Raw genomic sequence first — 72,089 nt, 5'->3', positions numbered from 1 at the left:
TGAAATACCTTCAGTTTAGATCACAGAAACCTTAACATGTGAATGTTGCTACAATCGCTTCCGTACAAACCATATCTCGGCAGCTCACTTCCTTTCAAATATTCTCCTGCGATAAATATGTTTCCTTTCTGCATATTGCCTGCTGTGAAAATATTACCGACCTTGGGCTTTGATATACAATGTGCAGTAGTGTGACAATGTCTGTAGGCATTCCATTATAACAATGTCTTATCTTTCTCTGATAACACCCAGTGGCTTTTCTCAGGATTGGAAATTTACTGGAATTTAGCGACTAGCTTCTTCTTAGTGTCATGTCATTTTACAGTTTGTTCTATAAAAGAGTTCCCCTCTGCTTTAACCCTCTCTCTCAGGTTGTGAAAATTATTTCACTACAAGAAAGGGGACAATGAGTTAGAGTCATTGATTTGCCAATATTGTAGGCATTTTAATGGTTCACATGTATACTTATCAGGATATAATGGACTCAGTGGCGTAGCCACCGTGGTCGCGGGGGTCGCCGCCGCGACCGGGCCCGCCACAAAGGGGGGCCCGCAAGGCCCTCCCTTTCAATCACTCTTGTGACCGCAAGCATTGTTTTGCTTGCGGTCACAAGAGTCCGACTCTGTCTTCCCCCGGCTGCTGCGCAGCTGCCGGGGATGTCGCGTCTTATCCCCGGCAGCGCACGCATCCCAGAGCTCCCTGCGTGCCTTGGGCCCTGACTTCCGGTTCCGGCGCGCAGGGAGCTCTGGGATGCGCGCGCTGCCGGGGATAAGACGCGACACCCCCGGCAGCCGCGCAGCAGCCGGGGACAGACCAAAGGAGTGAGGATCAACGTGGGAGCGCGTTGTCAGGTGAGTTAAGTTTTGTTTTTTATCAGCCTGTACAGGTGGGGGGAAAAAGGGGGGCATCTATGAGGGTGGGGGGAAAGAGGGGGGCATCTATAAGGGGGGAGGGGGGGTGAAGGGGACCATCTATAAGGGAGGAGGGGGGGGGTGAAGGGGACCATCTATAAGGGAGGGGGGGGGTGAAGGGGACCATCTATAAGGGAGGGGGGGGTGAAGGGGACCATCTATAAGACAAGGGGGTGAAGGGGACCATCTATAAGGGAGGGGGGAGTGAAGGGGACCATCTATAAGGGAGGGGGGGTGAAGGGGCCATCTATAAGGGAGGGGGGGTGAAGGGGACCATCTATAAGGGAGGAGGGGGGGGTGAAGGGGACCATCTATAAGGGAGGGGGGGGGGGTGAAGGGGACCATCTATAAGGGAGGGGGGAGTGAAGGGGACCATCTATAAGGGAGGGGGGGTGAAGGGGGCCATCTATAAGGGAGGGGGGGTGAAGGGGACCATCTATAAGGGAGGGGGGGGGTGAAGGGGACCATTTATAAGGGAGGGGGGGGAGAGGGGGCCATCTATAAGGGAGGGGGGGGGGAGGGGGCCATCTATAAGGGAGGGGGGGTGAAGGGGACCATCTATAAGGGAGGGGGGGTGAAGGGGACCATCTATAAGGGAGGGGGGGGGGTGAAGGGGACCATCTATAAGGGAGGGGGGGTGAAGGGGACCATCTATAAGGGAGGGGGGGGTGAAGGGGACCATCTATAAGGGAGGGGGGAGAGGGGGCCATCTATAAGGGAGGGTGAGGAGAGAGGGGGCCATCTATAAGGGAGGGGGTAAAGGGGGCCATCTATATGGAGGGGGGAGAGGAGGCCATCTATAAGGGAGGGTGGGGGGAGAGGGGGGCATCTATAAGGAGGGCAACATGGGGGGAGAGGGGCCATCTATTTGGGGGGGGCAACATAGGGGGAGAGGGAATACACAGAGGGGGGCATATATTATTAGGGGGTCACATAGAGTCAGGCTACCCACTAAAGGAGTGTGTAAAGGGGACAATACAGATGTGCAGTGTGTATTAAATGAGGATGGTGCCAGAGTGAGGAGACTAATATGTCTGTCTGGCAGATTCTGTGGATTCGTGGCTCGGAGAAGTTCTCATAACGGCCCAGGGCAAATGGAGAAGAAGATGAAAAGGGAAGAACTCCGATCAGAGAAGACGTCCCCCTGTGAGTCACCTGATATATCTGCACTGTAATGTATATGGTGTATAGAGCCTGTGTAGAGCTGGGGCCACCTCTATATGACTGGATGAGGTGATTTAGTGTACTGGATTTGGTCAGTAACAATATGGTGGTGATGGTAGTGGTTGTGGTGTGGCAGTAATGTTTCCTTCCTATATACTGGTATTACTGGTAATATAGGTCTCAGTATACAGGATTTGGTCGGTAACAGTATGGCAGTAATATGTACGGTGATAATACTTTCTCTTCCAATATGCTGGTGTTAGTGGTAATATCTGTCTTGGTGTGTGTGTATATATATATATATATATATATATATATATATATACACACACACCAATAGCATCACTTGGTCGTGAAAGGAGGGGGGGGGGCCCAAGTTGGCCTCTCGCACCAGGGCCCAGGAGACATTAGCTACGCCCCTGGATGGACTAGTAAGAGAAAGGACAGGTGCAGCCCTAACACTGGCACCCACCCCACTGTCCCTACCTACTTGCCACAACAGCCCTAAACGGCAGCGGACAACTGGTCAGCAGTCCCTATCCTATATAGTGTGAACACATAACAAAGACAAGACAGACACAACACAATAAATGCAAACAGTTATTGAATGTATTGAAGTAAGCTCACCTCTATAAATTCCTGGAGGTACAGTACATTCAGGGAGGGTGCATGGATTCCACGGTGACTGGCCGTCTATTCATGAATGAGACAATAAGGATGATGGTTCCAGCACTCCAAAAATATTAAAATCAAAAAAATATTTATTAAAGGGGTTGTCCGGCGATAAAAAATTATTCACAGAATAACACACATTACAAAGTTATACAACTTTGTAATGTATGTTATGTCTGTGAATGGCCCCCTTCCCCGTGTTTCCCCCCACCCACGCTAGACCCGGAAGTGTGGTGCATTATACTCACCGCATCTCGTGTCGTCCACGGTCTCCGATCCTCAGCAGTGACGTCTTCTTCGGGAGGCCGGCTGATCTTCCCGAGTGCCGGCCGCCCTCTGCAGCGTCATCCGAAGCTCAGCCGCGATTGGCTGAGCATAACTGTGCTCAGCCAATCGCGGCTGAGCAGCTGATGACGTGGCCGCGTCATCAGCCGCTCAGCCGCGATTGGCTGAGCACAGTTATGCTCAGCCAATCGCGGCTGAGCTTCGGATGACGCTGCAGAGGGCGGCCGGCACTCGGGAAGATCCGCCGGCCTCCCGAAGAAGACGTCACTGCTGAGGATCGGAGACCGTGGTCGGCACGTGACAGGTAATGTATAGCGCACCACACTTCCGGGTACACGGGTGGGGGTGGTGGGACACGGGGAAGGGGGCCATTCACAGACATAACATACATTACAAAGTTGTATAACTTTGTAATGTGTGTTATTCTGTGAATAATTTTTTATCGCCGGACAACCCCTTTAAGTACCCATGTTAAAAACTGTGATAGTACAGCTTGTGTTGTCTGGAAAGATCAATGCGTTTGACGATCTTTCCAGACAACATGAGCACAGTTTTTATTATGGATACCTAATAAAGATCTTAAGGATTTTAATATTTTTGGAGTGCTGAAACCGTCATTCTTATAAATCCAAGTCAGGGGTCCAAGTCAATAACAAGAGAACGGCGCAGTACAAAAACGAGATCCGAGAGAGTAGACAAAGTCCAGAAAGCCAAAAGTCAGAATACCAAATATACCAAAATGCAGGGAACGCTAGGTCAAGACACACTAGTAAACTAAGCAATATCGCAGGCAAGAAACAAGGAAAACGGGAGGATACTTATGGGGATTGCAGTCCCATCCCCAGAGCAAATACACACTTTTGACTGGCAGTGCCTTCCGTCAGTCAGTGATTAAAGGGGTAGTGCGGCGCTAAACAATTATTCACTAAATAACACACATTACAAAGTTATACAACTTTGTAATGTATGTTATGTTAGTGAATGGCCCCCCTCCCCGTGTTCCCCCCACCCACGCTAGACCCGGAAGTGTGATAAACTACACTCACCTGATCCGTGTCGACCCCCATCCGCCATCTTGGGACAATGATGTCTTCTTCGGGAGGCCGGCTGACCCGCTCTGACTGTCCCTCGTGCCGTCCCCCCCTCTGCGGCGTCATCAGCTGCTCAGCCGTGATTGGCTGAGCACAGTTATGCTCAGCCAATCGCGCATGAGCAGCTGTTGACGCCGCAGGGGGGGGGGGGGGCGGCATGAGGGATGGTCGGAGCGGTTTGGCCGGCCTCCCGAAGATGACATCATTGTCACAAGATGGCGGGTGGGGTCGACACAAATCAGGTGAGTATAGAGCACTACACTTCCGGGTCTTGCGTGGGTGGAGGGAACACAGGGAAGGGGCTATTCACTAACATAACATTCATTACAAAGTTGTATAACTTTGTAATGTGTGTTATTTAGTGAATAATTGTTTAGCGCCGCACTACCCCTTTAATTACATACACCTAATGACAATCTGCCAGGGGTGGTGAAGCCCCGGCCACAACAACATCACAGAGAAGCACCAACATGCCCCCTTCAGCAACCCGGCCGGCTGCTAAGGACACCATCAGAGCGCCCCTAAAAAACGGCTGGGTGCGTCACCAGGGATGCCGTTGGTGCTGTCAGAGAGCCAGCCGCTTGCCCCAGCAGTGCAAGGAGCTGAGCGCCCTTGCTCCTGACAATATTACTGTATGTTGTTTTATTAAATTTAGCTTTTTTTAGTGAAAGGTGTCACTAATTCTATACATTGATATTTGCTCCTCAGATAAGGTGCAGCTATGCCCCACAAGCAGAAAGTAAGTTTTACAGTGGTGTCTGTCACCTCCCGTCTAGAAGACACAACAGCATCTTCTCTCTCCAATAGTAATGACATTGCCCCCCAAATATAGAAAAGTAGTCCATGTAGCGCCAGCAAAACTTTCACTGCAACACCTTTCTTAGTCCAGTAGCCACAGCAGTCCCCCACTTTTCCATCACTTCCCCTGTTTATCTGACATAAGAGTAAGTGTAACAGGACTGTGTTAATCTAGAATTGACCAGTTTTATAGTCTCTGAGTGTGGTCTGTTTTCCTCAGGAAAAAGTTAATGTATGACAGCACTTGCTTATATTTCAGAAGGTATCTTCACATAAGCTTTGCTTCTCCCATCTATGCAGTGGGGACAAAATGGTTGCAGCCTAAGGAATCAATAGGTTTCACCCTTAAAGGAAAAGTCCAGCGAACATTTTTATTAAAGTATTGTATTGCCCCGCAAAAGTTATACAAATCACCAATATACACTTTTTATGGGAAATGCTTATAAAGTGCTTTTTTCCCTGCAGTTACTACTGCATCAAGGCTTCACTTCCTGGATAAAATGGTAATGTCACTTCCTGGATAAAAGGGTGATGTCATGACGTTTCTCCCAGAGCTGTGGGGGCTGTGGCTGCTGGAGAGGATGATAGCAGGGGGACACTGAGGGACACAGGGCACTGAAGGGACACTGAGCATCCCTCTGTCATCATCCCCTCCACCAGCCACAGCCTGCACAGCTCTGGGAGTCGGGGCGTGATGTCACTCTTTTATCCAGGAAGTGACATCACCATGTTATCCAGGAAGTGAAGCCTTGATGCAGTAGTAAGTGCAGGGAAAAAAAAAATCTCTTTATAAGCATTTCCCGTAATAAGTGTATATTTTTGGGGGACAATACAATACTTCAATAAAAATTTTCGCTGGACTTCTCCTTTAACTCCTGCTAGCAAATATGGACCCCAGAATAGTAATTTGTTGCTTGAAAAAAATCTTTATAGCGGGAGACATTGCTTGCTGTGTCTTATGTGGCAATAAATCTACACCTTTGTTTTACTATATTTGGAGTTCTACAGTTGTTTTTATATATATATATATTGCTGTTATTTTAAAACAACGACTGTTGTATTGAAATAATGGCAGTTCTTTACCGTTATATGGCGGCCATCCACTCAATTTCAACATTGTATAAACAGATCCTTTCTGTGTTTTCAATCCACTCCTGGTTTTGGTTGCAATATGAGGACCACAATACTGACTGAAATATACGTAGTGTGAACCCAGCCTAAAAGTATTGCTCAGTCATACAACAACTCTAGGCTGGGACACAGGTACTAGGACACTGCAGAAGCAATCGTTACCAGAAAAATGGTACAGTAACCAAAGTCAAGATCAGACATGAGGACCTTTTGTGAAAAGTGTAAAAGATCAAGCATTGGGACAGGGTTGCATAAACTTTTGGCTCCTTCAACATGGGAAAAGGGACAAGTTTGTACAGTCTACAGCTACAGGATGTAACCACATGAGGGTTTACATTTTCATCTACAAAAATATTCTCGCTGGGTTCCAAAAGTGTAGCACTAATGATAAATAATTTGTAATAGAACCATTACAATATTCCAAATACTATACATGTGAGGTTTAAATAAATATTTTAGTACATGACAGTAATATCCTATGAACAAAGTGTGATCTGACTAGTAGGTGGATTGCATAACAATTGAATTTAGTGACTAACAGTTAATGCATTGTACCAGTAGCGAAATTAGAGGGGGGCAAAGGGGGCGGTCGCCCCCGGGCCCACCAAGGCTGGGGGCCCCCCGGGCCGGTCCCCCCCCCCAGTACACTTAAGGGCCGCAGAGGCCGGATGTTAATTAGGCTGCTCTGCCACTTTAAGGCTGCCCGGAAGTAGTGGCCGCTGCACTCAGGGCAGACACTGCAGCTTCCTGTCTGTGTGTCTGCTCACTCTATACCAGGGCAGAAGAGACACAGACAGGACCCCCTCCTCACAGCCCGGGCCCCTCCCCCACTCCCTCACTACCTTCTCCCGCTGCTTCCTGCTCTCCTGGATGTCGGGACAGAAGAAGAGGAGGGGCCCAGAGTCCGACTGTGAGGAGAAGATCAGAGAACTGCACCACATGGCCCCCTCAGAGCTTCCCTGCAATTACAGTAAGTGCTGTGTGTCCTGGGTGCATGGGATGTGTGTGTCCTGGGTGCATGGGATGTGTGTGTGTCCTGGGTGCATGGGATGTGTGTGTCCTGGGTGCATGTGATGTGTGTGCCCCTGGGTGCATGTGATGTGTGTGCCCCTGGGTGCATGGGATGTGTGTGTCCCTGGGTGCATGGGATGTGTGTGTCCTGGGTGCATGAGATGTGTGTGTCCTGGGTGCATGAGATGTGTGTGTGTCCTGGGTGCATGAGATGTGTGTGTCCTGGGTGCATGAGATGTGTGTGTGTCCTGGGTGCATGAGATGTGTGTGTGTCCTGGGTGCATGAAATATGTGTGTGTCCTGGGTGCATGTGATGTGTGTGTCCCTGGGTGCATGGGATGTGTGTGTGTCCTGGGTGCATGGGATGTGTGTGTCCCTGGGTGCATGGGATGTGTGTGTGTCCTGGGTGCATGGGATGTGTGTGTCCCTGGGTGCATGGGATGTGTGTGTGTGTCCTGGGTGCATGAGATGTGTGTGTCCTGGGTGCATGGGATGTGTGTGTCCTGGGTGCATGGGATGTGTGTGTGTGCTGGGTGCATGGGATGTGTGTGTCCCTGGGTGCATGGGATGTGTGTGTGTCCTGGGTGCATGGGATGTGTGTGTGTCCTGGGTGCATGAGATGTGTGTGTGTCCTGGGTGCATGGGATGTGTGTGTGTCCTGGGTGCATGGGATGTGTGTGTCCCTGGGTGCATGGGATGTGTGTGTGTGTGTCCTGGGTGCATGAGATGTGTGTGTCCTGGGTGCATGGGATGTGTGTGTCCCTGGGTGCATGGGATGTGTGTGTGTCCTGGGTGCATGGGATGTGTGTGTGTCCTGGGTGCATGGGATGTGTGTGTCCTGGGTGCATGGGATGTGTGTGTGTCCTGGGTGCATGAGATGTGTGTGTGTCCTGGGTGCATGGGATGTGTGTGTCCTGGGTGCATGGGATGTGTGTGTGTCCTGGGTGCATGGGATGTGTGTGTCCCTGGGTGCATGGGATGTGTGTGTGTCCTGGGTGCATGGGATGTGTGTGTGTGTCCCTGGGTGCATGGGATGTGTGTGTGTGTCCTGGGTGCATGAGATGTGTGTGTCTTGGGTGCATGGGATGTGTGTGTGTGTCCCTGGGTGTATGTAATGTGATGTAAGAAGAGATAAGTAAAACTTAGTGTTTAAGGCTATGTTCACACTACATACAGTAAGTCCCGTAGTAATCATGGCCGTTGTAACAATGGCCGTGATTTCTACGGAACTTATGTAGTACTGCCTTCTGAGGAATCCCGGCTGGAGTGTATACACATAGGTAGAGTTTATTTAGTAGTGTTCTCAAACCTGTGACAAAACTACAGCTCCCATCATGCCCTTCTGGCAGGAGATAGTGGGGATTGTAGTTTAGGAACAGCAGGAGGGTCACATGTTGGAGAATACTTTACTAAATAAACTGTACCCCTAAATGATTGCTTCCTAACAGTGTCTCCTGAGCTGTTACCAAACTAAAACTCTCATCATGTCCTGCCACCAGGGTACAATGGGAGTTGTAGTTTTGCCACTGGTAGGGAAACCATAATTTAGGAGGGAGGTTTATTTAGTATAGTGTTCTCCAACATGTGACCCTTCAGTCGCTACAAGACTAGAACTCCCATCATGTCCTGACATAATGGAGGTTGTAGTTAAGGAACAGCTGAGGAGACACTGGTTGGAAAACAATGATTTAGGAGGTCAGTAGTAAAGTACATTAGAGGGGACAGTGGTACAGTACATTAGAGGGGACAGTGGTACAATACATTAGAGGGGACAGTGGTACAGTACATTAGAGGGGACAGTGGTACAGTGCATTAGAGGGGGCAGTGGTACAGTGCATTAGAGGGGGCAGTGGTACAGTACATTAGAGGGCAGTGGTACAGTACATTAGAGGGGACAGTGGTACAGTACATTAGAGAGGACAGTGGTACAGCACATTAGAGGGGACAGTGGTACAGTACATTAGAGGACAGTGGTACAGTACATTATAGGGCAGTGGTACAGTACATTATAGGGCAGTGGTACAGTACATTAGAGAGCAGTGGTACAGTACATGAGAGAGGACAGTGGTACAGTACATTAGAGGGGCCAGTGGTACAGTACATTAGATGGGGCAGTGGTACAGTACATTAGAGGACAGTGGTACAGTACATGAGAGAGGACAGTGGTACAATACATTAGAGAGGACAGTGGTACAGTACATTAGAGGACAGTGGTACAGTACATTAGAGGACAGTGGTACAGTACATGAGAGAGGACAGTGGTACGGTACATTACAGGGGGCAGTGGTACAGTACATTGGAGGGCAGTAGTAATATAGTTTATTAGGTAGGCAGTGGCAAACTACATTGTGGGCACAGTATAATACGGGGACAGTGGCACTATTTAATATAAAAACAGTTCATAAGAGGCACAGTTTATACAGGGGGGCGGTGGTACAGTTCATTAGGACAAAGGGGTACCATTTATTTAGCACAAAGGGGGGGGGGGCTAACTGCAGATGGAGGCACAAAGTGGGGGCCCAACTAGTGTTGAGGGCATAAGGGGGGGGGGCTAACTACAGAGAGCAAAGAGAGGGAACACAACTACAGATGGGGCATGAAGAGGATGTCTTACTACAGATGAGGACACAATGATGGATCCTAACTACAGATACAGGCATAAAGAAGGGATCTAAGTATAGAAAGAAGCACAGAAAAGGAAAAATGACTACAGATTGGTCTTCAAAGAAGTCTCTGTTACTGTTTAAGGGCACTATGATGGAGAGTTTGTATAGAGGTGGTTAAAGGTGCTGTAAAAGTAAGGTGCTGAAGATGTTTGTCTGGCAGATACTGCTGTGATGATTTGTGGTTAGAAGAGTCTTCACAATGAAAAAGAAAAGGAAACCTGACCGACTCTGATCAGAGAAGACGTCACCTGTGAGTCACTGGATGTGTCTGCACTTTACTTACACCTCTATTTGTTTGGGGTCTACTGAGGTTCCCTATGGGTAACATAATAGGTTGGGGGCCCACTCAGACTCACTCGCCCCCCCTAGGCTGAACCCCTAGCTACGCCCCTGCATTGTACTCATTCCCTGCCTTTCTCTTCACCATTCAGACCTACTGAGGTCACCCTTAATCATACTGCACTCACTCTCACATCCTCAGTCTCCAAACTAATACTCTGTAAAGTGTATATAAAGGTGGTGCACTGTCTCTGAATATAATGGTGTGCTACACACAGGGGCAGATTAACTTTACCATAGGCCCCGGGCTGTTCACCAAGCCTGGGCCCCCCCACCCCACTGTAACTATGGTGGCACTAGCCTGGCGTTCATAGTACAGGACAGATAATGTCATGATGCCCTGATTTGTGCAAAATTGCCATAAAAAAACAGTGATTTTTTTGCAAATCATGGCGGAAGTGTAGCCAGGAAACAGTACACCACTGAAAGTATAAGTCTTTTTGGATGGTCATGGGCCCCCCAGGAGCTCAGGAGCTGCCGCCCGAAACGCCCCTATTATAATCCACTACTGACTACACAGTGCTTCCTGACAATAACAATGTCACAGTGTGCTCACTAACATTAATAGTATCACACAGTGCTTACTTACATTAATAGTGACATACAGTGCCCATTAGTTACAATGCCGTAAAGTTAAAGGGCTATATCTATACATACAGTGCTATCCGAAATTAATAGGGCCACACAGAAAGAAAAAAATAGTGCGACACAATGTCCTACATAAAAGGTAGTACTAAACAGAGTGGCCCGAAATTAAAGGTCACACAAAGTACCCTCTTATTACAAAGGAAATATAACACTGTCATAGGGTGGGTTCACATTGAGGAATTCTCGCGGATAAACTCCGGCTGTACGCGCTCACAGACATGCGCCTTTCCGCTGGCTCCATAGACACCAGCCTTTCAGGAAGATTACTAAATCCTGATTGCAGTACTGGGTCAGGATGTTATTTCTCCCCTATTTTGTGACTCTGTCAGTGCCACTGCGACCGGGCCGCTACCAAGGGGGGGCCCGCGAGGCCCCCCCTTACCACTGCACTGCCTGCCTCTCACTCCCTCTTGTGACCGCAAGCAATGCCTCCGGCTGTCTTGCGGCTCCCCAGGGAGCTCTGTGTGCGCCGGGGGGAACTACCTCCAGCGCAGGGAACATCGTATTGAAAAAAAAACAGGTCCCACTAAGCTCCGCCCCCACCGCGGGAAGCCCGCCAACGCGTGTGACAAGGGGACTAGAGAAATCATTCAGGTGAGTTAGGGCTGGGCAATATAAACGATATGCCAAAATATCGTCATCAATTCGGTTGACGATATAGATTTTTGGCATATCGTCATATCGCGATATACCACGGAGCGGTAGTGAATAAGCTTCTCACTTACCGCTCCGTGGTACCGCGCTGCAGGGCCTTCCGTTCACGCATCGTCAGCGCGCTGATGCGTGTGACGTCAGGTCTCCCAATGCATGCTGGGAAGAAGACGCGACCCGTCTCGCCTCGCGGACTCAATCAGCCAGCCCTGCAGGAAAGGTAAGTAGCAGAGGGGTCGGGGGCGGCAGATGGCTTGGCATGGGGCTGATGATGGCCCTGGCTGGGGGGACATGATGGCTGGCACATGAAATGGCTGGAAAACTGAGAGGGGAGATGACTGGCACTGGGGGGGGGGGGGGCTGATGACTGGCAACGGGGGGCTGATGACTGGCAACGGGGGACTGATGACTGGCAATGGGGGGCTGATGACTGGCAATGGGGGGCTGATGACTGGCAACGGGGGGCTGATGACTGGCAAGGCGGGTGATAACTGGCACAAGGGAGGGCTGATGACTGGCACAGGGTGGGCTGATGGCACAGGGGAAGGCTGATGACAGAGGGGAAGGCTGATGACTGGCAAGGGGGGCTGATGACTGGCGCAAGGGGGGCTGATGGCACAGGGGAGGGCTGATCACTGGCACAGGGTGGGCTGATGGCACAGGGGAAGGCTGATGACTGGCAAGGGTGGTGATAACTGGCACAAAGGGGGCTGAAGGCATAGGGGAGGGCTGATCACTGGCACAGGGGAAGGCTGATGACTGGCAAGGGGGGGGGGGTGAGTATACACACAAAAAAAAATTATATATCGTGATATATCGTTATATCGTGCATGCATCAAATTATATCGTGATATAAATTTTAGGCCATATCGCCCAGCCCTAAGGTGAGTATAGATTTTTTTGTTTTAAAGGGGATGATGGGGGTGTAGTGGTATGATGATGGAACAAGAGGATGATGGGGATGTAGTGGTATGATGATGGAACAAGAGGATGATGGGGGTGTAGTGGTATGATGATGAAGGAACAAGAGGATGATGGGGGTGTAGTGGTATGAGGATGAATGAACAAGAGGATGATGGGGATGTAGTGGTATAAGGATGAAGGAACAAGAGGATGATGGGGATGTAGTGGTATGAGGATGAAGGAACAAGAGGATGATGGGGTGTAGTGATATGAGGATGAAGGAACAAGAGGATGATGGGGTGTAGTGATATGATGATGAAGGAACAAGAGGATGATGGAGGTGTAGTGGTATGATGATGGAACAAGAGGATGATGGGGGGTGTAGTGGTATGATGATGATGGAACAAGAGGATGATGGGGTTGTAGTGGTATGATGGTGGAACAATAGGATGATGGGGGGTGTAGTGGTATGATGATGGAACAAGAGGATGATGAGGGTGTAGTGGTATGATGATGGAACAAGAGGATGATGAAGGTGTAGTGGTATGATGATGGAACAAGAGGATGATGGGGGTGTAGTGGTATGATGATGGAACAAGAGGAGGATGAGGGGTGTAGTGTTATGATGATGAAGGAACAAGAGGATGATGAGTGGTGTAGTGTTATGATGATGAAGGAACAAGAGGAGGATGAGGGGTGTAGTGGTATGATGATGAAAGGCAGGAGGATGAAGGGGTAGTAGTATTATGATGGAGGTGGTTGTAGTATGATGATGGAGGGGCAGGAGGATGAAAGGGGTAGTAGTATGATGATAGAGGGGCAGGAGGATGAAAGGGGTAGTAGTATGATGATAGAGGGGCAGGAGGATGAAAGGGGTAGTAGTATGATGATGGAGGGGCAGGAGGATGAAAGGGGTAGTAATATCATGATGGAGGGGCAGGAGGAGGGGACAACATGGTGGGCATCTGTAAGGGGGATAAAATGGGGGACATCTATATGGTTGATAACATGGGGGCCATCTATATGGGGGATAACATGGGGGGCACCTATAATATGGACAACACAGGGGGCCATCTATAAGGGGGAAACATTGGGGGGCCATCTATAAGGTGGACTACACGGGGGGTGTATACAATAGGGGGATATGTACTATAAGGGTGATCAAACAGTGTCAGGGCTACCTACTAAATGAGGGTGTAAAGGGGTCAATACAGATGTGAAGTGTGTAGAGAGATGAGGATGGTGACAGAGTGAGGAGCCTAAAATGTCTGTCTGGCAGATTCTGTGGATTCGTGGTTCGGAGAAGTTCTCATAATGGCCCAGGACAGATGGAGAAGATGAAAAGGGAAGAACTCCGATCAGAGAAGACGTCCAATGTGAGTCACCTGATATAACTGCACTGTAATGTATATGGTGTAGAGCTGGGGCTACCTCTATATGACTGTATGAAGTGATATGGGTCTATGTACAGAGGATTATATTCAGTAGCAGCGGTGGTGTTAGTCAGTATGTGGTAGTGTTAATCAGTAGCAGCGGTGGTGTTAGTCAGTATGTGGTAGTGTTAATCAGTAGCAGCGGTGGTGTTAGTCAGTATGTGGTAGTGTTAATCAGTAGCAGCGGTGGTGTTAGTCAGTATGTGGTAGTGTTAATCAGTAGCAGCGGTGGTGTTAGTCAGTATGCGGTGTTATTAGTCAGTATGTGGTAAGGGGGGGGCCCAAGGTGACCTCTTGCACCAGGGCCCAAGAGACATTAGCTACGCCCCTGTTGTGACTGGTAGAACTTTGGAGAAATGGTCAAAGCCAAGATCTAGATATCAATATTTAAGGATCAATTTACACAGAAAGATTATCTGACAGATTATCTGCCAAAGATTTGAAGCCAAAGCCATGAATGGATTTGAAAGAGGAGAAATCTCAGGCTTTCCTTTACAACCTGATATCTGTTTATAGTCTGTTTCTGGCTTTGTCTTCAAATCTTTGGCAGATAATCTGTCAAAAAATCTTTCTGTGTAAATGGACCCTAAGAGTTGCCCTTTCCTTCTTATAGCTCCACATTAGACAGGGGTGCTGCATCTCTGTGAAATACAGCTATGATTATTACAAATAAAGGTACAAACAAGCATACATGTATTGTGGAAAAAGAATAGCACCTCAATAGCACTCTGAACTCCTAAAAAAAAAACAAAAAAAAACAAAACCTGTTTCCTGTTTTTCAGTGGAAATCACATGTAGTCATACATGTGATTTGCAAATGAAACACATGGATTCTTCAACATCTATATTACATTATGTTATTATAGGCTTAGGTTACTTTAGGTCAAAGTTTAGAAAAAAATTGCATGAAAGAGTGAATTCTTAAAATTTCTTATGCCAGTGAAACATTTCTATAACCATTGTAAACATGTTTTGGCATAGGGAAAGCAGATTTTTCAGTGTGCAGACTTGTATACCACTTCATTACTTATATAAGTTACTTTTCAAGCTATCCTCTGAATAGGTCATCAATATTCAATCATTGGGGGTGTGGCTTCAAGCAACCGCCTGATCAGCTGTTTGACTGGACCATGGGCGTCAAGCAGGGCACTGCAGCCTCTTCATTTGCTACGTGATTTCACGCTCAGCCAATCAGTGACTGAGATGGAACATCACCAAAGCCAATGATTGGCTAAGCGGCTGCCACCCCCGAGACCAGTCCGTCTTGGAAGTGAAGGCACCAGAGACCCGTAAGAGGACACCAGAGAAGTATAGCTTCTTTATTGTTTTATATAAACTTGCAACAATAGAGATCATTTTTTCCCTATTCAGATAACCTATCCTGCTATCTTATTTGTACTGCTCAGGCTTAGATATCACTATACATTAAATACACACATAAGACTCTATGCATGTCTTGGTCACTCTAGTTTCACAGGAAAAGGAGGCTGTACGCCACCACTTCCTGGAGACTGTAATAGTCTATTGACACTTTATGACCCTGACTTCCCCATGTAGCATACACGCTTTTGCTTAGTAAATCTGCCCTATTATTTCCCTCCTACACACTTACATAGAGTTATTGAGGTTTTATATACACAGTATAAACAATACTTTTCAACAGAGCTCAAACAGAATTGCATTTGTGATAGGACTGTACATATACGCAGAAAGTAAAAAGACCAAAGAGGTATTGTTTCTCCTTGAGGAGAGAACCAAAAGGCACATGGAGAATTCTGGGTCATTTATGCTCCAGTTAGATTTGTAGGAAGAAAGATATGCAAAGTAGCTCTCTAGTGCCACCTTTTGGAGGTAGCTTCCCATCAAATCAGTGTTTTACTTTTTTAAGAAGCCTTAGAGGATGACTGGGGAATTAGCCACGCCACAAATGCTCCCAAAAGGTAATGTTACAGAGCAGCAATGGCTCCGCCTTCCCCCCACCCATTTAGGCTGGATTGACAACCAGAGTGCTGGGAACTTCAGGCAAAGTCCAGTACCTAGGGTAATAAGCCTGAATGGTTGGGAGGAGAGATGAGGCACCGTAACTACATGCCGCCGCAATGCTGCCTCTATGCCTACTTATCAGGCGCTAAGAGTAGTAATTGAAGATGTTTGTTCTGAAAATCGATAGCTCTGGAGGCTTAAGGGCACAAAATTCAAACGCTGTGCCCAGCAGCTACAGGGTACTGGGGGATGTTCATAAAGGGGCTGACTAGTCTCTTTTAAAGAAGCACTCCAGCAGTAATACAATTTGGCTCCCCTGTTCCCCCTGCTTATCCATTTGTTCAGTATGCCATTACTTCTGGTCCCCATGGCAGCCCGAGTCTCACTGGAGTTTACAGATGGACCGAAAGTCACTTTCCTAAGTCTGTGAGCATCTCCCTAACCTAGGGTATGTGCACACTATGGAATCCCAGCATATCACCCACCGTGGATTCTGCAGCTCACCCCCACTCACTGACGCACGCATCTCCGCTGGTCTCATAGGCTTTAATCTATGGTTTGCCAGATTCCGCCATCTGCCTGAAGAATGAACCCGCTCATTCTTCGGGCGGACAGCGGAATCTGGCAAACCGTAGAATGAAGCCTATGAGACCAACAGAGATGCGCGCGTCCACGAGTGGGTGCGATCGGCGGGTAATATGCCGGGATTCTGTAGTGTGCACATACCCTTACATAGGGAAAATTACTTCCAGCAGGGACTGAAAGCAGTAGTAGAGCACAGGAATAGAGTGGCCTGTAAGCAAAGGGTACATTACATTTATCATCACCAGCCTTATGCTGGGAGGCTAAAATTGTATTATCGCCAGAGTGCTTCTGAATAGGGTACTGCAGCAAAAATAAATTGTTTTAAATCAACTGGTGTCAGAAAGTGCCAGATATTTGTAATTTACTTCTATTAAAAAAATCTTCCAGTACTTATCCGCTACTGAATATCCTGCAGGAAGTGGTGTATTCTTTTCATCCTCACATAATGCTCTCTGCTGCCACCTCTGTCCATGACAGTAAATTACAATTCTCTGCCACTTCTTGCTTTGAAACCATTTAGGGACCATTAAAAGTACTGGGGAATATAGAAACTGGGATAACTTAGGTTTTACTGTGAGTATGTTACAGATCCCTTTTTATCACAGATATCTAGCTTCAAAATCAGTCCTGAGAATAAAATATTCATATAACTGAAATTCTGCACAAATCCCTTAATATGTTTCCTTCTGTCTGGTAAGGACATGTTGGCCTCTTTCTGATTAGATTCCAGGCTGGTGTGTTGCATTCTTCAAATTCTACGTTGCTGAGGTCCACATGAATTCCATTCCTTCTATAGGACAACTTGGATTCACGTAGTAACCAAGTGTTTTTTTTGGGGGGGGGGGGGGTTCTGTAATAGTTTGAAATAGACGCTTCTATTAGAAATCAACAGACAAAACATTCCATTACATCAAGCTAGATGGTGCAAACACTAAAGAACATATTCATGGAAATCCCATGGAAAAAAAACAAACATCGACATAAATGTGCCAGTTATGGACTTAAAGGGGTTATCCAGCGCTACAAAAACATGGCCACTTTCTTCCAGAGACAGCCCCACTCTTGCCTCCAGCTTGGACGGGGCTTTGCTGCTCAGTTCCATTAAGGGGAATGGAGCTTAATTGCAAACCGCACCTGAACTGGAGACAAGAGTCGTGTTGTCTCTGAAAGAAAGTTAACCCCTTTAAAGTGACCCTGTCAGCTGTCTGAAAAGTAGGTGGGAATGATGATAAAACACGTCAGCAATTATTGTGTGTAGGAACCTCTTTGAGGCCATGTTCACACTGCATATATGTCCGGCCGCATATTTTCGCGGCCGGACATATACGCGGTAAACTCCGGCCGGAGATTCACGCTACTTGCGGCCGGCTATGTACGGACCGCGAACTTACGCCCGTAGTCTACTTACGCTTCCCGAGCGCCCTACGTAGTGATCTGACAGCGGTCTTTTACTTGGAAATCTTTGGCTAGCCCCGGACACCCCACAGAACCTTTTGGATCGGCACAAAAAGCTGCAAAAATTAAGAAATCACCACTACGTACGGGACCGCATGTAACGCTACGGGCGTAAGTTACGGCATTTTCGTCCTCAAACAATGGTCTGGTTAATTTTTTAGGGCGCCGCGTACAATCCGGGCGTAAGTTCGTATGTAGTGTGAACTGTGCAGCTGTACATCGTATACTTTCCATTGTACGCAAACTACGTAAGTCTCCGGACGCTTATTCCGCGCTACGGCCGGAAACTTACGTAGTGTGAACATAGCCTAAAAGGGTTGTCCAGCTAATTTTAGCCTAATTTTAGCTAATTATAGCCTAGTAGTGTATTAACCCCATAAATACTCGTCACAATGATTAAATTCAATGAAAATACTTTATTTTTACATAACAACCCGTAATACCATAAAATACATATACACTTTTTAAAAAATAGGAGAAGTCAGGACATATAGTAGTATCTACAATTACATGATTGGTTGAATGGCTGGAATATTCAGGCAGTGATAGCAGCAATTACACTACCGTTCAAAAGTTTGGGGTCACATTGAAATGTCCTTATTTTTGAAGGAAAAGCACTGTACTTTTCAATCAAGATAACTTTAAACTAGTCCTAACTTTAAACAAATACACTCTACACATTGCTAATGTGGTAAATGACTATTCTAGCTGCAAATGTCTGGTTTTTGGTGCAATATCTACATAGGTGTATAGAGGCCCATTTCCAGCAACTATCACTCCAGTGTTCTAATGGTACAATGTCTTTGCTCATTGGCTCAAAAGGCTAATTAATGATTAGAAAACCCTTGTGCAATCATGTTCACACATCTGAAAACAGTCTAGCTCGTTACAGAAGCTACAAAACTGACCTTCCTTTGAGCAGATTGTGTTTCTGGAGCATCACATTTGTGGGGTCAATTAAACGCTCAAAATGGCCAGAAAAAGAGAACTTTCATCTGAAATTCGACAGTCTATTCTTGTTCTTAGAAATTAAGGCTATTCCATGCGAGAAATTGCTAAGAAATTGGAAGATTTCCTACAACGGTGTGTACTACTCCCTTCAGAGGACAGCACAAACAGGCTCTAACCAGAGTAGAAAAAAAAGTGGGAGGCCACGTTGCACAACTAAGCAAGAAGATAAGCACATTAGAGTCTCTAGTTTGAGAAACAGATGCCTCACAGGTCCCCAACTGGCATCTTCATTAAATAGTACCCGCAAAACACCAGTGTCCACATCTACAGTGAAGAGGCGGCTGCGGGATTTTGGCCTTCAGGGCAGAGTGGCAAAGAAGAAGCCATATCTGAGACTGGACAATAAAAGAAAAAGATTAAGATGATCAAAAGAACACAGACATTGGACAGAGGAAGACTGGAAAAAAGTGTTGTGGACGGATGAATCCAGGTTTGAGGTGTTTGGATCACAAAGAAGAACGTTTGTGAGACGCAGAACAAATGAAAAGATGCTGGAAGAATGCCTGACGCCATCTGTTAAGCATGGTGGAGGTAATGTGATGGTCTGGGGTTGCTTTGGTGCTGGTAAGGTGGGAGATTTGTACAGGGTAAAAGGGATTCTGAATAAGGAAGGCTATCCCTCTGCACCGCCATGCCATACCCAGTGGACAGCGCTTGATTGGAGCCAATTTCATCCTACAACAGGACAATGACCCTAAACACACCTCCAAATTGTGCAAGAACTATTTACAGCAGAAGCAGCAGCTGGTATTCTATCGGTAAGGGAGTGGCCAGCGCAGTCACCAGATCTGAACCCCATTGAGCTGTTGTGGGAGCAGCTTGACCGTATGGTACGCCAGAAGTGCCCATCCAACCAATCCAACTTGTGGGAGCTGCTTCTAGAGGGGGGCAATTTCTCCAGCTTACCTCAACAGATTAATAGCTAGAATGCCAAAGGTGTGCAATGCTGTAATTGCTGCAAAAGGAGGATTCTTTGACAAAAGCAAAGTTTGATGTAAAAACAATGTTATTTCAAATACAAATCATTATTTCTAACCTTGTCAATGTCTTGACTCTATTTTCTATTCATTTCACAACGTATGGTGGTGAATAAGTGTGACTTTTCATGGAAAAAACAAAATTGTTTGGGTGACCCCAAACTTTTGAACGGTAGTGTATATCATAACAGTACAATGTGAAACCAATAACAAAAAATCTATAGGATAGCAGCTGTATGGCACTTCCTTATTTCAATAAATCCACTAGCCACTATCCACTAGCAGCTATCACACATTGCACAACCCTCCGCATTGCACATACCCCAATCTATGAATCCCTCTGGGAACAGCTATCTTGATGTGTACATGGATCCTTGCTATGTACTACACCGTATCGAATTAAAATGAAAGGACCCACAGAACCATACACTTACCCAGGTTTAGTGTCCTGACCCCTCCACTCCCAATCTATGGGAAAAAAATTTGCGGCACTTTGAAATTTAAATTCGACCACTTGGAGGTCACCAAGTCCCCCATGAAACCTCCCTAAACTATGCCAACACCTCCGGAATGACACTGGGACATTCGGGGGAGCATGCCTGGGTACACCCAACATCCCAAAATCGCTGTATATTGCCACTCTCCACAGTTGCGAAGGAAAAATATTTGCAAACGCTTTGCAAACGTTTACGGCAATGTTCACACATTTCCTTCGTATTTCTTGCACAGCGTTACATACATGATTCCAATGTGCGTCCGCAGAGCGTCATGTTATTCATGTGTATCAGGCGGCATGCTGTACGAACGTTACTGGAACAGTATGTATGACGTGCCTTTTTCTGGGCTACTGGAACAATATATATCAGGTGCCCTTAGTGGGCTACTGGAACAATATGCATCACATGCCTTTTACAGGGCTACTGGAACAATATGAATCACATGCCTTTTAGGGTACAAACCCACACACCGTATACACAGCAGATACGCAACAAAAACGCAGCAAATACGCAGCAGATTTGTTGGTACAGATTTGATGCTGTGTTCAGTTATTTAGATATAATCTGCTGCGTTTTTGATGCGTTTTTGCTGCGTGTTTGCTGCGTATTTGCTGCGTATCGCAGCAGTAAATACGCTGCTTATACGGTGTGTGGGTTTATACACTTAAGGGCTACTGGAACAATATGTATCACATGCCTTTTACTGGGCTACTGGAACAGTATATATCAGGTGCCCTTAGTGGGCTACTGGAACAGTATATATCAGGTGCCCTTAGTGGGCTACTGGAACAGTATATATCAGGTGCCCTTAGTGGGCTACTGGAACAGTATATATCAGGTACCCTTAGTGGGCTACTGGAACAGTATATATCAGGTGCCCTTAGTGGGCTACTGGAACAGTATGTATACCGTGCCCTTAGTGGGCTAAACCAGGGATACTATAAGTCACTTGTACACACAGGGTACTGGAATGAATACACCTGCTGATGCTGCTGCTGTTATTATCTATTTCTTAGCACTGAGAAGGGCTTTGGATGCAGAGATGACTTTTTTGCTGGATATTAGCCCTGAAAAGGACTTTTGGGTTCTGTATTAAGCCTGCCTAACCAAAACACTACTAAAACCTATCTCTCCCTGCTCCAAGATCTTTCCCTGGCTAGGTCAAAAGCGCATCTGCGTCCGAGAGGCGGGAGCCAAGTATTTAAGATTCAAGGTCATGTGGTTCAGCCATCCAATGAGGGTAAAAGCTGTTTTCGCGCTGCGTGCGTACTCCCAGGGTCCCTCACGGCCTCCCTGCATGGTGATTGGATTAAAGAAATCGCCAACTGCGATGGGAGGGCTTTCAAATGTTTCCCGCGTATTCGCCACACTACTCGATTTAATTCAAATCTTTCAAATACCGCAATATTCGATCGAATACCATCTCGATCGAATCGTATGAGCTCATCTCTCTCATAACTAGTGATGAGAGAACTTCTCGAATGTTCGGGTTAGTCCGAACCTGAATGTTCGACATTTGACTCATGGAGGCTGGAGAAGTTGGATGCAGCCCTGGAAAACATGGATACAGCCATAGGCCATAGTCTGTATCCAGGCTTTCCTGGAGTCAAATGCTGAGCCTTCAGGTTTGGATGACCCGAACGCTCCATAAATTTGCTTATCCCAATTCATAACTAGAGATGAAACAATGTCCCAAATTCCTCTGGTGGAGATTTGCTTTAAGAGGTGCTACAATATAAGAGACTATTGGGGGATGGCTGGCTACTATATAAGAGACAATGGGGGAGGGCTGGCTACTATATAAGACTATGGGGGAGGGCTGCCTACTATATAAGAGACTATGGGGGAGGGCTGGCTACTATATAAGAGACAATGGGGGAGGGCTGGCTACTATATAAGAGACTATGGGGGAGGGCTGGCTACTATATAAGAGACTATGGGGGAAGGCTGGCTACTATATAAGAGACTATGGGGGATGGCTGGCTACTATATAAGAGACAATGGGGGAGGGCTGGCTACTATATAAGAGACTATTTTGGAGGGCTAGGGCTGGCTAATATGTGGGGCAATTTTGATTGGGTTGGCTACTACATGGGGGAATATTGGGGGTTGGTTAGGGTTGGGGTTTAATCATGTCATAGCAATATATCATGTCATTTATCATAGTGCACAGCGATGGGAGATGCAGACCACTGACAGTGCCAGGAATGCCGCATGCTTCTCTGACAGTGCCATTCGCGCCTCAATAATTATCAAGGCTGGCCCGCAACTTAATATGTCCAATATTTTAATTTTGGCCCACTGTGTATTTGAGTTTGACACCCCTGATGTAAGTGAAGAGGAGAAAGCATGATGGGTTTTCTCTTCACAACACCATCTTTTGTTCTCAGAGAGATAAGCTGATGCCAGAGCTGTCTAGCTACGTGTTACCTTTACACTCCCCATAAAAAACCATGCCATGCCTTACATTTATGTGTATGAGGCTTACCCATTATTGAATCTGTATAGGCGCCTTAATCCTGCCTGTGATAAAAACAACTTTTCTATCCAAAGTCAAGAATGCATGAACAGATGCAGAAGCATGACGGAAACAATATGAATACTCTGCAAAGAGATGTGCTTCACTGCTTTTAAGTCTATTTAGATAGAAACGCTAAAGGTTGTTTTTTATGTCAATGAAATACGATGGGAATGTCGGAACATATATACATGTAAGGTGTCATATAAGTGCAACATTTCAGCCTGTTTAGATGGCAAAGCTCATAGCTGCTGGAGAGTGGGCACCTAGCCTTGTCGCTCAAGAGTAAAGGCCCTTTTATTGGCCGTTATTTGTTGTTAAATGATGGCCATCTAACAAAAACCTCTGTCATTTTGACATCGTGTGAACATAGCCCAAGGGTGGTATTACACGGAACGATTATCGTTCGAAAAATCGTTAAATCATTCGGATTTGAACGATAATCGCTTAGTGTAATAGCAGACAACGATTAAAACGACCAACGAGAAATTGTTGGTCGTTAAATAGAATTTGGACCTATTTTTAGCGTTGTTTGCAAATAGTTCGCATGTAATAAGACGTTGTTTGGTCGTTCGCAGTAGCGGCGAACGCAGTGGCGACTACAGGACGAACGCAATAACGATCATAAATAACGATCATCGTTCTGTGTAATTGGGTGAACGATTTCAGGTCGTGCGACATAGCGGTCGATTGAGTTTGTTTATCGTCCAAAAAAATCGCTTCATGTAATATGTTCACACACCTGTAAGATAACGGCCGCCATTTTAATTTGAAATAGGGGCTGTTGTTTTCAGCCTTCAATGATTTCCATTGAAGTCCATGGAAGCAATTGGCCCACACAATGTATATAATAACGTTCGCTATTTACAGCGCCCATCTAATATGTGGCCATTATTATTATTATTATTATAACAGCGGACATTATTTTAAGTTCTTTAGTCTTTACAAATTTTTTTTTTTTTCCACCGTCCTTTTATTGTAATTTTTCACTTAAGGGGTAAAAAGGCAGCAATAGCGAACATGAACTTGAAAAATGTACCAGCGGCCGTCATTGCAGTGACGACCGCCAAAGTATGTTAAGCAACGGCCGTTATTTGCTATTCAAAATAATGGACATTGTTTTGAGTATCAAATAACTAAAGTTGAATAACACTGTGTGAACTTTCCGGAGACTTTCTTAGGATAAGCTGTCGTGTGTGAGTAGCATTATTTTTGCCCAATATGTAATTTGTATAAGGAGATTTTTGATCAGTAGGCTCCATCTCTAATTTTCAGTTGTCCCTCAGCCAGCAAGTGGAGCCAAGCCTGTATGATGTCTTTCATACACTGCATACACACCACACTGTAGATCCTGCTCTTCTATGTCATCTGAAGGAATAACACTCTCTTCTGGGAGAGATTCTGGAATTACTTATGACCCACAGTCATGTTTTAAGGCTCTTTAAGGGCCAAGCATTGAAGGCATGCTGCCTGCAATAGGTGGCATTGAGGAGCAAGTTTTTTTTTCTTTTTGGAGAAGAGCTACTTTTAAGACTCTGCATGAACTACCCACTCAGTGGCACACCATCTAAAACAGCAGCAGCACAGAGGACATTGTAGAGCAGTACTAAGCAGTGTAAGTTGTGAATCCTGTGCAGGGGTGAGAAGAAAATTCCCTTCTCTAAACCAGATTTTATGTCACAAATCAAACCTTGCCTTATGCATAGCGACTATTTTCTTTGAAAAGACCCCCCCCCCCCCCCAGAAGTGCAATTTTTACTGCAGTTTTAGTGATATCACTGTACAACACTCACTCGAAACTGTAGCTCTGCTGTCTTAGTCTTGCTCCTCTTTTCAGCCACTCCAACCTCCTTCATAAACTTTAAAGGACATCATTATTCTAATCTCTCAGTGAGCTAATCTGCCTCCTCACAGGGGGGGGGGGGAATACGCTCAAGAAAAGAAGAAATATGCATTTTTCTCCGATAAGATACATTAAAAACTTTCTTACTTTTACTTGTACTATTGATTTATGCAAATTTTGTGGGATGTGTAGTGGGAAAAACATACTGGAGTGGAATATTGAAAATAAAATATAACACACAAAAACCATCAATATATTTTAATATAAAAATACAGCTTTTACATTTCATGTAAAATAAAAAAAAAGTGCAAGGCTATTTTGCTTTACATTACATACAGTGAATACATACAAATCAAACAATTCTAAGTATTAGGTATTTCTATATTACCAGTAGATAAAATTGGTCTCATTGTCTCCATCACAGATCCCAAAAGAGGAGGAAGGAAAACCTTCCATTCTCCCTAAAAAAAAAAAACATAACACATAGCGGATATGGGCACAAACACTTGTGTAAACAAGCTCTAAAGAGAAAGTATTAGTAGTGTTTTAGTATGTCACAGTATCATAAATCACATTAGGGGAGGCAGCGAACATGAAATAGATGCAGTATGAATACATGGCGGCGGTCTGCTCGTCCTGACCACACCGAGCATATTACTGCATGTTCCCTGCACAGAGAGTGCGCCTGTAGATTTTAGGCATAAACTAAACAACCCTATCCATACTTAGGGATTTCATCTCCTAAGAAAACGAAGGAAGTTGTATACATTGTTAATTCAATTTAGTATGTTAATCAATACACAGTATTTCCGTAATTTCTCAAAAACATTAAAACCCCATTGAGAGATTCATTGAAGGAATTGCAAAATCATTTACAGACATGTGCTTCACATCTTATAGAAAAGAAAGGAAAAAAAAATTGACACCGTCTAGCCATGTAATACTGACCAACATAGAGATATAGCAAGCCGTAATCATGTCCCGTCAAGAACATAACCTGAGGCTGTGGTGCTATAATATTTACTCCAGTTGGAATCATAATTTTGGATTTATTTTACACCCCCCTGTGAAGGATCAGGCACATTGGATTTCAACTGCTCAATCCTTTTGTTTTGGAGAACTTCTGAACGGGAAGAAAGGAGAAAGCTGCTCTGGCAACGGCTTTCCACTTTTTTTCCTATTCAGAACACAAAGGAGCGTGCATCTGACAGCCTTCTTTTATGTACGGCCATCTTTATGTTCTCAAGCTGCTTTAATACTGACCAATTGTTTGCCTTCGGTCCTTTGTTTCTGTCAATGCAAACCTAAAGTAGTAACTGAAGTCCAGTAAACTGTGCATAAGACAATGTCAATATAAGTAGCTAACAAAAAATACTTGCGCGGAATTCTACAAGCCATTTCATGTCTGACAGCCTGCATCGGGGAAGTAGCCTACCCCCTATAACAATATGGCCCTGATTTACTAAGATTGTTTGTTTGGTTTTCACGATTCCAACCCTCAGGGTTTTAAGGTCCTTTTACAAATAACGGCCGTGGGGGCTCCAAATAAATCTCGATCAGCGAGATTGGCGCACGTCTGCAGTGCCTTTACATGGCACAACAATCGAGGGACCCGGGCTGCGCGGACGATCCTTGTCGTTTCGTGTAAGGAGCTTTAGTTTCTCACTGACAGATTTGTTAATGTGTCAGATTGGCAGGTTTTTCACATGGAAAAAACTAAAAGCCGACCTTCCCGCCACATTAGGGGTGGCTGATCTTAAGAAAAAAAAAAGGGGTTTAAAGGGACATATCCACTTTTCGGTTTTAGGCTATGTTCACACTATGTAAAAGTACGGCCGTTGTTGCCGTACTTTATGCACCGGGGAACATTGCCTATTCCTCTATGGGATCCAGGCCGGAGCGTATACACATCGTATACGCTCCAGCCTGGGATCCCATGCCGGGCCGCAAAGAACTGACATGTCAGTTTTCTCCGGCCGCAATTCACTGAATAGGAAACCCTGTCAGTTCACACAATGAAGCAAGCGGCTCCGGCTGCTTGCTTCATTGTGTCCCATTGGGAGTTCTGATGCGGGCTCGTGCTGATGCACCCGCATCAGAACGCTACGGCCGAGATGATCTTAGCAGGCTGGTGTGCAGTTTTTTCTGTTAGTAAATATGGTAAAACGAGAAAAAAAAACTAGTAAAAACCGTCCATTTGATGGAGGAAACGTGTTAGTAAATCAGAGCCTAGTGTATTACTATACACTAAAGCACTGACGCTGCACTAGGTATGACTGACAGGTGTGGTTTATTGTAAATGTGTAGCCACAGGGAAGGATTTCCCTTTCACCTGATGACATTACAGTAATTACAGGCTGCACAGTCAGCGACAGGCTAAGGACATCCTACAAGTCTAAAGCTATAGAGACGACGTCTAGCGTGCAGCATGTCTGTCATTCGATACTATGTATTAGAAAGCACCCCTCACAGCATTAACCCTGCTGTCTATAGTGTAAAGCCCTGCGGTACGAACTTTAAGCTTCACAGAGCAGACTATAGGAGATGAAATGGAGAAGACTGCCCAGACCTGTCCTAAAAAAAAAAAAAAAAGCAGGAATGTGTGCAAGAACCCCGACTGAATACTAACATAAAAAATTATAATCAAATTATATAACAATTTTACAATATATATACATTCACAATTTTAAGGAGACTGAATAACACTTATACCCTTCTCATGAATTTCAAGGCAAAATTGCATGAAGGTCTAAAAAGCATCCGTTCAATTCATCAAGCGTCAGAATGAGAGGCGTTACAATGTAAGTCTCGGTGCTCCCAATGAACTGGTAGATTGCATTGTCACATATATATATATATATATAATTAAAAGCAAACGGCCGCTCCCCTGTGCTTAATCCAGACCATAGTGACTCACGTTACGGGCTTAAAAATACTTCGGTAAACGTCCGTGTGATTCATTCATTTGGAACTGAATGATTTACAGAAGATGGCTTTGAAAAGTTTTAAAGCTGGGCGGTTTTCCCGTCATTGTCTATGCAGGTAGGACTCACAGTCCTAACTTCTTCTTATGTAGGAAATAGGCATCGAACCTTGCCATGGCGTATTCCTAAATGAACAAGAAGAACAAGTTAGTACAAGTTGTATGAGATAGAGCGATCTTATCGTGTGTTCTGTACTAATGTGGTTTCTTCACGTTTATCATCTCTCTAAATAGGTGAGTGGCTGTCAATAGATTACACGGGTATAGCTTGTATTATTGTCCGCATCTTTGTTCATAAGAGCTAATACAGAGGAACTGTGACACGACCGCTTGCCCATATGTTTGCCGGATAGTTTCTGACTCCACAAAATTGCAGCGAACATTGTTGGATAAAAATTACAGTATAAAGGATCCTCATCTACCCTGATCTCTGTGAACGGTGACGTCATCTCATATTATAATATTATTTATCTAATATTTTGAGCATAACCTGCTTAAAAATAACACAAATGTTTTAAAAATGTTGGCTAAAATTTTACGTGGTGTGCAAAAACAGCAAATTAGCCAAAATAATAGTGCAAAGAGAATGATAAATGTGCCCCATGGTCTATAAATTGTCTGTTTGTAAAATACACAAACATGTAAGCATGCCTACTTAAACACTGCTGCAGCATGTAAGCATGCCTACCTAAGCGCTGCTGCAGCATGTAAGTATGCCTAACTAAACAATGCTGCAGCATGTAAGCATGCCTACCTAAGCACTGCTGCAGCATGTAAGCATGCCTACCTAAACACTGCTGAAGCATGTAAGCATGCCTACCTAAGCACTGCTGCAGCATGTAAGCATGCCTACCTAAGCACTGCTGCAGCATGTAAGCATGCCTACCTAAGCACTGCTGCAGCATGTAAGCATGCCTACCTAAGCACTGCTGCAGCATGTAAGCATGCCTATCTAAACACTGCTGCAGCATGTAAGCATGCCTACCTAAGCACTGCTGCAGCATGTAGGCATGCCTACCTAAGCACTGCTGCAGCATGTAAGCATGCCTATCTAAATGCTGCTCCAGCAACAGCAAGTCAGTATTGTAATTACTGACAGGACAAAAGTAAGCAAGTCATTACTGACTCAAAGAGAACATGACCATATTCCAATGTTGAAGCAGCCACATCTGACTGACACCACATCCACTTGCAATATCCGATAGCCGCCAGGATTACTGGTACCATCATAAATGGGTGTGATTTCATCAGCATGGGGCTGCTACCAATCACTTCTGTAAATCCCACTATATGTGTCACACTATGTCACTATCACCATACTCCACGCACAATGACAAAAACAATACGTACCATATACCCAAACTCAATGGATGAGATTTTTGCTTGAACAATAGACCACAAACCCCAGAAGAAATGGGATGCAAGGGCAAACCTAAACAAATAAATATTAATAATGAATAATAAGCATTATATACATATTGTTAAATAGCTCTGAATATGCTGTTTACTGTCAAATATGTTATACGCTACTGGATTAGTATATGCAGCTCCTCCTGACTGCCTGATTTGCCTAGGGGATCCTGATGGTGGATTTCTCTCTATTGTCTTAAGACAGCAACTAAGAATGTCTCTCGCAGTGAAGGTTCTGGCACATCTGCTTATTACATGATGAAGCCATTATATTAAAAGTGAACTTAGTAATGCTTTTTCGACCATGTGGAAACTGAACACTTTCTACTGAGTTCCCAGCTGACTGCTGTAGATCTCAGTAGATCCGATCAGCTTACAAAGGGGTCCAGACCACACTCACCTGTTAACTTCGATGAGCATTTCATTCTCAATCTTACTCCTCTCTTCATTGCTCAGGTTTTCAAAGCCAGGTTGAAATTCTGCTAGATAACTAGATACAAAGTGAAGCTGAAAGGCAAATAAGATTAGTCAGATGCTTTTATATCAATTACTGTCAGCCGCAGGCAAGCTTTGCTTAAGATTTACTACATTCCACAGTTGAAACAATGAATAACTTTGTAAACCCTAAGGCTGCGCTCACATCTTCATGGGAGGATCCGCCGGCGCCTTAAAAAATAGCAGACAAAATAGTGTGGCGATCCATGCTATTTTGACAGGTAAGATGCCGAACACCATGCCGTAAACCCAACTGACGTCAATAAAGACAATGGGTCCGGCGGGCACAGTTGGGGTCCGGCATGCAACAAATCTGTTGGCCCAGCGATGTAGTGGGAATAACTGTTCACATGTGAACCCAGCCTTGGCTGTATGTATTCTATTTTACTATGATCTATCCCCCCTCCCCCTCCTAAAAAAATAGATAATTAAGTGTCGCTCTATCACTCATACATAGTGTTGAATTCACACGGAGTAAAACCGGTGGAATTCCGTCACTGAGAATCCCGCCAGCTTCCGTGTCATACTGGCAGTCTATATGAGGCTCGCGCGCCTCCTCTCTCCACGCTTCTCCGTTTGGAAGAATTGACATATATCCATTTTTCCGTGTGCAGAGAGGAGGCGCACGAGCCTCCCATAAACTGCCAGTATAACACAGAGGCTGACGGGATTCCGTGGCGAAAGTCTCCAGTTTTACTCCATGTGAACTGGCCCTAAACCCGAAGCTGGATGCTGCCCTCAGGCCATAGGCCTTATCCATGTTTTCCTAGCAGCCCTAGACGGGCATCCAACTTCTCCAGCTGTCAGGAGTCAAATGCAACGCATTCAAGTTCGGAGAGCATTACCGAACCCAAACAGCTCGGCAAATCTGCTTGACACTACTCCTACATAGATACCATAAAATAGTTACCTGTTGTTTCTTTGTGGGATACTTTGAAAAGCTGGCTTTGAAAAATGGGAATTTCTCGTAGGTGTAATCGTACATCCATTCACAAAAATGATTGCCAATGTCAAATCCCCTGAAAGAAGACAAATGCGGGACATAAGTGCCACAGTTTAGCGTCCCTATCGGGGTCATCTCAGTACAGTAGGACTATGGTTGAGGCTATTAATGGAAGGTCAGATCAGCAGCTGCAAATAGCAGACAGGGTGGAAAGTGCTCCTGCTGGATTGGGAGTCTGCTGAATAATCCCTTCCAGGCAACAAACGTGCAGAAATGTAATCTGATCCCCTCATGCAAGAAGCACTAATGCCTGCGCAATGGCAGATCTTAGAGGCCAAGCTGCTTACAGAGGAGTAGAACTTTAACGTCATGTTCTTAATGGCCGAGTTGGAAGGACTCGCTGTACTGGTAAAACAGATAATCTTCAGAGGTCCAAAAGACCCAAATGAACAGAATGAATGATCTATTATATTTGATGGACTCTGCTTTGTTCATTAACAACAGAAGCAGAAGGGTTAATATTGGAGGACTTGTTACAGTAAAAATAGAGCAGAGTAGAGTCCTCTGGAGTGGATGAGAGCTGAGAACAGAAAACCCACAGGGGCCACACAAAGAATCCAGCTCTTGTAACAGTCGTCCTCTTCACGGATATTCCAGAATCCATTTCTGCTTTATTCTATGGCCTGATACATTATTACTGGTGACGACCCCTGTATAGCCTGCGTCACCTATACTTTCGGCTACTTTCCACTATGTGGCTATGTTCACACTACATATATTTTTGTAAAACTATGGCCGTTGTTGCTGATTGCAACAACTGCCGTGATTAATACGAATATATACGTAACATTGCCATCTATGGAATCCAGGACGGAGTGTTTACACATAATATACACTCTAGCCGGGATCTCTAGTGGCGCCACGAGAAACTGACATGTCAGTTTTCTGCGGCCGCTATTCATTGAATAGCGGCCGCAGTAAACCCTGTCAGTGCACACAGTGGAGAGAGCTCCATAGTGTGCAGTGGGGAGTTCTTATGCGGGGGCGCACGGATGCTCCCTCATCAGAACTCTGCGGGGCTAAAGATCATCCGGCCGGTACTGCAGAACCGGCCGGGATGATCTTTTTTGAGTCCGGCCAGGTCACGGAACGGCCAGTCTAATACGAAGTGTGCACATAGCACACTGTAAGGGTGTGATTTATTCCACTTAAGTGTTCATCTTGCTCTCCATACCTATAATTGTAGCTGCTGTATTCAAAGTCTATCAGCATCAGCTTCTGCTTTTCACAGTTCTCCCTTCCTTCCAATAATAAGACGTTTCCTGAGAATACAAGATAACACGATGAAGAATGGATGCAAAGCAGTCACTAAAAGCAACAACTGCAGCACAGGCCAATAATACACATTATATTAAACCACGGTTGTATTAATGGTAATAATGACCGGACTTTCAGCCAGACCTAAGATGGTAACAATACAAAGGTGCACACTCGGCAAGTGCTCATTCCTCTAGTATCGACTTCTGATTATGACATAAATTACATAAAATAACCAAACACCTTACAAAATCCCGGCCATTTTGGTAGTATTGCCATGCTGCTGTGTATAGGGTCCCCCCTCACATCCCTGACAGCAGAGAGCTGGGTGGCCCTGTTACACGGTAGATGACAATCCTATGTTCCCATAGGGAATAAGGTGTATCATTAAGGGGGCGTCAGGAGAAATAATTGTAGACCAATGGGTGCAGTTAAGATTTAGCTTTTCTTTCTTTGTAGATACAAAATGATGTACAAACTGCACCTAAATGACACTGAATCCAGATCTGAAGTGAATGTAACAGCAGAAACACCAAGAAATCAACCATTTCATGTCTTACCTTCTTGACAGTCATTGTGACAAAACACGACAGGAGAGTTGGTCGCTTCTAGTAAGGCCCTGGAAAAGGGAGAGGAAAAAAATATTTTATTTATACTATGTAAAAACCTATTATTAATTGACTCAGGATGCATGAACAGCGGACTGTCACTTATACAGGTAAACAGACCAAATCAGGTTCCCTATCCTGAAGCTATTGCAATCTTTAATTTTGTGAGACAACCCCCTTTATATGGGACCTGTCTGTTTTAGCAAATCTTTCTATTCCCCAGGAAATAACAATTCCGGGACATCTTTTCTTACAGCTCTGTGATGTGCCGTTCCTTTGTTATCCCTACTAGAAATGTAGACCAATAAATAACCAACTGGGTGTTACCAGTTGGGGGCGTGTCCCTACACTTTCTGCCATTATCCAATCAGAGTTGACGATATGAGACAGTGTAAGGACACGCCCCCCCCCCCCCAGCTAGAAACACCGAGTTGGCAATTTAGTCATACATATGTAGTAAGAATAACAGAGGAAATAGAAATTTTCCATATACATTTGACAACCTGGCTCTTGTTTACACCGATAAATCTAATTGGTAAACGTCCACCCCTCCCCCCACACACACTCTGAGGGAACATTATATACACACTCACTAGGCTTCACTTAGATGCACTACATTTACTTAAGAACTTACCTCAGATTAGCCATTTCTTTAGGAAGATTGTAACTTAAAAACTTGTTCAGCTTCCTGGCATGGGATTCCCGCGTGAATTTTATTTTTAGCACCTGCTTCAAGTACCTAAAAGTAAGTAAAGACCATTTAATATAGTAAAAAACGGGAGAGCACTTGTGTGTGATACACTCCATAGCAACACTGTAAAAAAGCGATGATGTATGGATCTTGGATATGAAAATGAAGCAGCGAGCGGCTCAATGGGCCTCAGATTACACCTACACAATGTGACAGGTGTTACTTTACCTCCCTCACATCTGTCAAACAAATACATTACTTTACCCAATAGGCAAATATGCATGACGGGAAAAAGGACTCGCATAAGGGACAAATAATAAGTACAATTTTCCGTACCTGTATACTAACTAAAGGGAACCTGTCATTTCAAAAGATGTTTTATATACCTGCTAGATTCCTTACACAGTGGTGACAAGGTGATGTTAGTGCTCTCACTGCGGGTAATGACTCCCAGGGGGAGTCCCCTCTATGGTGCACAGAAGAAAGCGGAGGTTGTGCCACTAGTACGTATACATGGGGGGAGATTTATCAAACATGGTGTAAAGTAAAACTGACTCAGTTGCCCCTAGCAACCAATCAGATTCTTTTCATTCCTCACAGACTCTTTGGAAAATGAAAGGTGGAATCTGATTGGTTGCTAGGGGCAACTGAGTCAGCTTCACTTAACACCATGTTTGATAAATCTCCCCCATTTCCCTTACTTCTCTGGCCAAAAGAAAGAACATACTCCTCCCTGCTATGCCATGACCTAGTGCTGGAAAAGCTGCACTGGACTGACCAGGCTGACGATTCACACAGTACACTTGGGAGGACCCGCCTCTTTTTATAGACTTCTATAATGCAGAATGTAACCTGATCTATCAGTTACCTATCTATCTATATAGATACAGATTCTGCAATGAATACGATCATTTTGAGAGGTGGGGGAAAATAAATGGCTCATAGGGGGAGATTTATCAAACATGGTGTAAAATGAAACTGGCTCAGTTGCCCCTAGCAACCAATCAGATTCCACTTTTCATTCCTCACAGGCTCTTTGGAAAACGAAAGGTGGAATCTGATTGGTTGCTAGGGGCAACCATGTTTGATAAATCTCCCTCTGTTTAAATAAGCATTTCTCTCAAATAAAGCCCCTATTACACGGGGCGATCAGAGTGAGCGCTCATTCCCTGCTTGCTGCCGGCGCTATTACACGTACCAAAAGCGAGTGGGTAAGAGCAGGGGGGGGGGGGCGCCGGGAGCTGCAGGGGGGGGGGTCTCCCTGGACGATGTTTAAAGGCCCTATTACACCAAAAGATATCTGACAGATTATCTGACACATTTTTTTTAGCCAAAGCCAGAAACAGATTTGAATAAAAGAGAAATCTCAGTCTTATCTTTACGACCTGTTCTCGGTTTATAGTCCATTCCTGAGTTTGGCTGAAAAAATCTGTCAGATAATCTGTCAGACATCTTTTGGTGTAATAGGGCCCTAAATCGTCCGGGGAGCTCATAAGAAATAGCGACGGTCTGTTGCCACCTATTACTTGGAGCGACGGCAGCAGATCGTTGCTATCGGTGTATTTCCACATATTGAAAGACGTTAAAAGGCAACAATCAGCCAAGATCGCGCATGTCGGCTGATCGTTGCCTTTTATTACACAAAGCAATTATCGGCCGATAATCAGCCGAATGCAGTCGATAATCGCTTTGTGTAATAGGGCCTTAAGATATATGACAAAGCTTTTTTTATTCCCTTGTATTACTGAATAACACGAAATTCGATGAACGTGTGCCACCTAGCAGATAACTTACTTCTCCATTGTTCCAAAAAGCCACTTGGGTTCCTTGTTGAATGGCATGCTCATGTCATGGAAGCGGGCCATCTTCTCTGCTATCTCAGCGGATATATCAGGGAAGCTTAGCTCCTCGGTCTGAAGCTTTCGACTCTAAAACGAGAACGTCAACAGGACCGTTCACCAAATAATATGGATGGGCCAAAAAATTAACCACTATGTATGAGAATTGTACATTTATACCAGGGGTAGGGAAACTTGGCCCTCTAGCTGTTGCAAAACTACAACTCCCATCATGCATGGACAGGCATGATGGGAGTTGTAGTTTTGTAACAGCTGGAGAGGCAAGGTTCCCTACCCCTAGCTTTATACAAGGGATTACATATGTCTGTCATTGATGGAAACTTTGTATGAGTTACTGTACTTGGCTTATGTAACCTTATGATCTCCTGACTGAATGGGATCCAAAGGAGCTGCACGGAAAGCAGATTTTACTGACACACAAGCTAAAGAACTTTCTGGCACAGGTCACATTAGAAACTGAGAGTGAGTCAGTGGCCAAGCGCTGTTACATAATCATCCGACTCCCCAGACTCTTGCACAACACTTAGTCATTTATCACGAGCCAAAGAATAACGCAATATACCAGCTCCACTTACCGGAATGAATTGCTCCAGACGTCCTTGTGGAAAGATCCCATACAACTTAGGGCCCAGGGACCTTTCTGCCAGGATTGCAAACATCACACTCTCCATTACCATGGCTGCGGCACCCTGATGGCAAAAAGAATAGGGGTTTTGAATCAGGCGACGCTGGATAGATCTGACCACAAAGCTATAAGGTACTGTCAGCCTCGTGCCCCAGTTATCAAGGAGTTTAAGGGTTGCAGATGTGTCAGGTATAACATGCAGACGGTCAATGAAGCATCTAGTCCGCTTATCTTAATCCAGACAACAGCAGGGCAGCCCATTAAAGACAACTGAGCAGACAGGATGGCTTACAGAGTCAAGTCGTATTTATCCTTCTTAGAGCGAGCGCAGAGGTAACCTGCAGGTAAAGATGTTTTCCCATCAACGTTAGATGCTCCGAACATGAGAAGCTAAAATATACTCAAAAGGCCACAACATAATCTAGGCCATTTTCCTAGAAAAGATTATGGTGGACGGTGATGGCCGGTGTTCCAAAGCTTGCCGAATATACATATGAAAGGGGGGGGGGGGGGGATCTGGAGAAACAGTGGTCTGCTGCACAAGTATTAGGCCGGCAGCCATCCTATATGTAGGGCCAGCTGTAGGCTGACAGCCATCTTAAGTGTAGGGCCAGCTGAAGGCTGACAGCCATCTGATGTGTAGGGCCAGCTCTAAGCTGACAGCCGTCTTATGTGTAGGGACAGCTGTAGGCGGGCAGCCATCTTATATGTAGGGCCAAGCTCAAAGCTGACAGCCATCTTATACATAAGGCCAGCTGTAGGCTGAAAGACATCTTATGTGTAGGTCCAGCTGTAGGCGGACAGCTATCCTATGTGTAAGTCCAGCTGTAGACGGACAGCCATCTTATATGTAGGGCCAGCTGTAGGACGACAGCCATCTTATATGTAGGGCTCGCCTTAGGGCGACAGCCATCTTATGTGTAGGGCCAGCTGTAGGACGACAGCCATCTTATATGTAGGGCTCGCCTTAGGGCAACAGCCATCTTATGTGTAGGGCCTGCCTTAGGATGACAGCCATCTTATGTGTAGGGACAGCTGTAGGCGAACAGCCATCTTATGTGTAGGACCAGCTGTAGGCGGACAGCCATCTTATGTGTAGGGCCTGCCTTAGGCTGACAGCCATCTTATGTGTACGGCCAGCTTAAGACCGACAGCTATCCTATGTGTAGGTCCAGCTGTAGACGGACAGCCATCTTATATGTAGGGCCAGCTGTAGGACGACAGCCATCTTATATGTAGGGCTCACCTTAGGGCGACAGCCATCTTATGTGTAGGGCCAGCTGTAGGACGACAGCCATCTTATATGTAGGGCTCGCCTTAGGGCAACAGCCATCTTATGTGTAGGGCCTGCCTTAGGATGACAGCCATCTTATGTGTAGGGACAGCTGTAGGCGAACAGCCATCTTATGTGTAGGACCAGCTGTAGGCGGACAGCCATCTTATGTGTAGGGCCTGCCTTAGGCTGACAGCCATCTTATGTGTACGGCCAGCTTAAGACCGACAGCTATCCTATGTGTAGGTCCAGCTGTAGGCGGACAGCCATCTTATATGTAGGGCCAGCTGTAGGACGACAGCCATCTTATACGTAGGGCCTGCCTTAGGATGACAGATATCTTATGTGTAGGGCCCGCCCTAGGACAACAGCAGTCTTATGTGTAGGGCCAGCTGTAGGCTGACATCAATCTTATGTGTAGGGCCAGCTTTAGGCCGACAGCCATCTAGTGTGTAGGGCCAGCTGTAGGCAGACAGCCATCTTACAGGTAGCGACAGCTGTAGGCTGACATCAATCTTATGTGTAGGGCCAGCTGTAGGCGGACAGCCATCTTACAGGTAGGGACAGCTTTAGGCTGACAGCCAACTAGTGTGTAGGGCCAGCTGTAGGCGGACAGCCATCTTATGTGTAGGGCCTGCCTTAGGATGACAGCCATCTTATGTGTAGGGCCAGCTGTAGGCGGACAACCATCTTATGTGTAGGGCCAGCTGTAGGCCAACAGCTTGTGACAAAGACTAAATATACCAATTTAGTCAAAAAGTAACCCTAGGAAAAAGTCTGTATCATTAGAGGGATATAACCAATTGTTTATAATAGTGGAAATTGTTGTCCCCCTATAAATGGCATACAACAATGCCCTATATATAGGGCCTAAAACTCTGTCCCTGTATATAGGGCATACAAAAATGTTCTATATATAGGGCTTAAACAATGTCCCTGTATATAGGGCAGTCCCCATATACACGGCATAAAACTGTGTAGGGCATAGACGCGTCAATGTATACGGAATATGCAACAGTGTGCCCCAAGCATATTTAAGTAGCTGACCACAAAGCTGTTTAGTCCATAATTTACATGGATTAAGCACTACATTAGTGAGTACTGGATAGGTCTGGATGGTTCACAGATCTGGCATCCCCGTCGGTTCTATTTAGATCCGACCAGGCGCATTAATTCTTTAACCTTTAGATGCGGCTTGCAGTGATTTTCCACAGTCCCAACACCTTGGCCAAACATCCTCTTTTTTTTTTTTTTTTTTACACACAGCTTGGAAAACTACTGTACATGTGAACTATGATCTCCTCAGCCAGCCGGCGATAAGTAAATAGAGCGACGACGCGTGACTGTGCATCCACTCACTGAGCTAATGTGCTAGACTCTTCACGCTTCACAAACCAGGGATTTTCTAAGAAGGCATATAGATAAAAATATCACACTGTATCAGCATTAGTTAACTACTAAACATTCTACTGGATTCATAGCTGCTTTGCAGACCAGTAATACTACAGCCTGATAGCAACTCAAAAATGTTAAAGGGGTATTCCTGACAAATAGTGAATCTGTCACTAAGTTTATGCTGCCTTAAATAAGGGCAGTATCAACTAGTGACAAAAATGCTGAACAGATCGGAATATTACTTAAATCATTCTATTCAGCAGTTCTGCTAATAAGCAGGAGAATAGGATTCGTGCCGCACCCCTCCCCCGCCCTCCAGCTGCTGACTAACAGCTCTTTCCCTATACACAGCATGGATCGATAACTATCAATTAGCAGCTGGTGGGCAGAGTTTGCTACAGCTCATGAATATCCAGGACTACCGAGCACATAATGAACATAATAGAGAACACTACTTCCGAGTCTTGCCCGTGGGATTGGTAAAAGGATTTTTTATATACTTACCCTCTCGCCGCAGCTATCTCTGCGCTTGTCCCCAACTGCGTTGCACTTCATTGTGTAGGTGTTGCACAACGACCTTCAGTGGTCACAGTGGTGTACTGTCTCAGGGGGACAATCCTTGTGCAACACAGACGAAAGAACGTGCAGCACAGCTGGGGACAGGGATGGAAATAGCAGGGAAGTGAGTGGGTAAAAACTCTTCTGCCAGTTCTGCTGATCAGCTGTTTGGAGGGGCCGTGATGCTCGTACAACTGCGGCAGTGTTTTCAATGTCAACTGCTGCTTGTCTTTTCAATGGACGTAGAATAGTATTACTGCTTTGTTAATGTGAACAAGATGACGCCTCTGTACTGTACCACTGCTACTAAAGAACATTGATAGAAAAGACAATCAGCTGATCGGCAGGGACCCTGCTGATCCAATACTGATCGGCCCTATACTATCCTATGCGTATGGCTCTTTACCACAAAGGTTCTATGAAAGACAACCAAGGCAGACGTAATCTGTGCCCATGCCAAAATCCACCGTGAATACTTACTTGGAAGAAATTCTCCCTTTGGGTCTCCTGGTTCTCGCCCTTGTTACAAGACATCTGTCCAAAATAGAACAAAATTGTTTAATGAAAAAGAAATGGCACAAAACATGTCAGCAAGCACATACTGAATATCTGAACTGTCGCCATGTACAAGGGCAGGTCTTTCTGGAGGTCTCCCCATAGGTGAGCCCCAATACCTGCTTGTAATTTTTGTATACAGCCATAACAGGAGGCCGATAAGCAATAATATAGTGATGTTATATAGAGAACTCATGGCAAACAATCACGTGTTTGTCTTTTTTAGAACAATGGCATATAGTAATTCATTGCTCTTTAACTTTATTTTTAGGAAGCTAATACAGTCATCTGTACAAAACATACCTTATACAGTGCTTACCAATAGTCCTGTATGGAAACATATGAAGGTAAAGGGCAACAGAGAGAATAACATTTCTTATACTGTACCCAGGAGGAAATGGCTACAACCAACAATATGCAATATATCAGAAAGCAGGCTTGTCAAAGGTTAAGCTTTTCATAGTGATGTTGTCTCATCTCATGCAAAACTGAGTGGTATGGATGGTTCATTTTATGGTAAAATGGAGCCAAGTCTATATGAAAATAACCACTTCTGTTGAGGGGTTTAAGCAGTATGACAAAATTTGGGAACAGATGAAATGGAGAACCAGATCACATTTATAACAAATATATGCTTAAAGAGAACCTGTAAGGCCCGGCCCGGGGATCTGGCAGGTCAGAAGAACATTGTTCTAGCAGTGTTCTCCAGAGCAATTTAAAAGAAAATGACTTTTATTCAGTGTGTCCGTGACTATATGGCCGGCGTTTTTATCTACGCCCCCTGCCACCCAGGCAATAATGATTGACAGCCTAAGTGCAGGAAGAAGTCCAGAGCTCACGTTGTTAAAGAGGACCTGTCAACCGGGAGGACGGCGCCTAGCCCGCCCAACCCCCCGGTGGAAACCCCCCTTTTCCTGCAAGTCCCGTTCCTCATCGACGCCGGAAGGTGAGCGTGCGATGTATGCTAATTACCTAAGATGAGTCAAAAGCACATAGAGAATGACTGGAGCAGTCATTCTCTATGGGCATCGGACTTATCTCTGCCGAGCGCGCGCACAGTTTCTAACGGTGAGATCTCCGTCCCAGGGCCGGGTCCAGGAGCGGGACTTGCAGCAAAGGGTAAGTATCCGGGCTCAGCGCCGTCCTCCCAGCTGACAGGTTCACTTTAATCAAACCTGACTAGGAAGAAAGGACGCAGCACAGGGACTCTATAGTCAAAGAAGTGACAGCTACTGAGAATAAATGTAATTTTTTTTCTGCTCTGGCAGAACGCAGAGTCCTCAGGGGAACCCCGTCAGAATGCTCTTCTCCTGATCTGTCAGGTCCCAGGGCTGGCTTGTAAGGCCCACAGGACCTGACAGGTTCTCCTTAAAGGGCTTCTATTAGGAGAAAGAAAATGGAATGGGCTTGGTGACTTGTTGGCTCCTTTGGTGATATAAATGACTATAATGTGAATAGAATGGACAAGCTGGAAACCTGGTTTCTAAGCATAGTTGGCATCATTTTATGGAAGCTTGTGAAGTACCAAGAATGAACTAAGCCCTTAGGCAGTCAACAAGTCTTAAGTCTTTCTACGGGTCCTTGAAAAGTAGACAGGAACCCATGGATACAGTAATAGTAAGAGTGGAGATAAATATTTAGAAAGACAATGGCGAAGAACACTAGTCTTCTAAATAGGGTGGAAATTACAAAGCCACGTAGAACATAAACAGTAATTCCATCTACAATGGACCATTCTTCTACATCAGCTTTTTAGTTTTCTTATCTCTATAGGATTCACTATATACCATATGAGGTTTCTTTAGAAGAAGAATTGACTTTTTGAATATGTTATGATTTATATTTTATATATATATATATATTTATATTTCTTTAAAGAAAAGTTAAGGACTTGGGAAGCAATTTTTATATCAATTGGATTCAATCTGTAAAACGTCAAATTTCGGTGCCATTCAAATGGCCAGAATATTGCCTCTTTAGTTCATTTTGGCCTGGAGCACAGCTAGTCCATAAAACGCATAAAAACAGACTGATGCATGCAGAATATACCATTGCTTATCAAATTAATAGAAATATTTTTTTACTCTGACTCCGAGGTTGCATACTATACCGTAGATCGTGTCTGTCACCTGGAAACCAGAGTGTGCAAGGCACGATGGCATGGGTACGCCTGCAGCAAAGAACACATGCACATACAACTAAAGAGGTATAACACCCTGCCCCATCAATGATTAGTCTCCACCCGCAAAAAACCCACCCAACAAGACCTAAAAGAAAGTGCCAGAAAGGCTGCATTTGATAACGCACAATATACTGTGCCGCGTGGAAACATATTAGTATAAATAATAGAAGAGCTAGAACTATGATTTCCAACACCTAAGGCTTAAACTGGAAAGTTATATGTTGGATAACATTTTGTACCAAGCAATAAGTATCTAGCAGATATATTGTAATGATACAAGAATGAGAAAAATAAAAAAAGGAGTTTTTTTTTTTTTTACACAGGAGGGCCTGTATACTATGGAGAGTAAAGTATAGCATTACCAGCCACAACAGTTTTCACCGTCAGTCTCTTGACAGAAAGTGATCTAGTCCGTAGTCTTTACCTAAAGAAAAATAAATATTTGCCTGGTATCTCAAATATAAAGGACAGCATTATCCCTGGTTCTCTGCCGGTCTCCTGACCGTGAGAGTCAAGATGGCTGCCATGCTTCTACCAGAAGACAGGACAGCCATTCTTGGAAATGGTGCTGAAAATAGTTGAATACGTCTCAGGCAGACATGAAGCCAAACAATTGAATGTGCATGGTTTATTCAAATTATTCAGTGTTAACCCAAATTATGCAGCCCAAGCAAAAGAAATGTCAGCTTTAATGGAAGGCCATGTTGGCCAAGCGCGGGATCATGTTCTCGGTGTTCCGGAATATATTTGCTTTAGCAAAGTACACAAACATTACAGGAAGTCACCAGACTACAGTGACCACGTAACACCAGAACATGTCCCTTTTTAACTTTTTCTTGTTTATTTATGAATTAAATTTGAAAAATAACAATTCCTTTAAGAGTCCATGATCTACCTAGGTCAGGGTTCTCTAACCGGTAGGTCTGGAGCCACAGCATTGCTAGAATTTCAATGTTATAAGGGAAAGGTAAAAGCCGTATCACTTGGTTATATCTTTCATGTGGCTTTCTACCTTTTAGGAGTTGGCGTAGCGGGATACAACGTGCTGTATATGAACGTGGCTCATGACCTACAGAAGTCTGAGGACCTCTGATCTAGATCATGATGAGATGGCTTGTGTTACCCATCTACTTAAACTTATCGGGAGGGGAAGCAGCTATTGACATTCCTTGCATCAACTTTTTTAGTGTAAAAAGCATAAATTAATCATTTAATGGCAGGGCAGAGTTCAACGCTAATGGCAGAGAACCCACATGTAAAACGGGCAGGAAATCATGTCAACAAGTGTACTGGGTGTGTCACTGGAGTGAGAAAGAGATAAGTAACCATGATAGGAAAGTGGATCCGTTACCCAATCACTCCTGACGTGACCAAAGTCCACACCACACTGCCCTCTTGGCTTGGACTTTGAATGGTGACCTACTGGGGAAAGCACCCAGAGGTAAATACAGGAGCTGACAAAGTCAACAAGCTTCATATAAAACTTAACGTTGACCCTTAAATGGGTTCACAAAGCCAAATGATACTACTAAATAAATAATGTATAAACCAGGCCAAGATATTGCGGAATGTGATTGATTCCTTTGCTAACTGTATAGTACATCATAATTAGATTGTATACTGTAACTATACAGAGCCAGGCACTTATAAAGCCATCCGCATTCCGTAACACATGGTCAGTCTATTCACTGTCCTCTATAATAAGGATATCTCTTAAAACTTACCCGTAAGAGATACATCGGCTTAGTGGTGGTGGTGGGGGGGTAACGTAGCTTTTTACCTCTAAGTCTGGCATGACCAATCTACGGTCTGCAGCCATCTCTTCAGAATTATAACGCCACCCATCAGCCGGAAATACTGAATCTGGAAAGCACACAATGATCACCTCTGCCACGAATTATCAATAAAAAAAATTTACGCCCATTTGTCATTTTGTCACTTTTATATATGAAACTGTGATCCAGTGGAAGTTTATCAAGCATAGCCCAGGATATAGACAAACCCTGATATGTCAGATGTATTCATTGATGGGGGATTGGGCACTGAGACCCACCCACAGGTAGCTAGAATAGAACTCATTTGCATAGAATAGATCTAATTTGCATAGCCTTTCTTCCCAGAATTCCCAGTGGCCTGTAAGTCTCCATACGTCTTTCTTCTTAAAAGGGTTGGAATTTTATAGTAAAATAGTTCACTGTACAGTAAGTGTATTCACATTACTTACTGACAGCAGCTCCCTGTGTACCTCATAGAGCTAATATCAGACTCCCCTCCTCTAGGCTGTGCTGTCCTGCTTTGGGGTGAGTCTGTCCATAAGATGGCCGACATGGAGGAGCATGTGACCTTGCACCGAACCCCAGTGTCCACCATAGACATATACAGGCGCAGTGTTGGACACTTGGGGGTGGGGCATGGTCACATGCCCCTCTATATCGGCCATCTTATGGACAGCCTGGAGGAGGGGAGCTTGACATTAGCTCCATGAGGTATATATACTTACATTATATACAGTGAGTACAGTTACTAATACTGTATTCTGAACAATTTTACTATAAAGTGGCCAACCCCTTTAAGAAGAAACTTAACCCATTGGGTCTAACATCTAACTAGCCACCCGGCATCCTGCTCTGTACTGATAGGGGGCAACAACCCCGAAACAACTGACTATAGATGGGTAATGGCTAGTCATGGTTTAACATACCCAGATGGAAATCTACCTTAAAAAGGTGGTGGGTTACTTTAGATATCCTTTCTTCCCAGATACATTAGTGACCCATTACTTGCATTTTTCACTATCTTAACTCTTGAGACAAATGCAACAGCAAAAGGAACCACCATGTCATTTTGTCCTATGGACTAATGTTGAGCACATATAGATCAGACATTGGAGGAATACACCAACGTCTTTGATCACCTGACAGTATAGATACCTCAGCTCCAGTTTCCCGGTTCACTCAGAAATGCTATAATGCATGTCTATGGGTAGTTTCAGCTTTCTGTCGTATAATATGAAGAAAAGTTGTCAGGTTAAGTACTTTATGGCGATGTTCACACAACAGGAAAATGACGTTGTGGGAACAAAGCCGAATAGCTTCACTCTAGCTGTATGTGGGGGTCTCAGACCCAACAAAAATTCTGACACATCAAACGTTTCCTATATCGGGAGTTTATAGCACATGAATTGTCAAGCCTAACAATTGAATTGCATTGTATATGCCATTGCCATCCATGTGTGATGATGCAGAGGAATGTTCATTAGATTTGGGATATTAGGAGCTGGATTATACCCATAGCCATAATCTATCTCAACGTCCTACTTTAGTTAAATGACATTAATGGAACTAATTTATTGAGCAATATGGCTTTTATTATTTCGTAAGTGAATTTGCCAGACAACCCGGACAAAGGCAGCAATAATTTCCAATAATAAGCCAAGTGGCACAAACACAGGACTCTTTATGTGACGAGCTCACCCACCTGCAAGATGGCGCCATATATCCGCAGCAGGACACTTCGTGGTTCATTGCCTACACAGATCTCATCTTCTGGCAAGGAGCAATGAAACAGCATGTTACTCAGGCCACCTCTAAAATAAAGAAAAGAGACAATCTGGTTACACATGGACCAAGCAGACGGAGATGGTTGAAAAAAATCTTTTAAATCAAATGGTCTAAGAAAGTTATACAGAATGTGCTCCCTGCTGCCACTTCTGTCCATGACAGGAACTCTAAAGAGCAGGAGAGGTTTTCTATGGGGATTTGCTACAGCTCTGGACAGTTCCTTGCATGGACAGAGGGGGCAGCAAAGAGCACTGTGTCAGAATGAAAATAATACACCACTTCTTGCAGGACATACAGCAGCTGATAAGTACTGGAAGAATTTTTTTTTATAGAAGTAATTTACAAAGCTGTATAATGTTCTGACACTATGTTCTTTCTGGAGTACACCATTAAAAAGTATACAGTTTTATACTTATGTATTTACTACTAAGCATCCCTATGGCATATGTGTGTAGAAACCCACAGGAATATTATTACAATGTGTTTCTATACATTTTATAGATAAAACAAACAAACTGATAATGTCTTAGCGTTACTTGAAGTTAAAAGTCTCTGGACTTGGACAGCAATACCGGACGACTTCATCATCATATCATGTAACGTAACCTTGACCACTGAGTACAACCAAATCACTGTTCAAATCAATAAAGACACGTGTACACATTATCCCAGACACCAATCGCACTAAAGCCTATGAACTAGTTTGAAAAGCATTTTCCTTTCGTACTACTTATCATGGTGCCATAAGTCTTTATAAAAAATGTTGCTTACTTTTGCTTTTACAGCCTCTGCAGTTTGCTGTGTGAGAGCTGTTTTGCCTCTGTGTTCTCCCTTGCAGAGCCCTACCTGCTCTCCTCTCTCTCTCCAGCTGGTGTAAACTGGACTCCAAAGTTTCTCTTCCCCCTGTCTGCAATCTGAGCTGGTGTGTAATCCCCTTCCTTCTGCTATCTCTACCACTGTTCAGTATACCCAGTAATTTATTTTAAACCTCTGCTCATTCTTGGTTTAGCAATCCAATGGGCAACCGACAGATGTTGGTGTAGATTAAAAAAAATCACTGCCTGATCCCTTTATTCTCTGAGAGATAAGCCACCACCAGAGCAGTCTGGCAATGGCTCACCCCCTCCACACCCCCATAGAAAACACAGGAATGTTCGGTAATGAAAAAGTCCCTGTGTTATTGAAGGTGTTTGCTCACCTTCACAAGTTTACTTGTAAACCCCTTTCAAACAAACAGACAGCCAGTGCAGTTCTTATAGGGGTTGCCCTTAAGCACAATGGGGCTCTGTAACTGGAACTGATACTGTTTTATCCATCTGGGTTGATCCCTGTCCCATAGGATTATAGATGTAGTATAGTTTAACATTCAGATGTAACCTGGGATAACACTTTACAGAACTGGAAAGACTTTCACACGTACAGGATCTGCAGCAGATTTGATGGCGCAGAATTGAAGCTGCAGATTCAAAGCAAATCAATTCTGCTGCGGATCTGCTGCAGATTCAAATCTGCGCCATCAAATCTGCTGCAGATCTTGTACGTGTGAATGCCCCCAAAAGGGGTACTTCAGCGAAAATCTTTTTCTTTCATATCAACTGGTTTCAGAAAGTTATATAGATTTGTAATTGACTTCTATTAAAAAAATCTCAAGTCTTCCAGTACTTATCAGCTGCTGTATGTCCTGCATGAAGTGGTGTTTTCTTTCCAGTCTGACACAGTGCTCTCTGCTGCCACCTCTGTTCATGTCAGGAACTGTCCAGAGGAGCAGCCTATCCCCATAGGAAACCTCTCCTTCTCTGGACAGTTCCTGACACTGACAGCAGAGAGCACTGTGTCAGACTGAAAAGAAAACAACATTTCATGCAGGACATACAGCAGCTGAAAAGTACGGGAAGATTAGAGTTTTTTAATCAGAAGTAAATTACAAAAGTATATAACGTTCTGAAACCATTTTTTTTTGCTGGAGTACCCCTTTAAACAACAATCAGACAGCTTCCCCCTTTGTTACAAGCTCTACACTGGACATTTAGAGGGCACTTCCATAACTTCCTATGTGAGCACAGTGCATTTTTCTCCCTGATAAAAGGATCTGAATGCTTGGACCTTGAATCATACATCTGTCCACCCCATATTAATAATTTACTGAGATAAGGAGGGGGCTCTCCCTGTGTAAACCACTGCGGAACACCCCCCCCCCCCCCATAACAGTAAGTAAACAGGTCGCTGGGTGGGTTTACTTTGGCTGTACGCTGAATGAGGTCTCACAATCATCACACAAAGAAAGAGTAATTGTCAGCAGGTCGCTGTGATCTTTTGTAAAGCTGACCCACTTCACTCCCCAACACAAATAAGTCATATACACCGATTGGGACTTTAAGGGGCCAATAAACCCTGAGTTTCTGCTAGACGGCCCTGGTCCTTCACTAAGGAACTATGCCCAGTCTAACCATGTCTCATCCCTTACTGCTCTGAGTGTACAATGTTAACAGTGTCTGCCTAAAAATGCAAATGAGATCGCCACCCGCCTGCACTGAGAAGTTTGCTGCCACCCACCACCATCCACGAGATGCCCAACTGCACCCACAAGATCACTGCCATCGGCCCACAACAGCACCGCGGGAGCAGCACCTGCAGCCGGGCAATGAGCAGCCCCCAGGGCAGGAGAGACCCAGAACGTGATTACTGGAGAGTGGGGGAATACTCGGCACTGTGCCCCACCTCTCCCCACCACACCCACAAGGTAACTACTACTACTGCTACTACTACCCCCACTCCTGATACTACTACTGCCAAGACTGCTCCTCCTTCTACCCCCAGTCCTTATACTACTACTCTCAATACTGCTCCCACTACTACTGCTACTACTACCCCCACTCCTGATACTACTACTCTCAATACTGCTCCCACTACTACTACTGCTACTACTACCCCAACTCCTTATACTACTACTCCCAATACTGCTCCCACTACTACCCCCACTCCTGATACTACTACTGCCAAGACTGCTCCTACTACTACCTCCACTCCTTATACTACTACTCTCAATACTGCTCCCACTACCACTCCTACCCCCACTCCTGATACTACTACTGCCAAGACTGCTCCTACTACTACCTCCACTCCTTATACTACTACTCTCAATACTGCTCTCACTACTACTGCTACTACTACCCCCACTCCTTATACTACTACTCTCAATACTGCTCTCACTACTACTGCTACTACTACCCCCACTCTTTATACTACTACTCCCAATACTGCTCCCCCTACTACTACTACCCCCACTCCTTATGCTACTACTCTCAATACTGCTCCCACTACTGCTCCTACTACTACCCCCCACTCCTTATACTACTACTCTCAATACTGCTCCCACTACTACTCCTACCCCCTCGTTGTACTACTACTCTCAATAATGCTCCCACTACTACTACTACCCCCACTCCTTATACTACTACTCCCAATACTGCTCTCACTACTACTGCTACTACTACCCCCACTCCTTATACTACTACTCTCAATACTGCTTTCACTACTACTGCTACTACTACCCCCACTCTTTATACTACTACTCCCAATACTGCTCCCCCTACTACTACTACCCCCACTCCTTATGCTACTACTCTCAATACTGCTCCCACTACTGCTCCTACTACTACCCCCCACTCCTTATACTACTACTCTCAATACTGCTCCCACTACTACTCCTACCCCCTCGTTGTACTACTACTCTCAATAATGCTCCCACTACTACTACTACCCCCACTCCTTATACTACTACTCCCAATACTGCTCCCACTACTACTGCTACTACTACCCCCACTCCATATACTACTACTCCCAATACTGCTCCCACTACTACCCCCACTCCTGATACTACTACTGCCAAGACTGCTCCTACTACTACCCCCACTCCTTATACTACTACTCCCAATACTGCTCCCAATACTACTACTACCCCCACTCCTTATGCTACTACTCTCAATACTGCTCCCACTACTGCTCCTACTACTACCCCCTACTCCTTATACTACTACTCTGAATACTGCTCCCACTACTACTCCTACCCCCACTCGTTGTACTACTACTCTCAATACTGCTCCCACTACTGCTCCTACTACTATCCCCCACTCCTTATACTACTACTCCCAATACTGCTCCCACTACTACCCCCACTCCTGATACTACTACTGCCAAGACTGCTCCTACTACTACCCCCACTCCTTATACTACTACTCCCAATACTGCTCCCACTACCACTCCTACCCCCACTCCTGATACTACTACTGCCAAGACTGCTCCTACTACTACCCCCACTCCTTATACTACTACTCTCAATACTGCTCTCACTACTACTGCTACTACTACCCCCACTCTTTATACAAATTCTCCCAATACTGCTCCCACTACTACTGCTACCCCAACTCCTTATACTACTACTCCCAATACTGCTCCCACTACTACCTCCACTCCTGATACTACTACTGCCAAGACTGCTCCTACTACTACCCCCACTCCTTATACTACTACTCTCAATACTGCTCCCACTACTGCTTCTACTACTACCCCCCACTCCTTATACTACTACTCTCAATACTGCTCCCACTACTACTACTACCACCACTCGTTGTACTACTTCTCTCAATAATGCTCCCACTTACTGCTACTACTACCCCCACTCCTTATACTACTACTCCCAATACTGCTCCCACTACTACCCCCACTCCTGATACTACTACTCCCAATACTGCTCCCACTACTACCCCCACTCCTGATACTACTACTGCCAAGACTGCTCCTACTACTACCCCCACTCCTTATACTACTACTCTCAATACTGCTCCCACTACTGCTTCTACTACTACCCCCCACTCCTTATACTACTACTCCCAATACTGCTCCCACTACTACTACTAACCCCACTCCTTATACTACTACTCTCAATACTGCTCCCACTACCACTCCTACCCCCACTCGTTGTACTACTACTCTCAATAATGCTCCCACTACTACTGCTACTACTACCCCCACTCCTTATTAGTGATGCACGATGCACCGAAATATCGATACTAATATCGATATTCGGGGCAAAAAAACGGTTCGGTACCAGGATTTCCTGGTATCGATACTTTATGTTAAGATGTGCAATAGCGCAGGTTAACATAAAGTATAGTGCAGAGAACACGGCGGGCAGCTAGCTTAGCACCAGCCGTGCTCTCTGTCTGCTCCCCACCCCCCGCGCGGCTCACCAACTCCTTCTCCATGCTGCCTGGTCCAGGTGTCATCTCGGACATCTCTCTCCCCCTCCCCAGCAACCAGCGGGGGCCGCCCGGGTACGGCATGCCGCTGTCACTATGGAGCGGCATTCATACTGGACTGTACTGCGTTGTGACTCCCGGCCCCCGCACACAGGCCACAGCCTCCTCACTACGGGACAATCTCCAAAGCAATCGGCTGCTGCGCACGGAGCGGCTCGGATGCTGCTGACACAGCGGCATCTACACAGTTAAACCGGCTATTTAACTGTGTAGATGCCGCTGTGTCAGCAGCATCCGAGCCACTCCGTACACAGTAGCCGATTGCTTTGGAGATTGTCCCGTAGTGAGGAGGCTGCGGCCTGTGTGCGGGGGCTGGGAGTCACAACGGAGCGAGGAGAGTGACGCCGGGAACGGGCAGCATGGAGCAGGAGGTGAGGAGGCTGCGGCCTGTGTGCGGGGGCTGGGAGTCACAACGGAGCGAAGAGAGTGACGCCGGGACCGGGCAGCATGGAGCAGGAGGTGAGGAGGCTGCGGCCTGTGTGCGGGGGCCGGGAGTCACAACGGAGCGAGGAGAGTGACGCCGGGACCGGGCAGCATGGAGCAGGAGGTGAGGAGGCTGCGGCCTGTGTGCGGGGGCCGGGAGTCACAACGGAGCAAGGAGAGTGACGCCGGGACCGGGCAGCATGGAGCAGGAGGTGAGGAGGCTGCGGCCTGTGTGCGGGGGCCGGGAGTCACAACGGAGCAAGGAGAGTGACGCCGGGACCGGGCAGCATGGAGCAGGAGGTGAAGGTTCTGCTCCACTACAACTATTACTATCCCCAATGTACTATACTAGTGCTGGGTCAGCACCAGTATAGTATGTTGGGGATAGTAGTTGTATAGCTATATGTCCATAGTATAGCCATACTACTACCCCCAACCTACTATACTGTACATCTGCCCTACTACCCCCAACCTACTATACTGTACATCTGCCCTATTACCCCCAACCTACTATACTGTACATCTGCCCTATTACCCCCAACCTACTATACTGTACATCTGCCCTATTACCCCCAACCTACTATACTGTACATCTGCCCTATTACCCCCAACCTACTATACTGTACATCTGCCCTATTACCCCCAACCTACTATACTGTACATCTGCCCTATTACCCCCAACCTACTATACTGTACATCTGCCCTATTACCCCCAACCTACTATACTGTACATCTGCCCTATTACCCCCAACCTACTATACTGTACATCTGCCCTATTACCCCCAACTTACTAAACTGTACATCTGCCCTATTACCCCCAACCTACTATACTGTACATCTGCCCTATTACCCCCAACCTACTATACTGTACATCTGCCCTACTACCCCCAACCTACTATACTGTACATCTGCCCTATTACCCCCAACCTACTATACTGTACATCTGCCCTATTACCCCCAACCTACTATACTGTACATCTGCACTACTACCCCCAACCTACTATACATCTGCCCTACTACCCCCAACCTACTATACTGTACATCTGCCCTACTACCCCCAACCTACTATACTGTACATCTGCCCTATTACCCCCAACCTACTATACTGTACATCTGCCCTATTACCCCCAACCTACTATACTGTACATCTGCACTACTACCCCCAACCTACTATACTATACATCTGCCCTACTACCCCCAACCTACTATACTGTACATCTGCCCTATTACCCCCAACCTACTATACTGTACATCTGCCCTATTACCCCCAACCTACTATACTGTACATCTGCACTACTACCCCCAACCTACTATACTGTACATCTGCCCTATTACCCCCAACCTACTATACTGTACATCTGCCCTACTACCCCCAACCTACTATACTGTACATCTGCCCTATTACCCCCAACCTACTATACTGTACATCTGCCCTATTACCCCCAACCTACTATACTGTACATCTGCACTACTACCCCCAACCTACTATACTGTACATCTGCACTACTACTACTACTCTACTGGCATCTGTCATACTACTAGTACCCCCAACATACTGTACTGTACATCTGCCCTACTACTACTACTACTACTACCTCCAACCTACTATACTGGCATCTGCCATACTACTACTACCCCCAACATAATATACTGTGAGTCAGCTTCACTACTATTACCCTCAAAATACTATACTGTGTGTTAGCCATACAACTACTACCCCCAACATACTATGCTGTGAGTCAGCCATACTACTACTACTACCCCCAACTACTATAATAAAAACAAAAAAAGGAGGAAATATTGGCATCACGTTAAAATGATCACCTTCCCAATCTCGCACAGTATACAGTGTTCCCAAAAAAGTCATATATCCAAACATGGTACCAATAAAAGCTGCAAATCATTGCGCGCAAAGACTCTCAGACAGCCCTACAGGCTGAAAGATATGGGAATCAGAAAACAGCAATTTTTAACACATGTATTTAAAAAACAAACAAAAAAAACCATAACTTTTGTAACATTTGTACAGTGTAAGTTGTAAATTAAAATGAAAATATATTGTACCATTGTAATAGTGCGGACCTGAAGAATATAGATAACATGTCAGGTATATTACATAGTGAACATTGGGGAGTGTTATATCTGCAGTTGAGGGGGGGGGGCATTATATTGAGTTATTATTGGGGGGGGGGGTTATACGCTAATATCGAAATGGTACTGAGTATCGAAATAAAAAAGTTGGTATTGGTATCGTGACATCCCTACTCCTTATACTACTACTCTCAATACTGCTCCCACTACTACCCCCACTAATTATACTACTACTCCCAATACTGCTCCCAATTCTACTGCTACTACTACTCCTGATACTACTACTACCCCCACTCCTTATACTACTACTCCCAATACTGCTCCCACTACTACCCCCACTAATTATACTACTACTCCCAATACTGCTCCCAATTCTACTGCTACTACTACTCCTGATACTACTACTACCCCCACTCCTTATACTACTACTCCCAATACTGCTCCCACTACTACCCCCACTAATTATACTACTACTCCCAATACTGCTCCCAATTCTACTGCTACTACTACTCCTGATACTACTACTACCCCCACTCCTTATACTTCTACTCCCAATACTGCTCCCACTACTAATGCTACTACTACCCCCACTCCTGGTACTACTACTACCCCACTACTTATACTACTACTCTCAATACTGCTCCCACTACTAATGCTACTACTACCCCCACTCCTTATACTACTACTACCCCCACTCCTTATACTACTACTCCCAATACTGCTCCCAATTCTACTGCTACTACTACCCCCACTCCTGATACTACTATTGCCAATACTTATTTACTACTACACACATCATAATTTGCAAAAAAATAAAATTAAAAAAATCATAATAAATTAAGATTTAAATCAAGATTTTTTTGCCCCTATTGCCCAGCCCCAATGTACCCCCCTCGTCCTGGAAGGTATACTTCTAAGATGACCAGAGGGAGCACTAGGCTGAATAACGCTCCTATCGATTTGAAAGGAAACTTCAAAGAAAAAGGCAAATATGGTTTTCATAAACTGCAATTTTTCTACTTCTCCCTTCGAAATCAGTGGGAGGCGTCTAAGGTAAAACCACGCAGCTAATGGTGGAGAAGTCGGTGTGGTTACTGTATCAATACTCATAGGGATTTTTCCAGTGTGAACCAGCTCTACCAGTCTGGGGGAGTTATAGAAGGTTATAGCAGAAATGTCAGTATCACTATAAGCCTCAGTTCACATCAGTGTCACAGGTTCAATGTTAGCTGCCAGTGGGAATGTCAAACAGAATAAGGGTATGTTCTGAGTAAATGTGGCAAATTCTGCGGCAGAGAATCCCGCCTGCCTCGGCTCCCGCCGCTCTCCTCGCAAAGAACTGACATGTCCGCCACATTTATTCAGTGTGAACATACTCTAACATGGCATCTTGCACTATTCTCCCTGCTAAACTGCTGGACCCTTTCATGGAAACCCAAAAGACCAAATTAATGTCACTGTGGTTTCTTGGGTGCCACTGGTCTCCATTATATAACAAAGCCAACTCATCTATTGTTTTGCTTTTATAACTTAGCAGAACAATGGAAAAAATTGTTAAAGTGTCACTGTCGTTTACTATTTTTTTTTGCAGAAATCAATAGTACAGGCCACTATAAGAAACTTTGTAATTGGGTTTATTAGCCGAAAAATGCATTTTTATCATGAAAAAGCAGTTTGAAGCTCTCCCCCCTGTCTTTATGGTTTTCTATAAAGAGGGGAGGGGTGGAGGGAGATGAGGCACCAAAACAGGACAACTACATCACCGGGCTATCTCCTCTGAGGCCAGCACTGACCTCTGAATATCTGCTTTCACACAGTTCCTGCTGTGTAATCCTTTGTTCTCTGCTCTCTGCTGGTGACTAATCTCCCTCCTCCCCTCTCCATAGGTTACACAGGACCTGACTGATATAAAAGAGTTGAGATTTCCTGATAATGAGCAGTGAATGAGAGAGGGCAAAAGGACACCTCAGCGGTCACAGTGCAGTGTGCTTGTGGGGACGATACTGAAGTGATTTTAAGACTTTTTTGTTTCTCATATTCCCATTGATTTAAATAGGAGCTATCAAGCAGACCTATCCTGAGGGGAGCACAGAAGGCTGCTAGATCAACCTTGAATTGGCACTGTCACAAAAATAAAAATATGTTGATTAATCATATAGACATCGGCCAAAGTCTGAGCGTTCAGGAGAAGGAGCCAGGAGGAGTCCACACGTAATCCAATCTCTCCCGGCTCTGCATCATGTGACCGAGGTGAACCCATAATGTGAGTCAATAAAGGGGTACTCCGGAGACAGAAAAAATAACTTCACATTGTAATCTGACTTTTTTATACAAGAAATTTACAGTTTTTTATTTATTCGGGCATACATTTCAGTTTAGCGGCCGCAGCACGGGGTGACACCACTAAGGTTTGTGTCAGGAACTGCAGGGCTACTCCCCCCAGCTCCGTCCTACTGCTACCGAGCAGGGTCCCCTTTCGCCCCATGTACTGTATAGTGTTATATACAGTACACCGTGAAGGGGAAGTGCCCGACACTATCATGCTGCTTGGCAGTCTGCGAACAGCGCCATAGTGTCAGGCCGCCTTACTCCCACCACTCCTTCTGCTTCCCCCCGAGTATTGTATATAGAAGTATACAGTACATGGAGGAGACAGGAACCTGCTCTGTATAACACTGAGCAGGGGATAGGGATCTGCAGGGAATAGTCTGACACAGGGGGGCCTGTGTGTATACCAAAATAATACACAGGTCTCTGGACTACCCCTTTAAAAAGTTTAAGAACCTCCAGGGGTGATGATGTGATCCCATCTGACATAATGGGATCTGTCTGGGATTACATGAAGAGACAGAAGGACAACAGGAGTTACTTCTCCACGATGGAGAGTCCCTTTAAGACCTACAAGTTACCTAGAATAGGTGATGTTGTTCTGAAGGGAAAGGAATATTCATCACTAGAGCGTTCATTCTATACCAAATGGGGCCTGATGTCAATCATTGGATATATTCATATATAATGGAGGATGGAAAGAGGAAGATGACAATGACAGGAGGCTGCCAGTCACATAGGGAGGACACTGACAGGAGGCTGCCAGTCACATAGGGAGGACACTGACAGGAGGCTGCAAGTCACATAAGGAGGACACTGACAGGAGGCTGCAAGTCACATAGGGAGGACACTGACAGGAGGCTGCAAGTCACATAGGGAGGACACAGACAGGAGGCTGCCAGTCACATAGGGAGGACACAGACAGGAGGCTGCCAGTCACATAGGGAGGACACTGACAGGAGGCTGCCAGTCACATAGGGAGGACACTGACAGGAGGCTGCCAGTCACATAGGGAGGACACTGACAGGAGGCTGCCAGTCACATAGGGAGGACACTGACAGGAGGCTGCCAGTCACATAGGGAGGACACAGACAGGAGGCTGCCAGTCACATAGGGAGGACACTGACAGGAGGCTGCCAGTCACATAGGGAGGACACAGACAGGAGGCTGCCAGTCACATAGGGAGGACACTGACAGGAGGCTGCCAGTCACATAGGGAGGACACTGACAGGAGGCTGCCAGTCACATAGGGAGGACACAGACAGGAGGCTGCCAGTCACATAGGGAGGACACTGACAGGAGGCTGCAAGTCACATAGGGAGGACACAGACAGGAGGCTGCCAGTCACATAGGGAGGACACAGACAGGAGGCTGCCAGTCACATAGGGAGGACACAGACAGGAGGCTGCCAGTCACATAGGGAGGACACTGACAGGAGGCTGCAAGTCACATAGGGAGGACACAGACAGGAGGCTGCCAGTCACATACAGGAGGCTGCCAGTCACATACAGGAGGCTGCCAGTCACATACAGAGGGATACTGACAGGCGGGACATACGGAGGGGCACTGACAGGCGGGACATACGGAGGGGCACTGACAGGCGGGACATACGGAGGGGCACTGACAGGCCGGACATACGGAGGGGCACTGACAGGCGGGACATACGGAGGGGCACTGACAGGCGGGACATACGGAGGGGCACTGACAGGCGGGACATACGGAGGGGCACTGACAGGCGGGACATACGGAGGGGCACTGACAGGCGGGACATACGGAGGGGCACTGACAGGCGGGACATACGGAGGGGCACTGACAGGCGGGACATACGGAGGGGCACTGACAGGCGGGACATACGGAGGGGCACTGACCGTATCACGCTGATCTGGAAGCGCTCCTCCTCCAGATACCTCCACGCCCCCGGCAAGAACTCCTTACACCAGCGGTAAGCCTTGCGCCTAGTGCGGGCATCAGGCTCGTCTTCCTTCGCCCTGCGGTTTTCCTCCTCGCCGTTGTCGCGGTTTTCCACCCCCATGGAGTCTGCGTTTCTCTGTGCGGTCACCAGCCCTCCGGCCGAGCTGATCAATAGACCCAGAGAATTGGGGAGCTCATCCGCGCAGGCAAATTTCGTCTTCATCCTGGTAGAAAAAAGAAATAAAAACAACAGAAAGGTCCCTATAGGAGTGAGAGGAGTGACCGCGCCGTGTGAACAGTACTCAGCGATATAACGTGCACTAGATGCGCGCCCCTGTACTGGCAGCTGTCGTCTTACTGTGGCGCCGTGGACCTCGCCCTTATATAGAGTGACGTCACAAAGGCTCCGCGCTCCGGCCCCGCCCACCACAACTGCCTTGTGATTAGTCAAGATTCCAAACCCTAGAACGCGGCAGCTCGTAGCTCTCGGTTGCCCTGGTGACACGTGTGGCCGCCGCAGGTATTACACACTGGTTCCTTTCTTCCCAGTCACGGCTGCTGCAGTTTCTATGGATACAGAGACATGTTTGCCAAGAAGCTGAGTGGGTATATCCCCAGAGCTCAGGAAGCTGGATGGCAGAGCATTCACACAGTGTTATGTAATGGTGGGGCCCCTAGTAGCATCTGGAATCTGTCCCACCCAGAAATACAGGGGAGAGGACCTCTCTATTATAGCCTCCTCCATATGAGGGAACTGTTACCCCAATACTGAGCAAGGGGATCTTTATGCGGCTTTCCCAGCCTGTCCCATGTGTGCGCACATTACTAGCTGTGTAGACTTGTGTGAAATAAAGGGCACCATGTTGGGAACCAAGTTTGCCCATCAGTTCCTTTGGGCACCTTCTAGAAATCTTTTAATTTAGTTGGGTCATGTGATCTCACGGTGACCCCTCCCTAAAAATGACATGTTTCTGTGCTTTCACCCTCCAAGAGAGCAGAACTTCCTGTATGATGAAGCTACGTGGATTGTTCTCATGGGAGAAGACAGAAAGTCCCATCACTGTTACTGAAAATTATACAGCCAATGTCACACAGTTAGGGTCCTATTAAACGAAGCGATTTTTAACGATAAACAATCGCAAACGAGATTGTTTATCGTTAACCTAAAATCGTTCACCGTATTACACAGAACGACAATCGTTAGATACGATTGTTATTATGATCGTTACTGCGATCGTTTATTCCTTCTGATCCCAGCAAAACAATGAACAATGTGCAATTACACTGAACGATTAGTGAAAAAACGCGGAACTTATGCTGCGTTTACACGGAACGATAATTCGCCCGATCGTACGATTAACGATTTCGAAGTAACAATTTTTTTTTTATAACGATCAGCGTTTAGGCGGAACGATATATATCGTATGGAAAATTTGTTTTGCGATCGCTTAAGCCTATTTCGCACATAGGAAAAAATCAGTGAACGACTGTTTACACGGAACGATCTGCGAATTTTTTGCAAACGCCGAACGACGATTTTAGAACATGTTGTAAGATCAAAATGAACGATTTCTCGCCCGTCGCTTAATCGTTCGCTGCGTTTACACGTACGATTATCGTTCAGATTCGATCGTTATTGTGCAAATTTGCACGATAATAGTTCCGTGTAAACGCAGCATTAAGCGAACAATTGTGGAATTACAGCGAATGATTAACAATGATTTTAGGTTCAGATCTAAATCAACGACATACGAACGATTTTTCGATCGTTGCCTGCAATTACACAGAACGATTATCGTTTAAATTCGTACGATATAACGATTTTTCGCACGATAATCGTCCCATGTAATAGGGCCCTTATGGTGGATTCCATGGCAGAATGCATATTTAGCCCATGATGCATCTGCAGAGCATCACACCGGCAGCTAGCGCCAGTATCATGTCTGCCTGCAGAGAGGAAAGTATACTACTCCTCATCTCTATATATATCTCTAAGCTAAGACACAATAAGTATATAGTCAGGGGGGCTGAACTGTCATTAAATCCATAATAACTGTGTAACAGGAGCTGTATAATCATAATGAACCATAGCTGTCATGGGAGTTTCTGTCTCCCCCACCATGGACAGCCTGTATGGAACAGCTTCATCATATAGGAAGTTCTGGCAGAGATGGTAATCCCACTGAGAGTACAGAAACACATGCATTTTCCAGGGGGGTCACCGTAAGATCACATGACCCAACTAAAAGAAAGGCTGCCAGGAGTTTTCAGATAGAAAGGAATGCCTCTTGGTGACATGACTGTACCCAGCATCATCAGGAGGCGATGGGACAAGGGACCCACTGGAGAGCAATGTATATGAGACACGGGGCATATGTTTCAGTAGACGGATCAGATGATGCTTGTTCAGCAAGGCTGATGGCTCACTATGGTGTCACTTCAGTACATTTCTGCAGGACGAGGATTCAACAGCTGGGAAAGGATTAAGGGTGTCCTGTAAGGGAGGGGCTGTATCACTACCCCAATGTATGCCTATATAGTAGTATATATAATATATAGCTCCGACAGTAGATGTGAACACAGCCTAGCACTGAACCATCATGACAGGAGGGAGGGGTAGAGCAGAGAGAGTTAGACACGGCAGTCAGGAGCAGCGGAGGAGGAGGAGGAGGAGGAGGAATGTGCTCAATACAGGTTTTGGTGCATGCTAAAAGGAGACGCGACTGTTCCTCGATGGCCTATAATCTGCCCACCAACACCTAATAGCTGACGGATTCTGACGCTTGGAGTGCACCTGACTGTCTATGGAGGGTTCACACTGACTGCATGTGGCATCTCCATAGGTTTTTACAGTGCAATTCATTAAGCCTCATAAGCTGCTAGGAAGGGGTTAATTGCTAAGTTGTGTTTCCCTCCACAAGAAGTCACTAAGGACTGTTTTACCCGACCTTCCTCCCTCTCTTTTACTTGTTGTTTCTTTTTTCTTTTTTTAAGTATATTTAAATAAATAAAAGTTTAAAATAAAATAATAATAATAATAGTAATATATGTTTTGCTGTTTGAAGTTACAGCTGGCGGAGAATACCTGATTGACAGTCTCTTGGTAACATGTCGGACTTGCACGTTGGGAGTCCGCCATCTGGCACACCATACGTTAGGTACTGTGTGCCAGTGGGTTTACGTTACATGGTTATTGAGAAATAAAGTTGTGATTGATCACCACCCATTAAAAGAAACTCTGGTTTATTTCAGGGGCGTAGCTAGGGGTTCAGCCTAGAGGGGGCAAGTGAGTCTCAGTGGGCCCCCAACCGATTATGTTACTCATAGGGAACCTCAGTAGATGACAATGCTTTCCGAATAATAAAGGGTATTTTCTACTACATTACTCATAGTGAACAGGGACTGAGAACAGTGGAAAAGACCTTCTACATTTCACATATATAACCATGTAAAAATTAAAGGGGTTATCCAGCATTACAAAAACATAGCTGCCTTTTTCCAGAAACAGCGCCACTCTCCTCCAAAGCTTGGATGTGGTAGTGCAGCTCAGTTCCAATAAAAGAGAATGGAACCAAGTTGCATTACCACAAACATCATAGAGGAAGCTATGGCGCTGTTTCTGTTTTCTAATTAGCCATCCATCCATTCTTCTATCTCTTTATCTCATATCTAACTGTCTAATCCTCATGGGCTATGATACTGCCACTGCACAAAGCTGATATCTATCTGTCTAATATCTATTGGGCAGCATGAGGACTACACCATAGCTGATGGTCAATGACCAAGTTAGCAGCACTCGAAGGGTATACCTGCAGTACCAATAGAGTCAACTATAAGGCAACTATACTAAATAACCTATATACAAAAAAGACAGACTACTGCAATATACTGTAACTAAATGGAATAATTACTTTATTAATCCATAGAAACAATGCATGACAATACATTAAAAATGTAGGAGAAATCAGCCCTATAATCATGGTGTACAGGGTATATGCAGCATACAAGTACATACAGCTAAATAGTCAGACACAACATTCGGTAGCCGTGTAAGCCCCCCAGGAGCACTGGTTGCTGGCCAGGGGCCACCTACAGCCAATAGACATTTGTTAAGTCTGTCTGCAAAAACAGACAGCATTAAAGGGGTACTCCGGGGGGGGGGCATTTTTTTCCTGGGACCGGGGAGAAGGTGGCTGAGGGAAACGACGTCCACTCATCTCCCTGGCTCCAGTGGCGGGTCCCGCATCGCGGCGCTCCGGTCCCCGGCCGCTTTCTGGTGTCTGATGCGGGCCCAAGACGATACGAAGACGAGCCAGGATCTGAGCGGACTTGGAACAGATCCCGCCTCACGTCTCGGGCCCGCGTCAGACACCAGGAAGCAGCCGGGAACAGGGGACCGGAGCGCTGCAATGCGGGACCCACCCTCAGCCACCTCCTCCCCGGTCTCAGGAACAAAATGCCCCCCCCCCCCCCCCCGCTTGAGTACCCCTTTAACTGGCAAAATCTTCGGCTGCCCCCACCAAATTACGCTACTGGTTTATTTATATTAAGGGGCAAGAGTTTGATTGGTATGGAGAATATAAGTAGTCGTGCCTGATGTTTTGTCGATGTCGCACTTTCATGAAGCGATAAGGAACGTTTATTGATAGTCCCAGCACCCGGTAAGAAGACATTGAGGCAGGAGCAGGTGGTCATGCTGCCAATACCCTCCTGCAAGCAGCATGGCTACATGATGAGGTGGCTCCACTTCTATGTCTACCTACCAGGCACCAAGAACTACTTAGCAGAATATATGCTGTGTGAAGCAGCTTGGGGGAAGCTTATAGGCCATCGTGGAGCAGAAAGGTTCTCTTTATAGGGGTTCTCCAGGCAAAACATAATCATGGGCTGTCATTAGGATGGCTCATCAGTCACCTGGCACCCCCCGCAGGTCCGCTGTTCGGACTACAGGGCCGGTAATTGTCTCCGTTCACTGTGTAATAGCTGGGCTTGGTTACAGCAGTTCAGCTGCAGTTAGATGTTGCCACCACTACTGTGGTGGCAACATCTAACATCCCCATTCGCTGTGCAGTGTGCGTGCTGAACAAAGGATCTGCAGAGGTATCGGGTGTAGGCTGTTATCCTGTGAATAACACATCATTGCCCGGAGAACACCTTTAAGGATATTGCTGCTCACATAACGGTCAAAAGAAACAAATTCACTTTGAAATTGCTTTTGCATGTTCAATGCAGTTCATGTAAGGGGGGGGGGGGGCAAGATAGATTATTAACACACATTACAAAATTCTAGAGCTTTGTAATGCTGCCTTTACACGGAACAATTATCATTCGAATTTGCACGATAATGATCGAATTCGAACGATAATCGTATGTTTAAACGCAGCAAACGATCAAACGACGAGCGAGAAATCGTTCATTTTGATCTTACAACATGTTCTTAAATCGTTGTTCGTCGTTCATAAAAAATTCGCAGATCGTTCCGTGTAAACAGTTGTTCACCGATTTAACCTATGTGCGAGATAGGCTCAAGCGATCGCAAAACGATTTTTCCTTATGATATATCATTCCGTCTAAATGCTGATCGTTATAAAAAAAATAATCATTACTTCAAAATCGTTCAGCGTACGATAGGGCGAATTAGTGCTACGTGTAAACCCAGCATAATGTGTGTTAATTAAGTTTAAAAGGTCACTGTCATTTAATTATTTTAATTTTTTTTGCAGAAATCAATAGTACAGGTGATTTCAAGAAACTTTGTAATTGGGTTTATGAGGCGAAAAATGCTTTTTTATCATTAAAAAGCAGTTTGAGGCTCTCCCCCCGTCTTCATGGTTCTCTTATGGAGAGGGGAGGGATTGAGGGAGATAAGGCACCAAAACAGGACAACAAAGAGTTAATTTACAGCTACATCACCGAGCTATCTTCTCTGGTCAGCACTGATCTCTCTGACCTCTGAATAGCGGCTTTCACACAGGTCACGCTGTGTAATCTTTTGTTCTCCGCTCTCTGCTGGTGACCAATCTCCCTCCTCCCCCTCCACTCTCCAGGTTACACAGGGCTCGACTGATGTAAATGAGTCGAGATTTCCTGATAATGAGCAGTGAATGAGAGAGAGGGGGGGGGGCCTGGGGAAAGTCTTTTTGAATGCAGATAATGGCATAACTGCCTAATGAACCCAATTACAAAGTTTCCTAAAGTGACACTGTCACCCCCTATTTGCAGTCTGACTGCTCTCCACAGGTGTAAAAGGTAAATGTTACAGCTTTCATTACTTTACTTACTTTACTTTCATTACTTTATTTTATATCACACCTCATGGTGCTTGTTCTGGTAAAAAGTCATTTTTATCACCCGTGGATTGGTATATGTGGGCAGAGCCTCGCAATCTTTGTGCCACATTGCTCCATCCCTAGCGTCACTTAGCCCCACCCCCATCCGCGCCATAATCACTGCATAGGCCCCGCCCCCTCAGCAGCCATTGGAAGGGCCGACCTAAAGCTCTATGCAGCGATGACATCACGGATGGGGTGGGGCTAAGTGGCACTAGGGGTGGAGCTATGTGGCAAAAAGACTGCGAGCCTCCGCCTACATATACCAATCTACAGGTGATAAAAATGACTTTTTACCAGAACAAGCACCATGAGGTGTGATATAAAATAAGTAATGAAAGCTGTAACATTTACCCTTTACACCAGTGGAGAGCAGTCAAAATGCAAATAGGGGGTGACAGTGTCACTTTAAAATCCCCTGGACTATTGATTTCAGCAAAAAAAAAAAAAAAAAAAACGCCATTGACGCTTTAAAAAAACAAATTGCCAGAGTACTCCTTTAAAGCCTGATAACAGGTGTGAATTGTAGTAAATTTGCCATTCAAGGGCTGTATCTTCCGTGAATCACGCAACGTGTGACTTCGCCCTTACTATTCAGTACAACTCAAGAACAAAATATAAAACAAAGCGGGAGTTATCCTTCGTGCATTTTTTTTTCTAGGCACTTTTTTGTCGTGTGGAAAAATGTAAACACTTTAAATTTCTCTTCTATCCTGAAGCCAAGTCATGGACAAAGTCACCAATTTTTGAGCAAAAAGGAGGCAAAAATCTGCAACTAACACCAGAAAACTGACAGGAAGGTCTTTTGGTAACAGGTAATAATTATACACAATAAAGATAACTTCTTAACGATATATCAGTTTGGTATGTCCTTTGGTATAACATGGTTGCTGCAATATATTGGCATGACATGATATTATCCTAATTTATATGGAAAACATTAATGTTGGGCAACTCACTTTCGGCATATGGCTCAACTCAAAGGAAGCATATACTTGTAGGGGAGCAGTAAATAGTGCTATAGTGTGGTAATACATACATGGGAGGCGTTATATGAGATCCTAATTATTAGGTATAAGAGGGCATGTGTATATATAACAAGCAGGAGCAGGTTCTGCTTAGAATTGAAAAAAAAAAAATAGAATAAAAAAAAACTTTACAGCATGGAAAATATCAAAAAGGGGATGCAACCCCACCGATATAAATACATTTCCATATTATTTACTTCATTTATGATATATGTCATATAAAAAGTGGAATTAAAGTGCGTACAAAAATGTTTTTGATGTCATAATAAAGAAATATAGAAATATATACAAAATATCTCAAACATCAAATATCATACAATCTGCATACTGAGCAAATAAGGAATGGACAACATAATCTATTAAATAGTGTGTATGATTGACATTCAGGAAAGCCGCCCCTAAGTGTGCGAACTCAATGGATCAGGGTCCTGCAGCGGTGTCCCTCCTCAGTCGCTGATTGGCTGGGCAGGCCTGCAATGTCACAGCCCCAGGACCCTGAAGCTTCTGAAGAGCAGGACTGAGTGGCAGGATAGCGGCAGCGGGGCTGGAGCCAGGGAGGTAAGTGTGATTAATTATTTTAAAACAGCCCATCCCCGGACATATATTAACTAGAGATGAGCGAACTTGCCGTCTGATTCCCGCTGTCTGCTCGCTCCGTTCATACCAAGTGCAGCAGGAATGTATATCCTGACAATGAAGGGGTTTGATGTGTGCGGGACGGCTGCAGTGAGAGCGGTCCCACACACATCTGTGTCCCGGGAGCTGAGGGTAATGAGAGGCAGCTGTGATCCCACAGCTGCGTCTCATTAACCCCTTAAACGCCGCGATCTATAGCGAAGGCAGCTTTTAAGGTACTCAGTGACAGAACAAGCATCTGTCACTGAGTGATCGGGACCCCCGATCGGGCGGGGGTAAGCCTCTTACCTCCGTCCTGTTATCGGCATAGATAACACTGATCTATGCTATGGCATAGCATAGATCAGTATAAGCAATGTAATGACTGCATGTTTTACTGTGAAAAAAATTGTGGGGGAAATAAAAGGGTAGTAAAAAAGTTTTTAAAAGTATTAAAAAAAAAACCTTATACCCCCTGCCCCCAATAAAAGTTTAATATACCCCTTTGCCCATTATAAAAATAAAAATATTTTAAAAAATAAAATAAACATATTATATATCCTATCATGCGGAATTGTCCGATCTATTAAGATATTACATTATTGTTCCCGCACGGTGGGCGGCGTAAACGAAAAAAAAAAAAAAAACACACCAGGATTGCTTATATATAACAGAAAAAAAAATTATAAAAAGCGCTCAAAAATTTTCTGTTACACCAATATGTTATTAATAAAAACTAGAGATCATGGCGCAAAAAAAATGACACCTCAACCAGCCTTGTAGGTGGAAAGAAAGAAGCGCTATGGCTCTTAGAAGGCAGGGAGGAACATTGCATTAATTTGACCCGGACTTTTGTGCATCAAAGAGCTTGGTCTTAATGGGGTTAAAAAATTGTACTTAAAAATAAAAATCATTACATCCTGGAATCAAAGAATATAAGAATAGATTAGAATGAGGATAAGCAGGGATGGAAACTGCAGGTATACAGCACAATCCCCACACTTCATGGTTAATCTATCATCCACTATGTCCTTGTTATATCATAGTGCTATGTCTACAAAAACCACTGAGTACTTGCAGGGACATTGTGGGGGTGGGGCAGCTTGGTTAATTTTAGGGGGGGCACTTACCTGGCTCAGAGAGTTTTTCAGCAAGCACAATCATAGCTATCACACTCACTGACTGTACACACACCCACAGCCCTCAGCCACATGGAGTTCCTGTTAATTGAATATATCAATCGTTTGCTGCAGTTATAAGAACCTGGTGGTTACTGCAGAACTGCAGCTGTTTTCTTTGACAATGGCATCTCTTGTATAGAAAATAGCCTATTGCTGCTGCAGCTGCCATGCGAATGGAGCACCACTTCTTTAACCCTTTGCCTCCGCAGCCTCTTTTGGCCTTAAAGGGGTAGTGCGGCGCTAAACAATTCTTCACTAAATAACACACATTACAAAGTTATACAACTGTATGTGAATGGCCCCCTTCCCCGAGTTTCCCCCCACCCACGCTAGACCCGGAAGTGTAGCGCTCTATACTCCCCCGTCCGCCATCTTGTGACAATGATGTAATCTTCGGGCGGGCGGCTTAACCGCTCCGACCGTCCCTCGTGCCGGCCGCCCTCTGCCGCGTCATCAGCTGCTCAGCCGCGATTGGCTGAGCATAACTGTCTCTCTTTATGTAGTTATAACTCTGTAATGCTTTTAACTATTGCGGTTATTCTGAGATTGTTTTTTTTTTATGACATATTCCTCTTTATGTTTGTAGTATACTTTGGTTGATACACAGTTTTTTGTAAAAAAAAAAAAACAACAACATTTGCGCAAACATTTTTTAATCCATTTTTTTCTTCTAACACAGCAAATACTAACTGAGAAACACAACTCAATGATTATTCCACTTATTCCAGTGTTTATAGAAATCCCCCATATGTGGCCACAGTGCGTCACCTGACTCAACCACAGGACGCAGACATGACAGAGACCTGGGGAATTTAGGGGCCTTTTTTAATTTCAGGGTTTTTTTTTAGCCATTATACCATATCACAGAGGCCTTGGGTGCCAAAATATTTGTGTAAGACAAGTTGACGTTTCCATCTGTACTATTCTGGGGGACATTCATTCATTCATTCATTTTGAATGAGGTGGTACGAATAAAAAACACAATTTAGGCTAGGTTCACACTGCGTTTTCAGCATCTGTTTAACGGATCCGTTTTTTTAACGGTCAAAAAAGTAGTGTCAACAGTACTTTATTGTGCGTCAAAAAAAAAACGCATCCGTTTTGATCCGTTTTTTTTTATAATGGAAGTCAATGGAAAAACGGATCAAAAACGGATGCACACAAATGCATCCGTTTTTTGCAATCCGTTTTTTGCAAAAAACGGATCCGTTAAACGGATGCTGAAAACGCAGTGTGAACCTAGCCTTTAGCAGCTGTTTTTATAATTTTTTTGTACACTGTTTACTATACCAAATATATGTATCTCATTTATAGGGGATCATTTATAAAGGCGGACGAGGAATGTGTATATTTATTTATTTATTTGACTTATTTATTTATGTATTTGTGTGTGTGGTGCTTTTTAACTTACATATATAATACACTACAGCACATGATCTGTGCTGTAATGTATTCTACAGTGTATGAGCTGTCAGCATTACAGCTGACAGCTTACTCAAACGATCATTCCCCTGCCTCAATGCAGGGGCCTGATTATTCTAACAATAGCAGCCCAGACGGTGAAGGGGGGGGGGGGGTCGGAGGGAGCGGATCTTCCTCCGGATTCCCCATAGATGCTGCGGTCCCACGGATCGCTATGCCTATGGGGTTAACTGACCGAGGGGAGTGCGGCTCCCCTCCAAGCAGTGGCAGCGAGAGGAGGCTGTGTGAGACAGCCTCCTCCCGCTGCCAAATCGCTGGTAGGGACAGCGGTGGGGAGGCAGAAAAAAGATCATTTTCCAGAAACGTCAAGTTTCAGGAACCACCAGCTTTACATGATGTTCCTGAAACATCATTTTGCGGCAAGGGGTTAAAGGGGTTATCCAGCGCTACAAAAACATGGCCACTTTCTTCCAGAGACAGCACCGCTCTTGCTTCCAGTTCAGATGTGGTTTGCATTAAGCCCTATTCACTTTAATGTAACTGAGTAGTAAAACTCCACCCAAACTGGAGACGAGAGGTGCTGTCTCTGGAAGAAAGTGGCCATGTTTTTGTGGCGCTGGATAACCCCTTTAACAGCCCAAGTCTTTAGTGCAACAGCTACTCCAACCACAAAAATGACCTACCACTCAGCATTTCATTCCTCACATAAACCTGAGCACACACATAAACCTGAGCACACAGATGTGATAGCCATATGAGCTCCAAGAGCTATATACCATGGTGATATAGCATGTAAATCGCATGAATGCCGCAGTATGGCCGCCTGATAAACTCCTAAGCCAGCAATCTCCGCGGCTCTTCAATATTACCACAAATTGCTACCGTATAGCACTCACATAGACCTGAGCACATAGATGTGATAGCCATATGAGCTCCAAAAGCTATATACCATGGTGATATAGCATGTAAATCGCATGAATGCCGCAGTATGGCCGCCCGATAAACTCCTGAGACAGCAATCTCCGCGGCTCTTCAATATCACCACAGAAGACCAACAGCCCTCCACCGGTGCAGGCACTAAGTGGTCATAAAACAGCAGATGATACAGAGGGAATAATACTTTCAGAAGTATCTTGATTTCATACTCATCTGAACACCCTCAATTACGGTCTCAACGCGTTTCATATCCTGTAATCCTCAGGAGACCCGATATTAGGATAGTAGATATTGTTCATGCTAGCAATGTCTTGCATGAACGCCATAGACGTGGTAGATATCCATGATTCGTCTCACCTCTACAGCGTTCCCGCTGATCTTTAAAGATCCAGGTCCCACCCCTCAGAGGGGAGTGGACAGCGTGTCTGGCATATCGCGATAGCATTCGCCACTCTGAGACCCACCAAAAACATGGCGTCTCACAGATCAGCGACAGATCCACATACAGTACAAGGCATTTCCCCCAGATCCAAAACCTCCAACAATATGGAGGAACTCCGATCGGCGACTGATTCTCTGATAGAGCAAACAGCCACCTAAACTGATGTATATTACCGATGACAAATAGTTCATCTTAAGGGAGGGAGTAAAATGGGGGGAATGTAAAAAGTGGATGACAAAGATTCACTTCTAATGGTAATTAAAGCAGGTAGATAATGAGCCCAAACGTCTAATGTTCCCTAGACGGTGCAGATCTGGACCAGCATAACTATAGCATAAAATATAATATTTTTAGCAACAAGAGTTATCCAAATATGTATATATAATACTGGGTGGTTCCTATAGTTCCTACCCTCAGAAAAAACATGATGGTTATCAGGCATAAGACGAAACGTCTGTATATGCCACTATGTACACATAATTGGCGACACTATTTTGTGTGCCGATATCCGCAGGACTTAAGAATAAAATTATATAGAACAGCACAGAGTACATCATTGGGCTAAATAAAGCACGTGAAAGAAAGGGCCTCGTTCAGACCATTTGGCGCTGTGGATTTACATCTAAAAATCCACTGTGCCTCCTTCTGCAGGAGTTTTTTATTAAAGTCTGCTTTTCTAATGGAGGGTCTCACCACCTCCAGGACAGCAAAATTTAGTAAAGTGGAGTCCCCCCCGTGAGTCTCATTCATGTGTCTCGCTAGAGGCGTATTACGGGCGTGCTCTATATCATTAACATGCTCACAAATACGCCTCCTGAACTCACGGAATGTTTTGTCTATGTAATCCTTGGGGCATGGGCATTGTGCCAGATAGACAACCCCCTTAGACCGACAGTTGGCAAAATCTCGCAACCAGAAGCTTTGACCCGTGGTAGACGCTACGTTGACCTTAGTACATCTCATGAAATTGCATGCTTTACAACCGCTACATTTGTAATTCCCCACTGTTTTTCTGCCTAACCATCCGGTTTGGGGTGTGGGGCGTGAGTAATGGCTCCGTACTAGGCGGTCACCCAAACTCCGACCCTTTCTGTACGTAATGAGTGGACGTTCGGGTATCACCTTTTTCAGGCTAGGATCCGCCCTAAGGATGGGCCAAAATTCATTTAAAATCTAATATATTTGGGGTGATCTTTCATCAAACGTTCCTATAATCCTTGTGAGGTTGTCTCCCTCTCCTTTTATCTTAGGAACCAGTAGATCCCTCCGTCTCACGTCTTTAGCATCCTGATATGCTCGTTTTAGGGCCCACTGTGGGTAGCCTCGTGAGGAGAACCTCTCTCTGAGCTTGTCTGCTTCCTTGTAGAAGTTCTCATCCGAGGAGCAATTTCTTTTGATCCTTAAATATTGCCCCTTAGGTATCCCTCTTTTCAGGGACTGGGGATCATGGCTACCCCACTGTAGGAGACTGTTTGTAGCGGTCTCCTTTCTATAGAGGGTTGTAGACAAACCTCCATGTTCATTCTTATAGATCCTCACATCTAAGAACGCAAAGCTCTGTTCAGCAATTTCATATGTGAACTTCAACCCGATGTCATTGATGTTCAGGAACTCCATAAAGGAGGCAAATTCGTCCCTAGTGCCTGTCCATAACACAAAAACATTGTCAATATAACGATTCCACATTAAAATTTTAGATGTCCATACAGTATCTTCTGACGGGAAGACCACGGTGTCCTCACACCAACCCAGGAGGAGATTGGTGTAAGTGGGGGCACAAGGGCTCCCCATGGCCGTCCCCCTGAGCTGGTGGTAGGTCCGTCCGTCAAACAAAAAGAAGTTATGGGTAAGTATGAATTCCAACAGGGTAAGTATGAAATCATTATGTGCCCGAAAAAATTTTCCTCTGGTTTTTAAAAAGTGCTTAACTCCTAGTAGGCCCTTGTCATGAGGGATAGAGCTATATAAAGCCTCTACGTCGATACTCGCCAAAAGGCAAGGTTCAGGATGCTAAAGACGTGAGACGGAGGGATCTACTGGTTCCTAAGATAAAAGGAGAGGGAGACAACCTCACAAGGATTATAGGAAAGTTTGATGAAAGGTCACCCCAAATATATGAGATTTTAAATGAATTTTGGCCCATCCTTAGGGCGGATCCTAGCCTGAAAAAGGTGATACCCGAACGTCCACTCATTACGTACAGAAAGGGTCGGAGTTTGGGAGACCGCCTAGTACGGAGCCATTACTCACGCCCCACACCCCAAACCGGATGGTTAGGCAGAAAAACAGTGGGGAATTACAAATGTAGCAGTTGTAAAGCATGCAATTTCATGAGATGTACTAAGGTCAATGTAGCATCTACCACGGGTCAAAGCTTCTGGTTGCGAGAATTTGCCAACTGTCGGTCTAAGGGGGTTGTCTATCTGGCACAATGCCCATGCCCCAAGGATTACATAGGCAAAACATTCCGTGGAGGTTTGTTGGAGGTTTTGGATCTGGGGGAAATGCCTTGTACTGTATGTGGATCTGTCGCTGATCTGTGAGACACCATGTTTTTGGTGGGTCTCAGAGTGGCGAATGCTATCGCGATATGCCAGACACGCTGTCCACTCCCCTCTGAGGGGTGGGACCTGGATCTTTAAAGATCAGCGGGAACGCTGTAGAGGTGAGACGAATCATGGATATCTACCACGTCTATGGCGTTCATGCAAGACATTGCTAACATGAACAATATCTACTATCCTAATATCGGGTCTCCTGAGGATTACAGGATATGAAACGCGTTGAGACCGTAATTGAGGGTGTTCAGATGAGTATGAAATCAAGATACTTCTGAAAGTATTATTCCCTCTGTATCATCCGCTGTTTTATGACCACTTAGTGCCTGCACCGGTGGAGGGCTGTTGGTCTTCTGTGGTGATATTGAAGAGCCGCGGAGATTGCTGGCTCAGGAGTTTATCGGGCGGCCATACTGCGGCATTCATGCGATTTACATGTTATATCACCATGGTATATAGCTTTTGGAGCTCATATGGCTAT

The 72,089-nt window shown here is 45.1% G+C and overlaps 1 protein-coding gene across 1 annotated transcript; it reads right to left on the bottom strand.

Moving 5' to 3' along the window:
* Positions 1-24,815: 24,815 nt before the first annotated feature.
* Positions 24,816-57,462, bottom strand: LOC138787950 (choline kinase alpha-like). The gene is made up of 12 exons (XM_069965278.1): positions 57,055-57,462; positions 44,944-45,052; positions 39,210-39,263; positions 35,454-35,567; positions 34,814-34,947; positions 32,963-33,067; positions 32,281-32,339; positions 31,638-31,725; positions 30,371-30,479; positions 29,366-29,472; positions 28,906-28,987; positions 24,816-27,681 (listed from the first exon to the last, which is right to left on the bottom strand). Exons 1-12 carry the CDS (start codon positions 57,318-57,320, stop codon positions 27,622-27,624), a joined length of 1,287 nt encoding a protein of 428 aa, XP_069821379.1. The 5' UTR covers positions 57,321-57,462; the 3' UTR covers positions 24,816-27,621.
* Positions 57,463-72,089: the final 14,627 nt, after the last annotated feature.

Source organism: Dendropsophus ebraccatus, chromosome 4, assembly GCF_027789765.1.
Source record: "Dendropsophus ebraccatus isolate aDenEbr1 chromosome 4, aDenEbr1.pat, whole genome shotgun sequence".
NCBI classification, from domain to species: domain Eukaryota; kingdom Metazoa; phylum Chordata; class Amphibia; order Anura; family Hylidae; genus Dendropsophus; species Dendropsophus ebraccatus.
Note: the sequence above shows the minus strand (reverse complement) of the source record. Positions and strands in the feature narration are given on the sequence as shown.

What these genes read in the sequence shown, in the direction of transcription:
- LOC138787950 (XM_069965278.1), bottom strand. Translation starts at nt 57,320, where the DNA reads ATGAAGACGAAATTTGCCTGCGCGGATGAGCTCCCCAATTCTCTGGGT. An exon ending in TTCCAGATCAGCGTGATACG is followed by an intron (nt 45,053 to 57,054) that starts GTCAGTGCCCCT and finishes TCTTTATTTTAG; the next exon opens with AGGTGGCCTGAGTAACATGC. An exon ending in TACAGCAGCTACAATTATAG is followed by an intron (nt 30,480 to 31,637) that starts GTATGGAGAGCA and finishes GTCTTCTTTCAG; the next exon opens with GGGATTTGACATTGGCAATC.